The 71,786-nt window shown below is 46.7% G+C and overlaps 1 protein-coding gene across 1 annotated transcript; it reads right to left on the bottom strand.

Annotated features, from left to right (window-relative positions):
* Positions 1-20,624: 20,624 nt before the first annotated feature.
* Positions 20,625-65,919, bottom strand: Kif3c (kinesin family member 3C). Its single transcript, XM_057776982.1, has 9 exons — positions 65,609-65,919; positions 63,577-65,333; positions 40,482-40,583; positions 39,783-39,905; positions 38,440-38,558; positions 37,327-37,443; positions 25,128-25,236; positions 24,815-24,987; positions 20,625-24,367 (listed from the first exon to the last, which is right to left on the bottom strand). The coding sequence occupies exons 2-9, from the start codon at positions 65,122-65,124 to the stop codon at positions 24,268-24,270; spliced, it is 2,391 nt and encodes a 796-aa protein (XP_057632965.1). The 5' UTR covers positions 65,125-65,333; positions 65,609-65,919; the 3' UTR covers positions 20,625-24,267.
* Positions 65,920-71,786: the final 5,867 nt, after the last annotated feature.

Raw genomic sequence — 71,786 nt, 5'->3', positions numbered from 1 at the left:
AATTTACATTTCTCTGATGGCTAAAGGATGTTATGTTTAAACATTTTTTTAAACTGTCTCTCAGTTTGTCTGTTGAGAGTTTTCAGTTTAGGTCTGTATCAAATGTTTTTATTGGATTAAATTTTTTAATAACTAATTTTCTGAGTTCTTCATATATTTTTAAAATGGGTTTATGATAAGTAAGGACTTTTCCCACTCTATAGTCTTGTTATACAAAAGTTTCTCAGTTTAGGAGATATAATTTATGGTTTCTCCAAATGTTTGTGCCACTGAGGCTGTGTTTAAGATGTGGCAAAGTATACTTCAAAAAATTTTTTCTCTATGAGGTTCAACAAAATTTTTATATGCTGAGGCCTTTGGCTCATTTAAACTTAAGTTTGTACATGGAGATGGATATGGATCTATTTTTATTTTTCTACATGGTGGTGTCTAATGAGGCCAAAATCATCAGTTAAAATACTTCCTTTTTTCATTTTCCTATCTGCGGGACAGACTTGCAACTTAAGAGAATAGCTTATAAGCTTTTTATTAGATATTCAATGGTTAAAGCTCTAGTTATAATATAGGAGATCTTGAGTTTTTATAGGAGACCTTGAGCCGCTAGGTAAAATTCTTACAAAAAACAGTTTTCAATAGAGAGCTTAAAAAGCTGCCAAGCAGGTACTCAAGCAGGTAAAATATAAACCAACAGGTACAGTATATTAATTATAATACAGCTATGGCAAGTGTGTATATTAAATATAAAACTTGTTCTACAACAGTTTTATAAAAAATGCTGTTTGTGCCTAAACCTTCTCAGTTTTGTCAGTTAAGATATTAAATTCTTAATTTAGAACAGTAGCCTGTCTAGTACAAAAGGGCAGGATAAAATCTGGGAGATGGTTTAACAGAATATTGACTATGATCAATGATTCTTATACTAAACAATAGATTCATCGATAATTTTAAGATTGATTCCTGGACAATTGCCTTTGCTCAATTCAAAGGCCAAAACAATAATCTTTTCCCAGATGATCATTGCTACGATTCACACCTGTATTTTGCTAACGTTATAGCTAAAAATCCCTTAAAGGATTTTATGCTAAATTTTACAAATGGCTCCTCCAATGGAAGAACTGCATATATGGCTAATAATTAATAAAAAGAAATTATGGAGCGTACCAAGGCTCCTTGAAAGCAACTTATAACAGTTGCACACAGCAACTTATAACAGTTGCACACAGATCCTGATGAAAATGGATCTAGCATGATGACACCAAGCTAACCTTTACTAAGGCAAGGTAAAAAGGCCCTTGCAATGCATTATAAAAAAACCCGACCTATATATATTTGGGGTCGAGGAGATGTTTATGCTTTTTTCACAGAAAGAAAATATAAAAGCTAAACCTGATGTCGTGGCTGCAGACACCCCACAGAGGACTTCCCGGAGGAGATTGGAGAGGAATGCTTGGTCCGGTCAGTCTTCTCTGCCCCCAAGGAGGAGTGCCTGATAACAGAACCTGCTACGCCACTCTGCAGGACATCGTGCTGCCTTTAGAGGGTCCAGGGAGACCTGAGCTAATTGCCAGGATGTGCTTCAGATAGCTGACTACAGCTCACCTCACCCAGGAAGCCCACCTGCCCTGAAGCACAAACGTTGAACTACCTCTGCTGTCTGCATTCTGTTTGCTTTGCAGCTGAGGTGTAGACTAAACATCTGACTGTTTTAAACTTTGGGACACAAAAACTCATTTTAATTAAAATATTAACCCCTCTTTACTTAAGAAGGGGGAAGATTGGGGTTCTGACTATTGTTCAGAGACTGGAACTGGTGGTATTTGATAACAAAAATGTCTGTCAATGTATGTATTCTTACTGGAATTGACCTAATGATATTTGTAACTGCTTATAGATGTTGGGAAAAGTTTAACACATGCTGTAAAATGTTTGGGTTTAATGCATATGTTAAAAATTTTAGATTTTGATCCCTTTACACTGCCCTAATTTTTGGCAGGCAGCGCTCGTAATCTTATTGTGGAGTAGGCATTTAGGAAGGAGGATATACCTTAGGCCGGACTAAAGGTGAATACTGGGTTTGGAAAACGCCCTTTCTTCTGGTCTGGAGGATGGAGCTATTGGTGCCAAAAATTATATCATTATATCTTTTATTTGAGGAGCTCCTCACAGTCTTTTCATTAATGATAGATACAGGGGCCCAATGACGGGAATTAGTGTGGACCCTCGCCTGAACAGCACACCATACAGAGGTTGTAGAAACCGGCTCAACATGGCATGGTGCCAGGCACGAGGAGCGCCCTCCACATGGCCTAAGACAGGGTGCCCTGTGGTCAAAGATCTGCTTACTTTAGGTCTTGCTAGATACCCTTTATTTCAGGAGCTCCAGGGACGGGCAACTTATGGCAGGACATCCCCCAACCTAAGACAGGGTCCTGGGAACCCGAGGACGGGTAAGGGGGAAAAAAAGGACCTGGTCCCCACTCGGCGTAAGACTCATAAGGCACCCCTCTGTTCCCAGGAGAGGTAAATTGCTCGACCAATCCGGGAGAAGGGTCCCTCCTTGTCCCAGTCCCTTCTCACTTAGATCTGACACCGGGGTTAGACTCTGACCTGGTGCCCTCCACTTGATAGATGCCTGCTTTTATAAAAGGAAGGGGGATATGTCAGGAGCCGTGTCCCCCCAAAATTTACAGGAAGCACCGCCGTGAGGAGTTTTTGCAGAGGGCTTCACTTCTCAATTGTATTGAGAATAGTCTTATTGACCAAGCCTATCCCACACCCAAATTAACTGTTAATAGAGAGTTATCTCTTAGCAGAACCTGCCTTACATTCCAAACTATCTAGGCAACTAGGTGTGTCACCTTGTGACTTCCTGACCAAGGAATCCTGACCTAGCCTACGTGATGGGCGTGGACCACGTGGTGGGACCCCGTGCCCCAGCCCCCCAAGCTCCCCATCCAGGGGCTATATAAGCTGTAACCATGACCCTAATAAACTGAGGCTTTGACAACATAAGCAGAGCCTCCTTTCTCTCATCAGCCTGTGTCTTTTAGGTGGTGCCTCTCCGTGACCCTGGAATAACTGGCCAGCCAGGCGGGTTACAAACCCTAGACAGAGTAACCCGTCGAGGCGGCTACAGAGATGCCGGGAGCATCCTGCACATCTATCTACAGAAACCAAAGAGATTCACTCTCATACAGAAAGGTCCTGTGATCTTTCCATGCATTCGTGTAGACCATCTAAAGACTCTCACACTCCAAAACCACAGAGAAACCCTGTCTTGAAAAACAAAACAAAACAAAACAAAAAAAGGCTCTCACAAATTCTGGGCCCATTTACAGAAGGATATCCAAAACAGAAAGATACAGAACTGAGCCTCATTTTCCTTCCTGGAGTGAATGTTTCAATTTGGAGGGACTATTGCAATTAGAAAAAATACGTCCCTGTGTAGGGCAAAAGCTGATGGTCAGAATTCCCATCTGAGTCTATTCCACATGTGGGAACGTGGATGTAGGAGCCACATCGACGAATGTGAGTGACTGTATCCTATTATACCTTGTCATCAAAGAGGGCAAAAGCCTCACTCTTTTCCCCTTCTGTGGAATTTGCCACTTCACTACTAAGTACAAGAAGATTTAGCTTAGGCCAGGCGGTGGTTACGCACGCCTTTAATCCCAGCACTTGGGAGGCAGAGGCAGGCGGATCTCTGTATCTCTGTGAGTTCGAGACCAGCCTGGTCTACAAGAGTTAGTTCCAGAACAGGCTCCAAAACCACAGAGAAACCCTGTCTTGAAAAAGCAAAAAAAAAAAAAAGAAGATTTAGCTTATATAGGGCTGTGGCCAGCAGGACCATAGAGCAAAGGAGAAGGCAGATACTATGTTGCATTACAACCTTGACATAATCCAGAGTCAGCTACAATGGCAAACTGAGACAGCATTATGAGTTCTAGAAAGCCTGGGTTACATAAGTTCTAGAGTCATTTTCAACTATAAATTAAATACTGGAAACTGGAAGGGAACAGGGACACATCTCTGTGTTCATTATTATATTTGCATTGTTTTATTATGGGTTTTATTACATTTTATTTGTTCTATATGTGGGGGGGCACACACATGTGGAGGTCATAAGACAGCTGTTAGGAGTTAATTCTCTTCTTTCATAATGTGGGTCCCAGAGATCAAACTCGGGTTATCAGTTTTAGCAACAAGTGCCTTCACATGCTGGGTGTCTTCACCTCTCTCACTGGCCAACAGATGCGTTTTTCTTGGTTTTTTGGTTGTTGTTGCTGTTTTTGGTTTTTGGGATATGGTTTCACCGCCACAGATGCATTTTTTTAATCGACTGCCTATATGTGAGGATAAATTAGACACAGGAGCATGAAGAGGAAATTAGAGTTCGCACTGGACTGGACTGGATTGGACTGGATTGCAGGTGGCTCAATGCTTTGGGCCTGAAGGAAGCAGGAAGGAAGGCCAAGGAACTGGACGCCTGCCAGACAGGGAACAGCCAGCTGTGTGACTGGGAACAGCCCAACTGTGTGACTCCTTAGTTAGCATAGGCTTTGTCTGGCCGGATGTCCTTAGCATCTCCTTGTTCTTTTTTCCTCCACCCCCCTGAGGAATTTGAGAACTCATTCTGAACTTGTCTGTCCTAAACGCCCTTCCTAATCACACAAATGCCTAAGAGACCAAATACATTCTTCACATTTATTTTTGGTGTAAAGGAGGGGCCTTGCACATACAAGGCAAGTGCTCTAAATGGAACTATATCTCTGCCCCTCAAATAATTTTTATTTTTTATTTATTTATTTTTTTAATATTTATTTATTTGTTATGTATACAATATTCTATCAGTGTGTATGCCTGCAGGCCAGAAGAGGGCACCAGACCTCATTACAGATGGTTGTGAGCCACCATGTGGTTGCTGGGAATTGAACTCAGGACCTTTGGAAGAGCAGGCAGTGCTCTTAACCTCTGAGCCATCTCTCCAGCCCCCTTTATTTTTTATTTTTATCTTTTTAATTATTTTGGTTTTATGGGACAAGATTTCTTTTTTTGAAAATATTTATTTAGGGGGCTGGAGAGATGGCTCAGAGGTTAAGAGCATTGCCTGCTCTTCCAAAGGTCCTGAGTTCAATTCCCAGCAACCACATGGTGGCTCACAACCATCTGTAATGAGGTCTGGTGCCCTCTTCTGACCTGCAGTCATACACACAGACAGAATATTGTATAATAATAAATAAATAAATATTAAAAAAAAAAAGAAAATATTTATTTATAGCCGGGCGGTGGTGGCACACGCCTTTAATCCCAGCACTGGGGAGGTAGAGGTAGGCGGATCTCTGTGAGTTCGAGGCCAGCCTGGTCTAGAAGAGCTAGTTCCAGGACAGGAACCAAAAGCTACGGAGAAACCCTGTCTGGGAAAAAAAAAAAAATATATATATATATATATATATATGTATAATGCATAGAATATTCTGTCTGTGTATATGTCTGCAGGCCAGAAGAGGGCACCAGACCTTATTACAGATGGTTGTGAACTACCATGTGGTTGCCGGGGGAATTGAACTCAGGACCTTTGGAAGAGCAGGCAATGATGTCTTTACACAACAGCCCTGGCTGTCCTTGAACTCACTCCAGGGATTAGGTTGGCCTCGAACTCTCAGAGACCAACCTGCCTCTTCCTCCCAAGTGCTGGGATTAAAGGCGTGCGCCACCACCACCCGGCTAAAATAATTTTTAATCTTGGGAGGCAGAGGCAGGCGGATCTCTGAGTTCGAGACCAGCCTGGTCTACAAGAGCTAGTTCCAGGACAGGCTCCAAAACCACAGAGAAACCCTGTCTCGAAAAAAAAAAAAAAAAAAAAAAAAAGAAAAGAAAAGAAAAAGGAAGCCCTGGGCAGTAGTGTCTCACGCCTTTAATCCTAGCACTGTACAGGCAGAGGCAGGCAGATCTCTGTGAGTTTAAGGACATCCAGGTCTACCAAGTGAGTTCCAGGACAGCCAGGGCTACACAGTGAAATCCTGTTTCAAAAACCAAAAAGAAGCCAGGTGGTGGTGGCGCACGCCTTTAATCCCAGCACTCGGGAGGCAGAGGCAGGCAGATCTCTGTGAGTTCGAGACCAGCCTGGTCTACAAGAGCTACTTCCAGGATAGGCACCAAAGCTACAGAGAAACTCTGTCTCGAAAAACCAAAAAAAAAAAAAACAAAAAACAACAACAACAACAACAACAACAAAAAAAAAAAAACCAAAAAGAAAAAAAAAAGAGCACTTACTGGTTATTTTGTGAAAAGACAATGATCATGATTTAAATGTTAAGAATCCAGAAATATGCCAGATGAACAAAGCTTTATTCAAATGAACATGGAGAAGACATTAATAGAAGAGGCAACATCAGAACTGGTGTTGAAAAACCACATGCTTGGTGCTGGATGCAGTCGGGTTGGAAGATGAAAGCCAGTCTCAGCCACAGCATACCAAGTCTGCATGAGGTCAGCCTGGGCCACATGAAGCCCTTCCTCAAAAAATAATAACAAGGGTTGGAGATATGGCTGCTCTTCCTGAAGACCCAGGTTCAATTTCCAGCATCCACATGGCAACCAGCAACTATCTGCAATTCCACTTCCAGGGGTTCTGATGCCCTCTACCAGTCTCTCTGGGCATCCACATGCATTTAGAACACACACACACACACACACACACGCACACACATGGAGGTTTTTAATAATCTCTAAGAAACAAACTCAAAACCCCACCAGTAAATATGCTGGAGTGTGACTAGGTGTGAGCTAGTATATATCAGCTATTAATCACAACGAAAACCACTCAGAACTTGACATTAGGTTTAGGAAGAAGACAGAGAAGGCAAGGAACTAGCATTGTAAAGAGAAAGGCATGGAACATTCCATTTGGACTCTATGTTTGAGAACATTTCAGTGGTTCTCAAGCTGTGGGTTGAGATCCCTTTGGAAACCTCTAGCTCCAAAAATATTTACAACATGACTCATAACAGTAACAAGATTGCAGTTATGAAGTAACAATGATGACAATTTTGTGGTTGGGGTCACCACAACATGAGGAACGGTATGAAAGGGCCACAGCATTAGGAAGGTTGAGAACCACCGGAGGAGAGGGAAGGGAACTTGCAAAGGCCCTGCAGCAGAGCAGAGAGTTCCTATGTCCATGGGACAGAAAGAAACTTTTTTTTTTTTTTTTTTTTTTTTTTTTTTGGTTTTTCGAGACAGGGTTTCTCTGTGGTTTTGGAGCCTGTCCTGGAGACCAGGCTGGTCTCGAACTCACAGAGATCCGCCTGCCTCTGCCTCCCGAGTGCTGGGATTAAAGGCGTGCGCCACCACCGCCCGGCTCAGAAAGAAACTTTTAAGAAGAGTCAAGGGGCAGGGTGGGGGACCTGGGAAGAGCTGAGAAAAAGATGCAAACCCAAAGAAGGAGAAGATGGGTTTTGCAGAGAACAGAGAGTGTATAACATAGCTGTCTTAGAGAATAGGAGAAAGCATACCAGGAGAGGGTAGCAAGGTTGCTTGGCAGCGTGGAGAGCCACCCTGAGCTGTGTGGTCAAGAATTTAAACTAGAACTGGACGTCATTCCAAGGGTAGATAAAATGAATGGAAGTCTCTGCCGTGGATACCAAAACAATAACCACCTATCATAAGAGGCAAAACGTATTGGAATAAGGAAAATTAAGTCAATTTGTTAATTTTGTTATAGTTGATAACCTAGAGAAGAGATAAATATACAAAAGTACAGTGTGGGGCTGGAGGAATGGCTCAGCTGGTACAGGTGCTTGCCACCAAGACTGTTGACCTGAGTTCGATCCCGGAACCCATATGATAGGAGGAGAGGGCTGACTCCTGTAGGTTGTCCTCTGATCACATGCATGCTGTGGTGTGCGTGCATGCACACCCACACATACACACTTAATAAAACATTAAATATCATATACAAAAATTTCCTTAGTAATATACCATGCCTTCTAAACTTTGATTTAAGATTAATGGTTTTTGGGGGCTGGAGAGATGGCTCAGTGATTAAGAGCATTGCCTCGTCTTCCAAAGGTCTTGAGTTCAATTCCCAGCAACTACATGGTGGCTCACAACCATCTGTAATGAGGTCTGGTGCCCTCTTCTGGCCTGTAGGCATACATGCAGTAGCAAAGGTAGGCTTTATGCCTGCTAGGCAAGCAGTCTGCCAGCTGAGCCGTCCTAGCTCCTTAAGGTTTTCTTTTGAAGTGCGTATAGTATGTTCAGATATCTTTAACCTGAGTGTCTTTGCACACCTGAGACAAAATGCTGAGTTTTGCTCTTGTGGTCTAGTAAACTGGAAGTAAATCTATTCGGTCTGCTCTGGTAGCCCCACTTCCTTGTATTCCAAATACAGGAACTTGACTCATCTTTGTGTATCCGCAAAACTTCCTTTTTTCCCTTTAGAGACAGTTTCGTCATGTAGGTCAGGACGGCATAGAATGGGCTACGTAGTCCAGGACTACTTCTAATTTCTCACTTTCCTGCCTTCATCTCCGGAATGTTGGGACTACAGGAATTAGCCACCATACCAGGTCCTTTGTCGTTGTGTATGCAGATAGGTATATGTGCATATGTGTTTCTGTGGAGATCAGAGGTCGTTCCTCAAGTACCATCCACCTTGTTTTTGGAAACAGTCTCTCATTGCCCTGATGCTTGCTGATTAGACAAGGCTGATTGGCCAGCGAGCCCCAAGGGTGCACTGTCTCAGCCTCCCCAGACCTAGGATGATAGACACCGTCTACCTCACCTGGTTTGTTCACATGAGCACTGAGAATCGAACTCTAGTTTTTATGCTTACGCAGCAAGCACTTGATCGGCCATGCTATCTGCCTAGCCCTCCATGCCTCTTTTATATTTTGTTTGTTTTTTGAGACAGGATCTCACTATGTATCCCTGGCTCTGTCCTGGAACTCACTCTGTAGACCAGGCTGGCCTCGAACTCACAGAGATCCACTAGCCTCTGCCTCCTGAGTGCTGGGATTAAAGGCGTGGGCTGCCATCCTACCTGGCCTCTCTTTTATCTTTTTGAGTGCTCAGAAAATGTTTTCTGCCGGGCGGTGGTGGCGCACGCCTTTAATCCCAGCACTTGGGAGGCAGAGGCAGGCAGATCTCTGTGAGTTCGAGACCAGCCTGGTCTACAAGAGCTAGTTCCAGGACAGGCTCCAAAATCACAGAGAAACCCTGTCTCGAAAAATCAAAAAAAAAAAAAAAAAAAAGAAAAAGAAAAAAGAAAATGTTTTCTGGTAACCTTCCAAGATATTCTGAAATGTCAGTTTACAATATTTGGTACCACAATATCTGGACCTTAGAACTGCATATCTATTGCACCTGCCCTTATACCATTAGGTAATGGAGGAATTCTCCTTAAGAATTCCTGTCATTTCATCTCATTGATCTCCTCAGAAAACTCTTTCTCTAAGCTTTAGAAGTTCTGGTAGGGCCGGGCAATGGTGGCGCACACCTTTAATCCCAGCACTCGGGAGGCAGAGGCAGGCGGATCTCTGTGAGTTCGAGACCAGCCTGGTCTACAAGAGCTAGTTCCAGGACAGGCTCCAAAACCACAGAGAAACCCTGTCTCGAAAAACCAAAAAAAAAAAAAAAAAAGAAGTTCTGGTAGCAGGAAAGCATTGATTTCGAGCAGAATGAAGCCAGTCTGAGAAGAACATGACAAACTTGAACATAAGACGTGTCCTTACCGATGGTGAGGAGGCAGAAATCTTTAATAAATAAATAAATTAAAAAAAAAAAAAAGATGTGGGGCTGGAGAGATGGCTCAGAGGTTAAGAGCATTGCCTACTCTACCAAAGGTCCTGAGTTCAATTCCCAGCAACCACATGGTGGCTCACAACCATCTGTAATGGGGTCTGGTGCCCTCTTCTGGCCTGCAGGCATACCCACAGACAGAATATTGTATACATAATAAATAAATAAATAAATAAATAAATAAATAAATAAATAAATTTTTTTTTTTTTTTTTTAAAAAGACGTGTCCTTACCATCATGAGGTTCCCTCTCAGCTGCCTTCCCCATTTGGGTCTCCAGGCAGACCTGATCCTGTGATAGTCTAAAACCTGGGAGGCAGCAGACTGTGTTCTGTGGCATGCTGACTCGACTTGTCTGCTTGGAGGCAGGACCTGCCACTGTTAGATCTCCAGGTTTATAACAAACTCGTCCTCACACATTGTCCCTTTCACTCCCCACAAGAGTCCATCAGGGCTGGAGAGATGGCTCAATGGTTAAGAGCCTTTGTTATTCTTGAAGAGACCTCAAGTGTGGTTCCCAACACACTGAGCAGCTACCTTCTGTAACTCCAGCTCCAGGGGATCTGACCCCTCTGGCCTCCTTGGGTACCTGCGCTCAAGTGCACACACCTACACATAATTAAAAATAATAAAATAGGCTGGAGAGATGGCTCAGAGGTTAAGAGCACTGGCTGCTCTTCCAGAGGTCCTGAGTTCAATTCCCAGCAACCACATGGTGGCTCACAACCATTTGTAATGAGATCTGGTGCCCTCTTTTTTTTTTTTAATATTTATTTATTTATTTATTTATTTATTTATTTATTTATTTATTATGTATACAATGTTCTGTCTCTGTTATGCCTGAAGGCCAGAAGAGGGCACCAGACCCCATTACAGATGGTTGTGAGCCACCATGTGGTTGTCGGGAATTGAACTCAGGACCTTTGGAAGAGCAGGCAATGCTCTTAACCACTGAGCCATCTCTCCAGCCCCTGGTGCCCTCTTTTGGTGTGCAGGCATACATGGAGGCAGAATGTTGTATACATAATAAATAAATCTTGAAAAAATAAAATAATAATCCGGCATTGTGGTGCACACCTTTGACCCCAGCACTCAGAAGGCAGAAGCAAGCAGATCTCTGAATTCAAGGCCAGCATGGTCTGTATAGCAAGATCCAGACTGGCCAGATAACTCAGAGGGTAAAAGTGAGTACTGCTCTTGCAGAGGACCCGGGTTTGATTCTCAGCACCCACATCGGGCAGCTCACAGCTATCTGTATCTTCAGTTCCAGGGGCTCCAATGCTTCTGGCCTCCTCTGATAACCTGCACACACACCAGGCACACACACATAGCCAGAATTAAAAAATACAACAAATTCTCAGAGAGAGAGAGAGAGAGAGAGAGAGAGAGAGAGAGAGAGAGTAGTGAGGACTCTGGGAAGGGATGAGAGGGATCACACCAGCCAAGGGACAGAGAGCAAGGGCGAGCTCAAGCAATATGGGGGAGGGAGGAGCTAGATTTGAACCTAAACATAGACCATCAACTGTGAGAACTTGCTCTCACACAGTTAGAGGTAGAAAGAAGATCAGATGCAAAGTCAGAGGCTCTGATAGTGTTCTACTCGCCCCCACCCTGAAGCTATATCCCAAAGTCTCTTTCCAGTCTTCACTCCACATATTGATTTTTGGTCTTATTTAAGTTTTTTTTTTCTTTTTTCTTTTTTGAGACAAGGTCTTAGTAGGTAGCCCAGGTTCACCTAGAACTCAAAGCAATCCTCTGCCTCTGACTTCTGAGTCCCCATGTTTCTAAGTGACAGAAAAAGAGGTTCTGAGGTTGAGCTAATGTGTCAGGTCCCAATCATATCAGCCCAGCACCCAAGTTCCTGTATTTGCTGACAGCCTCTCCCTGAAAGTGTCACTGTTCTGTCTGAAAGGGTTCCCTGTTTACCAGAGAATGCTTGGTTCATGCACAGGGCAGACCAGAAAAGCCAAGGTGTTAATGTCCCCAGCAGCAACCACTGAGCAGTGAGCACACAGAACTGTGTGGACATACATATTTCAGTTGCTTGCTACTGGCAACAAACCCAACCCAAGTCGAGTGTCTTTGGACAATTGTTTCCTGGCTGGGCAGTGATGCTCAGCTATAGCCCCTGCACTTGGGAGGCTGGCGGTAGGAAGCTCACAGTTCCTAGGGTGTTTGGGACCAGTCTGGGATTCAGGAAACCATCACAAATAAACAAACCTGAACAAAACACAACATGAGCCTTGGGAATGTTAAGCGAGGTACTTGCTCATATGACCTTATCTTACTCACAGCCCCCAGAGAGAATCAAGCTTGCCTCTGGCTGCCAACTTTTCCAATCCTCCTGCCTCTGTTTCACAAGTGCTGGGATTACAGGTACATACCATGATGTCCAGACTTTTCCCCCCTTCAAGGATTTGACAGCCCAAGATAATCTGAAATTCACTATGTAGCCCAGGCTGGCCTCATACTTACTGTGATTCTCCAGCCTCAGCCTCCCAATTGTGCGATCATTATATATGGCTTATGTTACATTTTATTTATTTGTTTGCTTGCTTATTTGTTTACTTTTTAATAGAGGATCTCATATAGCTCAGGCTGGTCCCAAATCTGATACATAGCCAAGGATGACCTTGAATTTCTGATCCTCCTGCCTCTGCTTCTGCAGTGTTGGGGATGGAATCCAGGGATTCATGTATTCTATCAACTGAACGACATTCTCAGCCTAGTCTACATTTTTTTTATTTATTTATTTATTTATTTATTTTTTGTTTTTCGAGACAGGGTTTCTCTGTGGTTTTGGAGCCTGTCCTGGAACTAGCTCTTGTAGACCAGGCTGGTCTCGAACTCACAGAGATCCGCCTGCCTCTGCCTCCCAAGTGCTTGGATTAAAGGCGTGCGCCACCACCGCCCGGCTTTTTTTACTTTTTGACTTTTTGAAACAGGTTCTCAGAAGGAGGAGGAGGAGAAACAGAATCTTACTATGTAGCCTTGGCTGTCCTGGAACTCATAGCCCAGACCAGGCTGGCCTTAAACTCATAGAGATTTACCTACATCTGCCTCCCAAGTGCTTGCCTATAATGTGTCACTCTATGGAGGACAGCATTGATGGGCTGAAGAACAAGAGGGACAGACAAGGAAGTAAAAGCAACAGTAGCAGCCCAGAGACCATTTAAGGAGGCTCTTGCAGTATTCTAGTCAACATCTGATGGGGAGTCAACTGTGTTGGTGCACACTGTAATCCCAGCACCTGGGGTGTAGAGGTATGTGTATAATCACAAGTTCAAGGCCAGCCTGTCTACGTTGGAGAATGCCATACCAACCAGGGGTATAAAGAGAGGACTCTACATAAAAATATCTACATACTATTTTGGGGGGCTAGGGAGATGGCTCAGCAGTTGAGAGTCCTTGTTGCTCTTGCAGAGGACTCAGGTTTGATTCCCAGCATCCACATGGCTGGCAGCCATCCTTAATCTCAGTTTCAGGTAATCCAGCAGGTACATGCATATACATGCATGCACTCAAAACATTCATACATATAATGTAAAATAGATACATCTACTTTTTTAAGAAAAATTAAAAAATGAAGAAAAGGTAGTTGGCTGTGAATCTGGTGAAAAATAGCCTTGCAGAGTGAATATAACTGAGACAAAATCACGTTTGCTGAACGCAGACTGCTCACTGGGCCTGCAAATGTCTACCGAGCAGTTAAAAATGAGGCTAAAGACATGAGCACGTGTGCATTTATTTTGTGTGCTTCCTTTGCTGTAGTCATTCACCCTGGCGGTCACCTTGGGTTCCAGGAATAGGTCTGATGGCTAAGTATCCTGTGACAAAACAAACCAAACCTCCACACAGCAATGACTCCTCTGTCTTCTTGTTTATTGTTGAGGCAAGATTGTAGGTATTGTTAGGAATATTTCCTAACTGAGCCTCTCAGAGAACTCTAATCAAACCAGATTAGACCGGATCAAAAATGCCCACATTTGCCGGGCGATGGTGGCGCACGCCTTTAATCCCAGCACTCGGGAGGCAGAGGCAGGTGGATCTCTGTGAGTTCGAGACCAGCCTGGTCTACAGAGCTAGTTCCAGGATAGGCTCCAAAGCCACAGAGAAACACTGTCTCGAAAAACCAAAAAAAAAAAAAAAATGCCCACATTTAATGAATGCCGCGCTCTTGGGTGGCTGGGAGCATGGCAGGGGAACCTCACTTTTGACCAAACAGGTATCCCAAGCTGTCCTTGAATTCACTATGTAATCAAGGATTTAAAAAAAAAATTTTTCTATAATTTATTTATCATTATTTTATGTGCATTGGTGTTTTGCCTGCAGGTACGTCCTTGCAAGTGAGCCAGGTCCCCTAGAGTAGAGTTACAGACAGTTGTGAGCTGCCATGTTGGTGCTGGGAATTGCATCCAGGTCCTCAGGAAAAGCAGCCAATGCTTTTAACCTCTAAGCCATCGCTCCAGACCCCCAAGGATGGTCTTGAACTCCTGATCTTCTTGCCTGCTTTGTGTAAGTATTCCATCACTCCCAGCTTTATGTGACGCTGAAGACCAAACCCAGGGGCTTGTGAATGCCAGCAAGCCCTCCAGTTCATTATACTAAACTACCTCTCAGCTACCCCCCCACCTCTTAGCTACCCCCCCCCCCAATTTTCATCACTATTCTTTTTATTCTGAGTTGGGTACTGGACCCAATTTGTTGGACTCCCAGAGTGAAATCTGCCCTTAGGACTCTGGTTACTTGAGGACTTGCTGCCTAAAGCACTGTTAACAAACATGAGGCTTTTCACACCGTGGGCATTCAACAATCAGTGAATGAATGAACGATGCTCCCTTCCTTCCTGAAATCCCATCATTATATCTTTTACTTTATTGATAAAATGAGGAACATTGTAAATCATTCCCCCAACTGGATTCCATTTTCTAGTTGGTAACAAGACTTTCTTTTGTATAGGTGCTTCTGGGTGTGATCAATTGAAGTCTGTTTTTGTTTTTTCTCGAGACAGGGTTTTTGGAGCCTGTCCTGGAACTAGCTCTTGTAGACCAGGCTGGCCTCAAACTCACAGAGATCTGCTTGCCTCTGCCTCCTGAGTGCTGGGATTAAAGGTGTGCACCACCACCGCCCGGCTATTTCACATTTTAAACATTGTACTCCGGCTCCCTCTTCACCGTTTTTCACCCCCACCCAGAGTAATGGAGGTTTTCAGAAGCTCCTCTGAATAATTTTCCTTTGTAAAGCAAACTGATTGGGGTGTGGACTCAACCCCCACCCCACCAGGAGATTGGAGATGTGGGGTTGGTTGGTATCCAGGGTTGCCAGTTGCTGGGAAAGGTGAACCATGATGAGTGCTTTGAATGGTGAGGGAATTGGCCCAGAGAGCCACAGTCAATTTATCCCACTCAGTCTTCTGCCCTGACTCTTTTTTTTCATCTTTTCATCCCCAACTGGAACAAAATGCAATCAACATGTGTACTTAATTTGACGAGGAGAAAGGGCCAGGAACAACTGTAAAGTGTCACAACAATGGCAGCTGACAGCCTTGACGTCAGTGGCGACAGAGAGGAGAGAGCAGCCTGCTTTGCACATCAAAGAGAACTGTCACGTCCCTCAAGAGAGGATGCTGGCGAGGTGTGGAAGAGGGTATCCGAAATAGGAACCATTGTTTCCAGGGTGAGCAAAACACTCAGAATTTCCGTGGAGAGAGGGGGTTTGCCGGTGAGCAGCAAGATAAATAATAAAAGCAGATCCATTTTTTTTCTTTCTTTCTAGAAATGACATTGAAATTCCTGCATCAGCCAAGAGAATTTAGCGGTCAATTTTAACTTGCTTTGTTGCCAGGTCTCTAAGGCCTGGAGTGGGGACACCAACTACCTCCAGCTGAGAGTCTTCTCAATCCAAGGCCACTTTATTTTCCTGTGTGTATTGTCCTTTCTCAATGATGCATCTTCCGTGTGACTCCCGAGATAGCCTTCTTGTGTGTGTGGGGGTGATGTGTACGCAGGCGTGGGTGTGCACCCATGGGGCCTAGAGGTTGACGGAGAGCACCTCATTCTGTTACTCTCCCTCTCTTGTTTGAGATTCAGTCTCACTGAACGTGGAGCTGACTGGCGGGCTAGACTGGCGGGCTAGTTAGTCCCCTAGGAGCCTCTTTTCCTCAATCCCAGCAAGAATTACAAATGCTTGTAGCCATGCTTGGTCTTTGATGTGGGTGCTGGGACTCACACTCAGGTTCTCACGCTTGCCCGAGTCCTAGAGAGCTTTCTTCCTTTTTTTTCTTTGGGGAAAGGAGATGTTTGGTTAGTTGATCTTCCTTTTTTTAAATATTTATTTTTATTATTTTTTCTTCATGCTTCTGGGTATGTGTCTCTCTGTGTGTAGGTGAGTGCAGGTGCCCTGGGAAGCCAGAAGAAAATGTCAAGTTTCCTGGAGTTAGCACTGTAAGTTGTATGTCATGTGATGTGAGCTGAGAACCAAACAGGGATCCTCTGCAAAAACAGTCTCTCCAGCCCCACGCTGATTGATTTTCTTGAAACAGGCTCTTGCTAGATAGCCCTGCCTCATCTGGAACTTGTTCTGTAGATAAATTGTATCCAGAACTGCAACGATCTTGCTTCTGCTTTCCTAATGCTGGGATTGCAGGTGTGGGCCACTGTGCTCTACTGAGGTTAACCATTTCAATGCAGGTAACCCTTGAGCTACACTTGGTGTGGGAAGTCCTTCTGTATATGTGTTGCTTTTATTGGTTAACGAATAAAAAAGTTGCTTTCGGCCAATGACTTAACAGAATATAGCCAGGCTGGAAAAGATAGATAGAGAAAGAAGGTGGAGTCAAGGAGAAGCCATGTAGCCCCACCAGAGACAGATGCCAGATGTCAGATGGAACTTTACCCAGTAAGCACAGCCACGTGGCAATATACAGATTAATAGAAATGGGTTAATTTAAGATATAAGAGCTAGCTAGTAAGAAGCTAGAGCTAATAGGCCAAGCAGTGATTTAATTAATACAGTTCCTGTGTAGTTATTTTGGGACTGAGCAGCCGGGAACACACAAGAGGCCTCCTACTACACAGACTAAAAAAATAACCCAGGGAAATAAAATAAACACACATTAGACTTCTCTCAAGCTAGCCTGCATTGTGGACTCGGTCAAGAGTACCTTTGGTGGGGCAAGAGCGATGGCTCGGTGGATCAGAACACTTGTTGCTCTTGTGGAGGTGTAGGAGCAAACAACCTGTTTCACTTCAGTGCCAGGAAATCTGATGCCCTCTGGTCTCCTGGGCATCTGCATGTACATGGTACACACATATGTGCAAACATACACACATATACATGTAAATAGAAATAACAAATCTCTAGAATATAATAATAATAATAAAATCAGTTGTAGACTTGTATGATGGCTCAGCAGGTAAGGGTCCTTGCTGCCAAGCCTGCTGACCTGAGTTCAAGCCCCAGGACCCACTTGTTGAGAGAGAAACAACTTCGTCATATTGTCTTCTGACCTTCATGCACGCGCGCACACGCGCGCACACACACGCACACACACACACACGCAAACATTGGCTGTCCAGAGCCTATTCCACCCCCTCCACTACCACCATCATCTTTTTCATTTGTTTGTTTCCAGTGCTGAGGCTCAAACCCAGAGTCTTGGACATGCTAAGCACATGCTACCAGTGAGCCTTGCTCAGCGCTAACTTCAGCCATCACGGTCTTGTGAGAATCTCTCCCAACCATTCACATGCTTACAGCAGGGTGACTCTTGGAGGCAGGTCTTTCTCCACATGTCATGTCCCCACCTATCTGAACCAAATGTCTCAGTCAGTCCTATCCCCACCAAGACTGAGATTCTGTCTCCTGGCACCTGTGGCAGGAACACCAGCAGGAAGCTGCTGGAAGATCCATTTTCTACCATATTCATGTAGGCAGCTATTGTGGTCCTTGGTAACTGTGGGCTGGAGAAATAGCAAGCCGAGGAATGAAAACTACAAGCTTTGGGGGAGGAGGTTCAGCTTCATCACTGGGTGGACAGATAAGACTGTCAATTTCCCCAGTTCTCTGAAGGGAAGTGATGTCACTCTACCCGGGAGGAGAACTCAAACTTGTGAGTTAAGTGTGTTGGGTCTCAAACCCAGGACAAATGCCTGATTTGTGCCCATTGACATATCCAAGAAGACTCTGGCTGCTAATATCTCCCAGCAACCCTCAATGTCTACCTGTTAGAGGGCCTTCCTGGCTGGCACGCCCTGCCCCAAACTCACCGGTTTCCTCTGCACACTTCTCTGGTTCCTACATAACTCAGCCATGTTGGCTCTGCCAGTCTTTTTGCCCAGGCATCTCTCTTGGTTGGCGGCTCCTCTCCCTCTCCCCCTCTCTCCTCACGCATCCTGGCTCAAAATCATAGTCACTCTGGACTCTCCCAATGTCTCTGTCTCTGCCTATGTTTTCCCTCATACGTACAATAAAGTTTTTCCACTACTGTACCTAGAAGCAGTCATGTCTCCTCCCACCCCTGCTTTCTTTCTTTCTTTCTTTCTTTCTTTCTTTCTTTCTTTCTTTCTTTCTTTCTTTCTTTCTTTCTTTTCTCTCTCTCTCTCTCTCTCTCTCTCTCTCTCTCTCTCTCTCTCTCTTCCTTCCTTCTTTCTTTTTCTTTTTTTTTTATATTATTTATTATGTATACAATATTCTTCCTGTGTGTATGCCTGAAGGCCAGAAGAGGGCACCAGACCTCATTACAGATGGTTGTGAGCCACCATGTGGTTGCTGGGAATTGAACTCAGGACCTTTGGAAGAGCAGGCAATGCTCTTAACCACTGAGCCATCTCTCCAGCCCCCTCTTTCTTTCTTTTTCATTCAAAGTGCCTAATGCAATCCCTGGCAGATGTCTCAACTTGAAGTCTGGGAGCTTGAGGGCTGGAAACTCAGAGGTAAGAAATCCCTTTGAGAAAACCTCAGCACTCAAAATGGTCACTAAAGCCGGGAGGTGGTGGCGCATGCCTTTAATCCCAGCGCTACGGAGGCAGAGGCAGGCGGATCTCTGTGAGTTCGAGACCAGCCTGGTCTACAAGAGCTAGTTCCAGGACAGGCTCCAAAACCATAGAGAAACCCTGTCTTGAAAAACCAAAATAAACAACAACAAAAAAAAAACCAACCAACCAAACAAACAAAAAAACCCAAAATGGTCACTAATGTTTCTGCCTTGTGAGCCAAGCCATGTTTTGGGTCACTACTTTTCATTCCCTCCAAGAGAGAGTCCAGAGGGACTTAGATCTTTTATGTCTATTTATGAGCTGTAAGTGGAAAATAGGGCCTCAGGCATGGTACTTGTGTGTTCTCTCAGTGAGCTCCACCCAGTTCAGAAACTAGTGTCGTCCTAAAATTCAGCTCTCCCCATATGCCAGACACATGCATGTGCTTTCTATATGTATATTTCTTTTTTTTTATACTTATTTATTCATTATGAGTACAATATTCTGTCTGTGTATATGCCTGCAGGCCAGAAGAGGGCACCAGAGATCATTACAGATGGTTGTGAGCCACCATGTGGTTGCTGGGAATTGAACTCAGGACCTTTGGAAGAGCAGGCAATGCTCTTAACCACTGAGCCATCTCTCCAGCCCTCCTATATGTATATTTCTGTCCAATCCCTAACAGCTAATCTGAGTATCCCCTCCCAGTTCTGAGGTGGGCCAGGAAATCAGAAGTACCTGGTGGGAGGTTGCTATCCTGGAACGTGAATAGCTGCTCCCACAGCCCCGGTACAGCCCTCTCATGAGAGCTTTCCACCTAATGTGCAGATAAATTCACACATTCCGATTCTCTTTCTCTCTCCTCTCTCCTTCATCTTGTGTGTATGGTGGAGTGATATGTGCACACATGCAGAGACCAAAAGCGTCTTCCTAAATCACCGTTTTTCTTCTTTCTTTCATTCTTTTCTTTTTCTTTTTGAGCATGACTCTCAGACTGGTGAAATGGCTCACTGAGGAAAGGCACTTGCCGACAAGACTGATGACCTGAGTTCAATCCCCAGACTCACATGATAGGAAGAGAGAACTAACTCATGCAAGCGGTCCTCTGCTCTCCAAATGCATGTCTTGTAAAGCTAGCAAAAAAAAAAAAAAAAAAAAAAAAAAACAAATAAAAAAGTAGATGACACATAAAATGTGTAATTTAAAAGAGAGACAGAGTGGAGCTCACATATTCGATTAGATTAACTAGTAAGCCTTAGGGAGCCCCTTGTCTCCGCTTCCCCGGTGTTGGAACCATAGGCAAGCTCTGACGCACCTAGTCTTCTAAGTGGGTGCTGGGGATCCAAACTCAAGTTCTCAGGACTTTGCTGACTGGGCCATCTCCCAATATCCTCTCTCAAGTCAAACAGTCTCTATTTGGTTCTCATTTTATAGTGCACATGTGTGGGTGTGCGTGTCCTTGCCACAGCGTACATGTGGACGTCAGAGGACAACTTGCAGCCATCCACACTGCGTGTGCAGCCTCGAGGATGCAAGCAGGCTGTCAGCTGTGGGAACAGGCACCTTTACCCAACGAGCTATCTTACCAGCTAATCTACTAGTTATCTTTTTCTTTCCGTCCATGCCAGGGACGGAACCGAGTGCCTTGAACATGCCACACAAATCCACTAACCACAATAGATGTCCCTTCACTGAGGAATTATTTCTTCTCCAGTCTTCTGATCGACGCAGGTGGCCTCCAGATTTTTTTAAGCCCTTACTGAAAAAGCTAGAGAGAAAGGCAAAAATGAAAAAGCAAACCCAAGAAGGAAGAGACATAGGGAAGAGAAGCAAGCAATCAACTCCGCAATGATACTCATCCCTTTATTGTCGACTGTGTTAATCTCAACAGGGCTGGGGCCTGCAGGCTGCTGGCAGCACCAAGCTAGGGTGCATTTCAACTTAACAAGAAAGGCCTCCATCCTAAACCAAGGGGATAAAGGTTAATGTTTATATATATATATATTTATATATTTATATATTACATGTGTCCCAGATAGTCATATGTATAGCATGACAAGAATGGGCCACTGTTTAACTTTAATTAAAGACCATAACAACAGACATGGAAATTTGGTCCTGATTAAGGCCCTTACTTTGTCAATCAAATGTCTGATACATCAAAAGAAAAGGAAGAGAGAGACAAACTGAGATCCAGCCACGCCTGGTGGCTCTGTCCCTAAAGTATCTTACATTGAGTGTAGTGCCCCCTGCACAGTTAACACACACAGACACACACATAAACACACATATACAACATCATAGGCAGGGGCCCTCAGGCTGGGGTGCTGAAGTGGAGTATATTGTGCTATAAGACTGTGAGGGACCAGTGACCCAGACTACGTGGCGTCCGTGTGTACGACTGATGGGTGTGATGGCACATGCAGCTTCATCTACACATGACAATGCAGTTAGCGGGAGGTCCCTCGATGCCCAGGTCACACGGGGCGAATCCTACACACAGCTCCCGTCCCAGATACAGCCAAACCTCTGATCGGAATCCTGAGTGAAGGACAGGCAATCAAGGGGCTCACCCATCTAGTCCGGCAGAACAGTAGAAAACGCTGTGGAGATAAGCAAGAGACCCACAGAGGAGACCGCCAGAGTCGAGCATGGTCTGCTGCCCTTGCGTCACACAGAACTCCTGGCAGATCTACCAGCTTCACGCCTTGCAGAAATTACAGACCTGCTCATCAGCCAGGGAAAGGGACTCCCAGAGTCAGGGCACCTGAAATCCTAACTTCCTGCTTGCTTTTACAAATTACCCTTTACCGGGCGGTGGTGGCGCACGCCTTTAATCCCAGCACTTGGGAGTCAGAGGCAGGCGGATCTCTGTGAGTTCGAGACCAGCCTGGTCTACAAGAGCTAGTTCCAGGACAGGCTCCAAAACCACAGAGAAACCCTGTCTCGAAAAACCAAAAAAAAAAAAAAACAAAACAAATTACCCTTTACTACCTAACAAAATATACATCTTGAAAATAAGTCAACATATTTGGCAGTATTAAGAGAATTTCTTAACTTTTCAAGCAATAAATAATAATTAAGGAGTAAACTGTTAAATGTTGACAGCAGAAATTACAATTCCTACGTCAAGAAATTGTGTTCTCATCAACATCGGAGTAGCTCCAAGGCTTGAAAAAGATTAATATAGGGCTAGGCATGGTGACCCACGCCTGTAATCTCCGCACTCTGGAGGCAGAGGCAGGATAATGGCTGCAGGTTCCAGGCCGGCCTGGTCTACACACTGAGTTCCGGGCCAGCCAGGGCTACACAGAGAGACCCCGTCTCAAAACGAACCAAGCGAAACAAAAAACAACAGAAATAGAAGGTCATGGATATTCCCTAGTGACATATCAGGAAAGCAAGTAGGGAACAAGTCCACGTTTGTTGTAGGATAAATAGAACTGGATGATTTTAAATTAAGTTAAACATTTTTTTAATTTAGTATTTCTTTTCTTTTGCCATGGATCCAAGGAAGACTTTGAACTTCTGATCCGCCCATCTCCATCTCCTAGGTGCTGGAATTACAGGAGAGCATGTACCACCATGCTCAGTTCAAACCCGAATGTGAGAAATTCATTTCATCTTTAGTTATAGTTATGTGTAAGTCTGTGTCTGTAGGTGGGTATGTGCATGTATGTGCAGGTCACCGCAGAGCCCAGAAGAGGCTGTCAGATCCCCTGGAGCTGCCTAACGTGGATGTTGGCAACTCAACTTGGGTCTCTCTGGAAGAACAGCAAGTACTGTCAATCATGGAACCATCTCTCCAGCTTTGATTTTTTTTTGAAATAGGGTTTCTTACATAGCATGGGCTATTCTCATTGGCAATTATACCTCAACCTGAGTGACTCTAAGCAACTCTGTGGGGTTGCATATATATAAAAAAACGTTTTAAAAATAAAAACTGGGTATCAGGGCTCACATCTATAATCCCAGCACCTGGGAAGTCGAGGCAAGGGTGGCCACATAACAAGTGGATACTAGAAGCGGGCTCTACAGAAAGATCCTGCCTTAAAAAGAGAGAGAAAGAGAGAGGAGCTAGAGATGGCTCAGCCGTTAAGAGCACATATTGCTCTTCCAAAAGACCTGAGTTCAATTCCCAGCACTCATGTTAGGTGGCTCACAACCACCTGTAATTCCAGCTCCAAGGGGGTCTATACCTCTGGCCTCTGCATTCATGTACACAGACACACGTAGTTGAAAAATAATGAAAAATAAATCTTAAAAAAATAAGTTTTATCTTGCATGTAAAAAATAAAGGTCAATGAAAATTAACTTTTTAAAATAGAAATTTACTTATTACTTGCAATACCTGGAGACATTTGGGGCTGTCACAAAGGAAGGTGAGGAAGGCCAGTTCACACAAGTAGTAAAGAATGGATCGGTTTTCAACAAAACAGTGTTCCCCAAGATGTGACTAGGAAAGAGGGGTGATAGGTAAATCTGGCAAAGATTGTGCCTGGGCGAGTTTCTTGTACTAGTCGAAGGAGAAAAGCGAGGGGTGTTGCTATCTGCGTTTAGTAAGGGGCTGAGATCGGACAGCTTTGGGGAACAGTGATCAAAGCAGGGAGAAGCCACACCTCACATGAGGACAGGTGGCTTGTCCACCAAAGAAACTTCTTGGAGTAGACAGAAACAAAGGGACCGAGAGGGGACTTCCCTTGATGACAATCCGCGTTCTTTCCACACTGTTCCGTTTCCTGCAGGTCTCATCGTGGCAACAACTGCTTGGCTCACAATTCCCAGTACAAGGGTGGAGAGGGCTGGCAATGAAGTAGAGTTGGGGAAGCCATGAGTTCTTGCAAAGGCTGGAGAGCCTGGGATGAGTCTCAGGGAGGCTACTGAAAGTCCTTGGGAAAGAGCCCTGGAGGCGGGAAGAGTCTGGGGCCCAGAAAGAGGAGGGCAAGGCTCAGTCCGCCAGGAGTACAGGCCCAGTGCTATTAGGGTACCTCTTGTCCTCAATGGACATCAGCAGTTTCCCAGCCCCAGAGAGCGTCAGGGCTGCTCACCATCGGACAAGAAGATGGGGACTATGGGATGAACGGGAAAAGGAAGCATTGTCTTCTCAGGCACTAGCCGTCTTCCCTTCTGGAGGCAGGTGACATGAGGAGCTTTGGGGCCTGACTGAGGTATCTACCCAGCCAGAAGAAAAGGAGGCAATGCAGTGACCACGGCAGGCCCAGGCAGCTCAGGCGAGGGGATCTCTCCTCACTAACCAAGCTCCATGAATAAATAACACGACATAAATAAAGGAGACACAGAAAACAGGCAGAGGCACCACCTGCCAGTTTCTCACCCCTCCACACGCACTAGTACACACACACATACACACATACATGCGTGCATACATACCACACACACACATACACGCGCACCAAGCATCAGATGCGATGAACCAAGGTTGGCTGCCCAGTCCTAGGAGTCTGTATGATGGGCAGCCTGACTGAAGGCCGTCAATCATGGTCTACCGCCGTTGCGGGGTGCAGAGGAGCAGAGGCCATGGAGGCATGAGCGTGAGCGGTGGAGGGTGGAGGCCGCTGAGGACTCTGGCACCTGTGCAGAAGCAATGAGACAGACCAAAGGAGGGATCAGAAAAACAGAGGACAGAAATTCAAGGGTTTTCCTTTCCTCCCCACCCCATCCCCGGCCTTTATTCCCTCCAGGTTTTTGAGACAGTGTTTCTCTTTTATGTAGCAGCTCTGGCTGTCCTGAAACTCACTCTGTAGACCAGGCTGGTCTCAAACTCACAGAGATCCACCAGCCTCTGCCTCCCAATGTTGGGACGAAAGGTGTGCCCCACCATTGGCAGGCTGCAGTGCCACACGGTTGCGCCAGCATATCCTGCCCACAGGTACCACTGTCGATCGAAGGGTGAGGGTTTGTCCCTTTCCTTCCCCACACTCTCTGGCTGCCACTCAAACCGTCTACAGCCTTGACCAACCCGTACAGTCCCGCTGCTTCCTGAAGTCCAGGGCTCACGCTGACCATGGTGGTACTAACCATGATCTTGACTTTCGCACTTTAGACGTGGAAGGTCTTTCCAGAAAGCTGTCCAACCTCATGAGCCTCTCCATGTGTAGTACCCGTGGATCTTGTTCTTGGTCATGAGAAAATTCCATCTCAAAGATAGCCGGTGGGGAAACATCCAATTCCAAAAACATAATATTTTCAGCCTGTGGTAAAATGGTACATCAGACGTGAACAGTGGCATATTCCAGGCACTGGACCTTAGGTGTCATGAGGGTGATGGATATTTAGAGGGAGCATTTGCTGTGAGTATCCCTTCCCTGGCTTCCACTTCCCAGCTTCTTACCCTGTATCTGGGATGGGACCCCATTGCCATGGCAACCCGAGCATACTGGCTGATTGGTCTCTTGTAGCCCACTGCAGAAGTTGGCCGCTTCTTCATTTGACTGTTATTCCTTTAGGGAAAATGGAATATTAGAATGAATTTACTGTTGGTTTAGTGGGCTTTTAGATTTTCCAGGACTCTGTCTCAAGCAAAAGATGGATGGTGCGTAATAATGACACCTGAGGTTGTCCTTGTACATCCACAGACATGTGCACACATGTGATGTGTACCCCAGCACACACAAACACACCCATAAAATGGTTAAATGAGGCCAGATATGGAGGTGCATGCTTGTGCTTCCAGCAGGAAGATCAAGAGTTCAAGATTATTTCAGCTACAGAGTGAGTTCAAGATCAGTTGGGGCTGCATGAGATCTTGTCTAAAACAATAATAAAAAAAAAGTAGGACAGGAGCCATGGATGTAGCCCAATGGTAGAATACTTGCTTGCCATGTCCAAGGCCTTATGTTTAATTCCCTGTACAATGAAAACAGAACACACAGACACACAGGAGTGGAGAAATGGAAACTAGCAGCATTTATCTTCTGTCTTGAGATAGCACCCACGTAAAAAGCTACACAGGGGTTGGGCGGCAGTGGCCTTTAATCCCAGGACTCGGGAGGCAGAGGAGGTGGATCTCTGTGAGTGCAAGGCCAGCCTGGTCTATAGAGTAAATTCCAGGACAGTCCGGATTGTTACACAGAGAAACCCTGTCTCCAAAAACAAAAAGCTACACAGGGAGCTGGGCAGTGGTGGCGCACGCCTTTAATCCCAGCACTCGGGAGGCAGAGGCAGGCGGATTTCTGTGAGTTCGAGGCCAGCCTGGTCTACAAGAGCTAGTTCCAGGACAGGCTCCAAAAAGCTACGGAGAAACCCTGTCTCGAAAATCCAAAAAAAAAAAAAAAAAAAAAAAAGCTACACAGAGTAATAAAAGTCTGCGGTTCCAGAGTTGAGGAGGCAGGAGTTGGAAAGGTTTCTGGAGAATGCTCACCAGTTAGTCTAGTTTAGCTGGGGAGCCCCAGGTTTGGAAATAGAACCTGTGTCAAAAAGGTAAGGTAAGGGCTGGCTCTGGTTAAGAGAACTGACTACTCTGTCAGAGGACTCAGGCTCAGTTCCCAGCGCCCACATGGCGGCTCACAATCACCCGTAACTCCAGTTCTAAGGGAGCTGACACTTTCTTCTGGTCACTGCACGCATTCAGGGCACAGGCATACATGTAGGGAAAAAACTGATATACACAGAAACAAAGATTGAAAAATAAGCTAGCTGGGTGTGATGGTGCGTGCTGTTAATCCCAGAGCAGGAAGAGGCAGAAGCAGGCAGAGCTCTGTGAGTTTGAGGTCGGCCTGGCTTAACTTTCCCAGGCTAACCAGGGCTACACAGTAAGACTCTGTTTCAAAAAAATAATAAACAAATAAATAAATAAATCAGCCAAAAAAGTAGGGCTGGTGAGATGGCTCCACTGGGGCACTTAACACTCTTGCAGAGGACCCAGACTGGGTTTTTAGCACACTCATATGGCAGGTCACAGCTGTCTAATTCCAGCTGCAGAGGATCAGATTACCCTCTTCTGGCTTGCAAGGACACCAGGCATGAACACAGTGCACATAAATACATGCAAGAAAAACATTCATACATGTTAAGTAAATAAATAAAAGTCGGGCAGTGGTGGCACACGCCTTTAATACCAGCACTAGGGAGGCAGAAGCAGGTGGATATCTGAGTTCGAGGCCAGCCTGGTCTTCAGAGCAAGTTCCAGGACAACCAGGGCTACATAGAGAAACCCTGACTGGAAAAAAAATTAAAAAAAAAAAAAAACAGAACATTTTTTGTAATGTGCCTCTTGACCCATCTCTGTTTTGTTTTGCTTTATTGAGACTGAACCTCACCTAGGGCAGGGTGACCAGAAACTCATTACGTAACAGAGAATGACCTTGAACTTTGGATCTTTGTGCTTCTACCTTCCCAGTGCAGAGGTTATAGGTGTGTGGTAATTCATGTCACTATGTGGTGCTAGGGATCAAACCCAGGGCTTCATGCCTGATAGGCAGTGGTCTACCACTGAGCTGTATCCTTAACTTTTCATTTTATTATTATCATATTTTTTGAGACAGTCCTATATCACGATGGCTGGCCTTCAGCTCTTCATCTTCCTGCCTCTACCTCCCAAATTCTAGGATCACAGGCACGGGCAACCACACTCAGCCTGTTTTGTTTTTGTGACACAGGGTCTTGCTATGCAGCTTGAGCTGGCTGCAAACTCTTCATCTTCCTGTGATCTTGCTCACCCTGCCTCAGTTTCACAGTGCCTGGATTACAGCCATGACTACCGTGTGCACAGCAGCAGAGCTCTTCCCTCAGCAGCTTGACGAATATAACCTAATACTGTAAACACTCAAAACAAACGAGAGCAGACAGAGAAGACAAGAAAGCAGTGTTCAATTTAAAGAACGGAGGGCACAGGTTTGGGAGTGACGTAAGACCTGGGTTTGAACACTGTCTCCTCCCCTTACATCTGGGTCGCCCTGGGAGGAGCTCACTGTCCCTGGCCTCTAACAACGTCACCTCCTCAGAACTGCTGGGATTCGACCAGACAAGCACTCAGCACAAAGCACTGCAAGGGCTAACACAGGGCTGTGAATTCACTCCATCTGCTAATTCAAGTAAAGACACAAATCAAATGAGCAATGAAAAATTCAATAGGTGACACTGGAAGGAAGAAGACAGGAAGGAGCCATGGTAACTCCCAGACAGCACATTCTGTCCCTGCGTAAAACTAGCTGTACAGAAACCCCCAAGCTCATTTGCATTCTACAGGCAAGGAAAGAGAAGTTACAATCTTAGTGGAGCGTGTGTGTGTGTGTGTGTGTGTGTGTGTGTGCGTGTGTGTGTGCACGCGCGAGCATGTGTGTGGAGTGCAAGTGCATATTTGTACACTGCAGGGGTGTGGAGACCAGAGGTGGACACTGGGTGTCTTTTTCGGTTACTCTGTGTCCTGGCTAGTTTTGTCAACTTGACACAAACTGGAGTCACTAAAGAGGAGAGAACCTCAATTGAGACAAATGCTTCAATAAGATGGGGCTGTGGGCAAGTCTTTAGGGCATTTTCTTAATCAGTGATTGACAGGGGTGGGCCCAAACCATTGTGAGTGTGGCCACTCCTGGATTCTATAAAAAAGCAGTTTGACCAGGCCATGGGGAGAAGCCAGTAAGCTGCACTCCTCCATGGCCTCTGCATCAGGTCCTATCTCCAGGTTCCTTCTATTTGTGTTACTGTTCTAACTTCCACCAGTGATGGATTGTTACCTGGAAGTAAGGGCTGAAATAAACCTTTTCCTCCCTACTTGCCATGGGTCAGAGTGTTTCACTGCAGCAATGAAACGACGAAACGACACCCTCCATCTTTTTTTTTTTGAGGCAGGCTCTGAACCTAGAGTTTGTCAAGCTCTGGACTAGGCCAGACTTGCTGCGCAGCAAGCCCTCAGGAGCCTCCTATTTCTGCCTCTCCAGTTCTGGGATTGCAAGCATGTGCCACCATGCCTGGCTTTTTACATGGGTGCTGGGGATCTGAACTCGGGTCCTCACAGTTGCTACCGAGACAACCATCTCTCCAACCCTGAGAAGTTACAGTCCTGAAATTTAGTTTATTATGCATACTAAAAAGTGCTGGACCCCACTTAGTGGTCCTGATTGGGCCTCTTTACAAATGGAAACGAGGAACAAGAAGGCTTTAAAAGCCCCATTTCATTTTGTTCCCAGAGGCTAAGGAAGCCGGAGAGGCAGCTTTAATGCCAGCCTTGCACAGCAGGCTGCTGGCAATGCATCGTCACACCAGAGAGAAGAAAGAGAGAGAGCTAGGAAACCAACTGTCAGTGACAAGGTACTGCACATCTCTTGAATTTTCTTTTTTCTTTTTTTAAAATTTATTTGTTATGTATATAGTGTTCTGGGCACCAGATCTCATTATAAATGGGTGTGAGCCTTCATGTGATTGCTGGGAACTGAACTCAGGACCTCCAGAACAGCAGTCAGTTCTTTTAACCTCTGAGCCATCTCTCCAGCCCGTCTCTTGAATTTTCTAAAATGCTCCTATGCTGTGGATGAAACAGGGAGACAGGCTTAGAAAGGTCAAGAACCCTTGGTACCTAAGGTCATACAATTAGCAACCCCAGAAATCTGAATCTTCCCAAGTACTCTTTTTATCCTGTCTATTGTCTCTTGTCTTGGGATGCATGTTGGGGACATGCCGGGGCCACAGAGAGTATTTGGAAACTCAGGCTCTGGGACTAGGACAGAGGAGCAGGGCTAAGCAGGTAGAGCGGCCAGTCTGCAGGAACTGGCAGTCTGACCCAATGAAGCTGCCCGGTTATTCTGGGCGGCCTGCTGGCGGAAGGGGCCTATAACTAGGACACCAGTCTCCATCCACTCTCTCTTCTGCCCCAGGCCTACTTCCAAGATCAATCCCTATGCTGTAAACAGGTTGTGTCTGATAGCCCAGGGCTGGGACCTAACTCTAGTAATCCATACCTCCAAGAGACCCAGAATGACAGTTAATATGTCAGCAGATCCCAAGCATCTGGTTAGGATCTCTTATCAATGACTAACATCGTAACTTTTCTCTTCAACATTAAAGACATTTAATATTAAAATATTAAATATTAAAAACCTGGGGCTGAATATATAGCTCAGTGGGTAGAATTTTTGCTTAGAATGGACAAAATCCTAGGCTCCATTTTCTGGACCACATATAGCAGGCATAGTGGCATACTCCTGGAATGCAAACACTCAGGAGGCAGCGGCAGGAAGGGAAGAAGGTTAAGGTCATCTTTAGCGACATAACAAGTTCGTGAGCCACTAGCCAGTCTGGGCTCCATGAAACTCTAACTGAAAAATTAATAGTAGAGGGGCTGGAAAGATGGGTCTCATTGAAAGCATTCACTGCTCTTGCAGAGGACCCAGGTTTGATTCCCAGGACCCACATGGTGGCTCACAACTGTCTAGAACTCCAATTCCAGAGAATCCATTGCCCTCTTTCTAGTCCCTGTGGGCAGCAGGCACAAAAGTGGTACAGATATTCATGCAGGCAAAACACCCATACGCATCAAACAAAATAAAAGTAAATAAATTGCAGGGCGCTGGAGGCACACGCCTTTAATCCCAGCACTTGGGAGTCAGAGGCAGGCGGATCTCTGTGAGTTCGAGGCCAGCCTGATCTACAGAGTGAGTTCCACGACAGTCTCCAAAGCAACAGAGAGGAACCCTGTCTCGAAAAACAAACAAACAAACAAAGTAATTAAGTAATGTTAATAAAATGAAACTTAACTGTGGGCTCCATTTCAAAGGTTGACACTGTTCTCATTATTAGTTGTTTCTAATCATTCTCTTCTCTCTCAAGGATTTTTAATTATGTGTGTGTTTATGTATGTCTCTGTGTCTGAGTGTGTATGAGTGTGTGAATATGTGTACGTATGCATGCGTGTGACCGAAGACGCCAGAGCATCTCCCTGACACTGGAGTTCAGGCAGTAGTAAGCTGCCTGGTGTGGGTTCTGGACTTGAACTCAGTCTCTGCTTTCGGTCACTGAGCCATTTCTCCAGCTCTCCTCTCCCCGACCCCTTCTTCTCTTACTTTGAAAGCAGGCCTCCAGCATCACTGGGTGTGCTCCCCTATCCCAGTCCTCCATACACACCCAGGGCAATCCAGCATCACTGGGTGTGCTCCCTGTGGTCCTCCTCACACACCCAGGGCAACAGATGGGCCTTTTCTGTGATCTGGTCACATTTTCTCCACAGCTCACGTGCCCACCTCGCTCCATTGCCCTGCACGTCTGCACTCTCCCTTGTCTTCTCTTCCTCTCAATTCTCACAAGCCTGTGAAGTCTCAATTTGTTTGTTTGTTTATTGGTTCTTTGAGACAAGATTTCTCATTGTATCCCTGGCTGTCCTATAACTTACTCTGTAGACCAGGTTGGCCTCAAACTCACAGAGATCCGCTTGCCTCTGCACAACCACTGCCGACACTTTAAAAACTTTTTAATTATTTATTTAATTGGGGGTATGAGCGCAAGTGTCAGAGCGCCAGTATGGAGGTGAGAGGACAGTTTACGGGAGGAGATCTGTCCCCCTGGAGTGTGGTCCCAAGGACCAAGCGCCAGTTATCTGGCTTGGCAGCCAGTGCCTCTATATGCTGAGCCATCTCATGGTCCCCTATCACACACATACTTTTGTGAGAGAAGGCCTTAATGTAGCCCAGGCTGGCCTGGAATTTACAGTGTAGCCTAGGTTAACCTCAAACATGAGGTGATCCTCCTAAGGACTAATATTACAGCTGTGAGCTGCCATGTGCTTGGCATGTGAGCATGCCAAGACTTGAGGAACGGTCTTACCAAGATTTAAAAAACCCAGTTTACTTTTATTTCCCCCTGTGGGACGGGAAGAACGCTCCTGTGAAACTGGAATCTGGAGACAGGTGCGGCAGGTAGCTCATGCCTGTGTCCTGGTGCTCAGAGGGTAGAAGCAGGAGGCTGAGAAGGTCAAAGTTATCCTTGGCTACAGAGTAAGTCTAAGGCCAGCCTGGTCTACAGGAGACCCTGTCTCAAAAAATTAAAGCAAAGTGGAGGGAGGTGGGAGCTGGCTGGGACTACCAGTTCAGTTGGTAGAGTTTACCGAGCACGCACGAAACCCTGGGTTCGATCCTAAATACTGCACAAACCAGATACTTTATGACTGGGTCAGGCCTGGAACCTTCCACACTTGTCTCAGGGCAACCTCACAGCTCTTCATGGCAGACAGTATTATTTCCATTTTACTGACTGAAAGTCAGGTTCAGCCGGGCAGTGGTGGCACATGCCTTTAATCCTAGCACTCAGGAGGCAGGGGGATCTCTGTGAGTTTGAGGCCAGCCAGGTCTACAGAGTGAGCTCCAGGTGGCCAGGGCTACACAGAGAAGCTTGGTCTTGAAAAACCAAAAGTCAAAACAAAACAAAGGAGAGTTTTCTCTGGTTAGGGGTGACACTTGGGAGCCAGAGGCAGAGGATCAGTTTAAGGTCAACCTTGAACTACAGGCCATATTCAGGGCCAACTAGGGCTACAGAGCAAAAAGGCTAACAGAAATACATGAACAAATAAATACATACATAAATAATAAGCATGTCTCAAACTTGAACATGGTACCATGTGCCTGTGGTATCAGATGCTTGAGGAACTAAGGGAAAACAATCCTTTGATGCCAGGAGACGGGGAACTCCTGATAAACATAGAAAGAATGGTTTTTAAAACTAAATCAAGGGCTGGAGAGATGGCTCAGAGGTTAAGAGCACTACCTGCTCTTCCAGAGGTCCTGAGTTCAATTCCCAGCACCCACATGCTGACTCATAACCATCTGTAATGAGATCTGGTACCCTCCTCATGCCTGCAGGGATACATGTAGGCAGAACACTGTAAACATGATAAATAAGTAAATCTTTAAAATATAAATAAATAAATAAATAAATAAATAAATAAATAAATAAATAAATAATAAGACCAAACCAAACCATTTTCTCCTGTGGCAAAGTGAGAACCAAAATTCAGAATTTTTTGGCCGGGCGATGGTGGCGCACGCCTTTAATCCCAGCACTCAGGAGGCAGAGGCAGGCGGATCTCTGTGAGTTCGAGGCCAGCCTGGTCTACAGAGCTAGTTCCAGGACAGGCTCCAAAGCCACAGAGAAACCCTGTCTCGAAAAAACAAAAAAAAAAAAAAAAAAAAAAAAATTCAGAATTTTTTTTAAAAAATACATATCACATTTTATTTATATGAGTGTGCAAGCATATGAGCCACGCATTGACGTTGAGGTTAGAGAATTTGGGGGAGTTGGTTTTATCTTTCTACCACGTGAGTTCCAGGAACTGAATTCATGTCCTCGGATTTAGCAGCGAGTGCCTTTGCTGGCTGAGCCACCTCACTAGGCCCCAAACTCAGACTGTTTTCAATCCAAATTCAGTGTCCTCAGCTGTATTGTGATGACTTTGCAAAGAATTTATCATGAGTGGACTTGCAGAGGCCAGAGTTCTCATCACAATACAACGCTGTGGAGTGTAAGCTAGGCGTGAAGGACCACTGCCAACAGAGAACCCTTAGGAGATACTTTTTCTTTAAGTACCATCAACACTTGAAGTTTTTTGGGCATTTTTTTTTGTAGTAGAATTGAACCCAGGCCTTCAGATACACTAGGTAAATGTCCTACCACTGAGCTATCCCTCCAGCCCTAGAAATAAAGTTTATTTGAAATTTAAAATAAAACAGCCAGAATATGCAAAAATTTTGCTTTCAAGGCAACTTCAACCAAAATTATGATAGTGAAAGAGGCAGAAAGGAGAAAAGGAATAAGGGGACAGACTTCCCCTTATAAGCTGACATAGGCATGTCTAAACATTGTTCCACGGTAACAATGGCTCCTTGCTTTGGAGAGAGGGGCTGGGTGGGGGTGATGTCGTCCTTCACATGAGGGAGGCCCCTTCTAACAAAAGCTTTCCAAAGGGACAGCATGACCTTAGGTGATTCGTTTCAAACAATGTCTTTCCTCTCTGTGCAGTCTTCAGTGTTCTCAGCCCAGAATCCCACAGGCCCCAGCAAAGCCAACACTTGAGCGGAGCATAGAACAATGCCCTATGATCCGCAGGCGCTCCAGGGAGACCGGGGAGACCGGGCTTTTGTGTTCTCAGCCTGGCTCCAGGCACGTTTGGGAGTTGTGGGAGCAGACTGGGAAAGAAAGAGGGGGTTCCTTCCACAGCCTCGGATTCCAGAGCATCCCAGTGACAGGAAAACCACGTTCAAGGCCTTCCCTACCCCCCACGACCCCCACCCCCACCCCGGCCCGCCCCGCCTAGCCTCCAGTTGTGAAAGCAGAGCTAATGGGGCAGATCCGAAGCTTGGGGTAGGGGAGGTAGCGACCACTCCCTGCCCTCAGTCCACCCTTTGGAGTGCTCTGTGGGCTCACAGTCATAACTGGGACTTCAATGATGAATTGTTTTCTTTTCTTTTTATTCTAACCACCAACTGCTTTCAAAATTAAAAAGAAAGAACAAAGGAAAGGGTCTGGAAAGACCGCTCAGTAGTTAAAAACACTGGCTACGGCTCTACCCAGATTTGAGTCCTAGCACCAAAACAGTGGTCACAGGGGAGCCTATACGTATGCTCTTAGGGTCTCTGTGGGCACCAAGGAAGCACATGATGTACAGATAGATAGGCAGGAAAAACACTCATACACAGAAAGATGTAAAATAAGTTAAAGAAAGAATTGAAAAAAATCGTCACAGTTGGATGTGGTTGCACACTCTTGCAAACCCAGCCCTGGGAGGTTGAGACTAGGATCAAGGCTAGCCTGGGCTACCTAGGATCAAGGCTAGCCTAGGCTACCTAGTGAGAGCCTGTCTCAAAACCAGAATCATCGAAGAATGGTGGTTTGAGCCTCTAATCCCAGATTCGGGAGACAGAGGCAGGAGGATCCAGTGTTCTAGGTCAGCCTAAACTACATAAAAAGAAAAAGGGATCATGGGATTGCTTAGAGATGTACAGCCTGGCTACATGAAATCCCATCTCAAAAAGGAAAGAAAACACAGCCACAACAAAGAACAGTACATAAAGGCGAACTAACAGCCTGGAGTGCTGGAGGAAAGACTAGCTTCAGGGTGTCCAATACCAAAGAGAAGAACCCTGTCCTTCTGAGACTTTCTTTGCTTAAGAAGGGCAACGGAGAGCTGGGGAAATAGCTCAATTGCTAAAGAGCTTTGCCTAGTACACAAGAGGACAATCTGTGGGAGTTGGTTCTCACCCTCCACCATCTGGGTCCTGGGAATTGAATTCAGGTTGTCAGGCTTAGCTGCAGGCACCCTTATTCCCTGAGCCATTTTGCTACCCCCCAAATATTATTTCAAGTGGCTCTTTTGGGGGCCAGTGGGATGGCTCAGGGGTAAAGGCACTCGCCATGACAGTCTTGTGACAATGTTAGATCTCCAGAACCCATGCAAAAACCAATCCCACGGGCTGAGCAGTGGTGGGTAATGCCTTTGTTTTGTTTTGTTTTTTTGGGACAGGATTCCTCTGTGTAACAGCCCAGGCTCTCTTGGAACTTGCTTTGTAGACCAGGCTAGCCTCAAATTCAGTGGTGTAAGCCTTTACTCCACTTGGGAGACAAGAGGCAGGTGGATCTCTGAGTTTGAGGCCAGCCTAACCTATACATCTAGTTCCAGGACAGTCAGGGCTACACAAAGAAAGAGCCTGTCTCAGGAAAAAAAAAAAAAAAAAGCAAAACAGAAAAGAACCAATTTCACAAAATTACACTCTCACTTCCAGATGTATGCTATGACACATGTGTGGCCACACACAAATCATGCACACACTCATCCACACACAAGAGTAATACATTTTCTTAAAGTAATACATAAAAAGGGGGTTGGTGACATGGCTCAGCAGGTAGAGGCACTTGTGCCTTGGCCTGCAACCTGAGTTCAGTCCCTGGACTCACATGGTAGAAAGGATCGCCCTCTATGAGCTGTCCGCTGGCATATAAAGGAAAGCTCTGGCATGCGTGCCTACCCCTCCCCCCAAAATTAAATGTAATAAAAAATTTTAATTAAATTTTAAAAAGAAACAAAGTGCTTATCCGGGATTAAAAAATAAAATAAAGTTTGTTTTTAAATAAAAATTAAGTTAGAATACAAAGGAATGGGTTTTGTTACGGCATTGTCATCATATGTGCCGCCCACTGTTCTCAGGTGTTCCCTCCCTGAGCGGGGCACAGTGTCACAAACACAAGGAATCCCAGCACTCAGGAGTTCAAAGCCGTCCTGAGCTACACAGTGAGTTTTAGGTCAATCTTGGCTAAGTTGCATGACTCTCGCCTCAAAAAACAAAAACAAAAACAAAACAAACAAAAAAAAAACCCTAAACAAACAAAATGAGTATTCCTCTCAATTTCAGATCGAAGAACACCAAACAGGCAATTAAACGTAATAAAACGTAATAGTGATCTCAGGTAGGGAGGGAGGGAAACTTCCATAAATTATATAACTGAGGAGCTGGAGGAAAAACGTGAATATAACCTATAAAGGAATTCTCTCAGTAGGAAACCGCCCAAGAGTGATCGTTGTGCTGTGGTGATGAAAGACAATGTTTTGATTTGGTTTTTCCTTCTGCGATAGGATCTCTTTGCATAGTTCTGGCCTGGCCTGGACTCAAACTCACAAAATCAGAGTTCTTGCCTCTGCTTCCCCAGTGCTGGGATTAAAGGTATGTGCCACCACCCATGGTCCAAAAGGTGGTTTAAAAGTGCAAAATGCCACCACTGAAAAGCCATTACTCGTAAATTTGCTATATCCAACTGGCAGCACATCTGGGGACGTGGGGTCCACACTTTCAGAAAGCCAACAGTTTAAACGGGCATGTAATGCGTTGAGGCGCTACAGACCTCGTATTAGCTTCCACTCCAGCCTTGGGGAGGCTGCTGCCTTGCGTGGTAGTAGCACCCCTAGGATACAGAGAGTAAAGAATCCAGAGAAGTACTATCCTTCCATTGCTATATACAGATTTGGTCCAGCTGGGTAAAGCACTCTGGTGGGTTTGAATAGTCAACCTCATTCTATACAGATACCAGCAGAGGGCGCTGCACACCCAGCTAACTGCCGCGGCTGCACCCAAGGGCTCCCCGGTAGAAACAGGTGGAATTGCTGAATCACCCAGCCGAGAAGCTAGAATCAGGACTCTTTGGTGCCCGGGTCTTGTACTTCTCAGTCTTTCCCTCCAGACCATAAGCTCAGACAATGTGCGACTTACCTTCTGTCTGTGTTCTTATGTAGACCAGAGAGAGCAGAGCTGGGCAAACATTAAAATTGTTGCTATTTCTGCAACTGTGTATCCACCAGAAGTAGCCAACTATGACACCAAAGTGCATCCCCCAACACGCACCTCCTCTTACAGGCTCCTTTAGCATCCTAGACCGGTGAAATACTTCCTTCATGGAGACCCCTTACAGGATTAGAGCCTGGGAAATCCATCTTCCATGTGCACGCCTCAAGCCCCAAACATCTGTCTTTCTGGAGACAGGGTCTCAAGATCCTTGCCACCCACGATCCCAGGAGAAGCACATAAATCTCTAGGTCCAGACAAATGGCCAAAGGGACTCACACTCCAGCTGGCACCAGGGGCTGGAACTTCCACTGCTCCTCCTCACAGTCCAGGAAGAGCCGGTTCATGATCTTGTTCTTCTCCTCGGGGGGGATGAAGTTCTCAATGATGAGGTACCTGGGAGCAGGAATCAGACAGAAATGGGAAGGGGAGGGAGAGACCCCGTCACAAAGGCATCAGAGAAGGTGGGGGGAAGGCGGGGAAGGGATGCCATCACTACAGAAATAATGGAACTTGTCGGTAGGGCAGTGGTGGAGGCAGAGGCAGGCGGATCTCTGTGAGTTCGAGACCAGCTTGGTATACAGAGCAAGTGCCAGGACAGCCTCCAAAGCTACACAGAGAATCCCTGTCTCAAAACACACACCCCCGCCCCAAAAAGAATTAAAAAAAAAAAAGAAGAAGAAAAAGAATGGACCATGAAGGCCATTATTTCTAATGCAAAGACTGTGGGCCTGGGGCCTTCTGAGTTATTTTTGACCAGTTCTCAGCCTACACTTTGGCAGAGGAAGGCAGAGCCATCAAACCAGACTGAGGAAGTGGAGCAAACTTAAGAGCTAGCCTGTCTCATGAGCTCCAGGTTCAGTGAGAGACCCAGTCTCACAAAAAGGGGAGGGAGGAGGGTGACAGAGAAAAACTCCTCAATGCCATACCCTGGCCACCACATGAGACATACAAGCTAGGCAAGGTGGCCTACACCTGGCAACCCAGCAACTGGGGCGCTGAAGCAGGAGGATAGCTGAAAGTTCCCAGACAGCCTGAGCTACAGAGTAGGACCCTGTCCTAAAAACAAAAACAGAAACTCAAGCCAGGCAGTGGTGGCACACACCTTTAATCTCAGCGCTCAGGAGGCAGAGTGGCAGGTCTATCTCTGTGAGTTCAAGGCCAGCCTGTTCTACAGAGAGTTCCAGGATAGTCAGAACTATTACACAGAGAAACCCTGTCTTGAAAGACCAACAAACCAATCAAACAAACAAAAAACCACAAGCACTCAAAAAAAAAAAGGACACAAGTGAGTGATGATCAAAATATAGCTTTCAGAAGAATCTCTCAGAAAGGCCCTGAGGAATTTGGGGAGACACGGGTACCCAGAACCAGAAGTGGAGCCAGCCCTACTTGAGCTTGAGTTCCCGGGTCTGCTCATTCTGCGCCTCCTCCAGGTCCTGCCGCACACGGATATACTCCTCGTGTTGGTCCTGGATCTCAGCCTTCACCGCCTGCAGCTTGGCATAGAGCTGGAGACACACAGGTGGGGCTCAGAGGCTGCTCAGTCAGGCACCAACCCCCGAGCCTGGGCTTCACAGGCCTAGGCTCAGAATGAGTTCAGAATGGCTGCCCATCACTATCAATCAGGATGGGCTATTTCTTTTTTTTTTTTTTTTAATTTTTTGAGACAGGGTTTCTCTGTGGTTTTGGAGCCTGTCCTGGAACTAGCTCTTATAGACCAGGCTGGTCTCGAACTCACAGAGATCCGCCTGCCTCTGCCTCCCAAGTGCTGGGATTAAAGGCGTGCGCCACCACCGCCCGGCTAGGATGGGCTATTTCAAGGACTACCTCTGTCCCACCTCTCTGTGGTGGCTTGGTCCCTCCCACCCACTGAAACCTTAAACTGTTACCTGCACTCTCTCTCTCTCTCTCTCTCTCTCTCTCTCTCTCTCTCTCTCTGTGTGTGTGTGTGTGTGTGTGTGTGCATGTTTAAACTGAAAGAGAGCTGAGGGAAATTTTGGCCTAACATCCTCTCTTCACAGGAGAGACTGAATAAACGGTCATAACTGGCCAAGAGAAGAGTGGAGACAAGCCAGGCAGTGCTGGTCCACATCTTTAATCCCAGCACTAGAGAGGCAGAGGCATGCGGATCTCCTAATTCAAGGACAGCCTGGTCTACAGAGAAACCATGTTTGGGGGTGGGGGTAGCCAGGACCCATGTCTCTTTTGGAGATCTGGGGCTGGGGTTAGGGGCTGAGTGGGTTGAGAAGGTAACCCACCCCACTCCCACCTATTTGAGAAATTCCCAAGAGGGCATGGGAGCCAGCAACGGCTTTCCTATTTCCCTCCTAGCTGAGTGATGTTCTAGTGCCTGCTATAGGGACTGGGCCTGGGCTGGTGAGCTCTGAGGCGGTCACAACAATAATCCTGGGGGCGCTCCTGGCTCTTCCCTGAGTCCACACTGGAATTTCCTTCCCTAAACCCCCATCCCAGGTCATATCTTTCCATGAATTTTCAGGATCCTGGTGACCAGGTCCTTGAATGCTATAATTCAACGGTGACATTCAAAGTAGAGAAGTTAACCATGACCATGACAACGACCACCCTGACACCAGACTCCTGTTCCCTGGTTGTCCCCTGCCCCTTCAGCCCAGGAAGTATAGCTCAGGGACTGGGCAGTGGGAAGGGGCCTTTGAGGCACCCTCTCTGAGCAGGCAACTCTTAAGCACTGTCTTGTTTACCCTGCTGCTTACCTTCTTGAGTTTCTTGGTTTTGACCTCCACCTCCTGCTGCAGGGACGAGTAGGTACCACGCAGCTCCATGGTCTCCTCATCTCGGAGCAACATCTCCTGCTGCATTTCCCGCTCGCGGCGTTTCTAGGGCAAGGCACGGCGGTGAGGGGGTCACAACAGGAAAACAAGGCCCCCTGGAGGAGGCTAAAGAGCACAGGGGCTGGCTCACTCTGCCTGACACAGGACCTGTCTTTACCATAATCCCGGGTGTTGGGGTACGCCACGGCTCGTGTTTACTGTCCCTCACAATTCTAAGTGGAACACTGGACACAGACCCCTCTTTTCAACTTCAGTGAACACAACTATGCCAGGTGGGAGCCTGTGTGCACGGAGACCTCAGGACTAAGAGGGGGCATACCCTGGGGACATTATCTGTAGCATCGCAGCTGATTGGAAACTAACTTGATGACTTAGGAAATAGTCACACAGTTGGCAGTGAAAGCCCGGGAGTTAATACCAGAGGTCTCGTGGAGGCTAACAGTGCGGAGAGCCACCCCTTCTTCTCACCCGAAGAGAAAACGCTGAGCTGGCAGACCCATGGAATCCAAGTGACTTAGCTTGTGTTCTCGGCGTTCTAATTCCAGGATTCCCGGCCCAGCCTACTCCACACACGACCTCAAGGGCACACGCTTCCTGGAACCTGAAGCCTAGCAGCCTCACCTGCTCAGCAATCTCCTGCCGCTTCAGTTCTAGCATCTTCTGCTGCTCATTGGTGTGATCCATGATGTTCCTTCCGCCGATGAGCAGCTTGCTCTCCATGGCCTGAGGATACAATGGGGTTCAGAGATGGACTGGCAATGGTCCATAGCATAACAATTTGGGATTTTTGTTGGTTGGTTGGTCACAGGGTCACATGTGGTTCAGACTAATCTCAACCCTTCTATGCAGTAGAGGATGGCCAGGATTACAAGTGTGTACCTCCACAAGTAGCTTTATTGGTTTGGTTGCTTTTGTTGTTATTTTTTGTTTTGATTTATTGAAAAAGGATCTCACTGTGTAGTGTTGGCTAGCCAGAACTTATTATGTAGATCAGGTTAACCTATATGTAGATCAGGCTAGCCTGGAACTTGTGGCAATCCTCCTGCTTCTGCCACCTGAGTGCCGGGATTGCATGTATGTGACATCATGCCTGTTGACCCTCAAGAGATCTCTCTCTCTCTCCCTCTCTCTGTCTTTTGCTCTCTCCTCCTTCATGATAACCTTAAACTCCTGGTCCTCTTGCTTCCACTCCAAGAAGGACCACAAAGCAGAGACTCTGCTCCTCTTTCCTGCGATCCTTCTAGGAGTGGACGTAAGACCTGTCCAGAAGGAGCCTTGTAGCCGTCAGTGGGGATTGAGTTTCCTCCTCCAGCCTCTACAGCAGTAGCACAGAGCTTCCATTGTGAACAGGATCCTTAAGGAATAAATATAAGGCACCCGATCTCTTTGCTATGGATACGAAGGAATGGCTGGGTCACCATGCCTGTGAGGAGGGTGGGTGGCAATCTATTCCTGGCAACCAGGCCCCAGATGGCATGCAGCAGGAGGAGAAAAGGCAGCCACTGGACAGCCCAGCCCTTGGACTGCGTGGTTCCTGACTCAGGAAGACAGCTCATTGCTGGGGCAGCAGGAAATCTTGGTCTAATCTTGGACTGCTGAGGAAATCAGAACAACCCAAGGGAGAGACTCCCCAGCAACAGGGGACAAAATGAGGCCCCAGAGGCTACCTGAGCTTTAGACACCACCTACAAAACTCCTGCTCTGCCCACTAAGCTGGAGGCCCAGCAAGCCATGCCTTCCCCCTCAGCCACAGTATCAGAACCTCACCTCGTTTCTGCATGGCTCACAAACACAGGGGCTGATAGAACCCTCAACAGCCAGGAGCTCCCTCCTTCCTCCCCATGTACCAAATGACGAGACAGAATACAACAGAGAGGAGAGATCCACACACCGCATCCCCAGCCGCACTGAGATCCATGCTGTGTGAAAGCCCCCACCCCACCTGGATTGACAGAAGTCTGACCCCACAAGATGCACTGTCATTACTGCCAATAAGAGGGCACTTTCCCAGGGCAGATGACTGCCCTCTGATTTCATTGCTGGCCTCCTGGAAGGCTGACATCACCTTGAGCCGCTGGAAGAAATTGGCTGCCGCCCCACTGGAATTTTTCCCGGTGGAACCAGCTGACATGTCTGAGGGCTCTCAGAGCTGGGGATGCTGCCAGGCTGGGGGAGTGGGCAGCCACCTGTGAGCGTCGCATCATTGGTTTCAGGGAAGGCCAGCAGCTAAAGGATGCTGCGGGGAGGTCAGAAGCTGAGTTGTGCAATATGATAGTGGACACTGAGCAAAGTCAGGCCAGATGGAGAGGCGGGAACCTTGTGTCAGACCTATGCAGTCACAAAGACAAAGGAGAGAGCAAGGGGCTATGGAGGGGCTGGGTATCCTTGATGCTACACCATAGCCCTCTGCATCCCTGGATGATTCCCTCACAATCTAGTCCATCACTGTGTCATAGACTTAACTCATCTTGACTCTTCTCAGTTCAAGGTTATAACTAGCACCACTCTGAAATTCAGTGCCCTTGGCAGCTTGCTTTAGCACAGCCTTACACCTTACTCACCTCCATAAATGGCCAGTCATTATATGTCATCATTAAATGCTTCTGATTGCAATTTACATCATTGTCTCCTTTTTGTCCTCCCTGATGCCTGTTGACCTCACTGAAATCTTTAAGACGTGTCTGGACCACCCATGGGCTCCAACAGCCTCAATTTCCTCTTCCGTTATCCATCCTTCAAAACCACAAGCCTAAACAGTTTCTCCTCTGCTCAGATTATCCCACGGGCCTCTGCTCCCCACAGGAAGAAACCCAGCGTTCTCTTCTCCCCACTCCATAGCTACCTGGAAAACTGTTACTCATCTTGCCAAGACCCAGCTGGAAAGCTTAGGAAAATTTCATTGATCTCTCTGAGGCTGCTTGTTCAGAACTCTGCCATAACCAGGGCACATCCCTACAGTTTCTCCGATACTAGAAACATTCTGCTTCATCCCCGTTAGCTCCATCAAGGTAGGACTCATGCCTGGCTCATATGCCAGGGTCCCTGGAGCTTGGCAGAGTATTTGGCATAAAGCTGTTCCCTTTAAGTGTTAGGGGAATGGAACAGAATCCTTAGGCTTTATCCTAAGGGGGATTCCAAGCCTTTATTTTTGGGGGGCTTTATCCCCGCCTCTTCTTCCATCCCTCAACTCATGTTCCCTGTCATGGGGTCACAACATTTGGGAAACACCAGTGGGAAAGGTGTGACATAAAGCCCCCTACTGTTGGGGGTCATAGGGATCTGTGCGCTCTAACATCTGGGTGGCATCTGGTTCAGTCTCCATAGCTGACACATTGTCCGTTCCAGCCCGAGTCTTCAGAGTTCGCTCAGTATTTTATGTAATTCTGGCATCCCTTACTCTCCGTCACTTAACAAAAAGGCAATACTTCTCAAATTTTGCTGCCCATTGGAATCACTTGGGAAACGAACAAATCACCCAGACTCAGTGAATCAGAATCTGCACTTTCTGGGTCTGGGGCTTGGTGGATAAAAGGTTTGCTGGGTCAGCACAAGTAATCTGAGTTTAGATCAACAGTGTTGAGAGAGGTGATGGAGACAGGAAGTGCTGAGAGAGGAGATAGAGACAGGAAGTGCTGAGGGGGGTGATGGAGACAGGAAGTGCTGAGAGGGGCGATGGAGACAGGAAATGCTGAGGGGGGCGATGGAGACAGGAAATGCTGAGGGGGGCGATGGAGACAGGAAATGCTGAGGGGGGTGATGGAGACAGGAAGTGCTGAGGGGGGCGATGGAGACAGGAAATGCAAAGGGGGGTGATGGAGACAGGAAGGGCCCTGGGACTTGCTGGGCAGCCAGTCTAGATTCACAGAACTCCAGGCTCACTAAGGAAAATAAAGGTGGGAAGTGATAGAAGAAGATACCAATGTCAACCTCTGGCTTCCACAAGGCTCTCTCTCTCTGTCTCTGTCTCTCTGTCTCTCTCTCTCTCTCTCTCTCACACACACACACACACACACACACACACACACACACACACACACGAGTATGCATTTTCCTAGGTCCCTGAGTGATTTATGTGCCCCTGTGTTGAGGGTTTTAGGAAACAAGACTAGCGACAGGAAGGGCAGCATGTACTCACTAACAGAAGATTGTGCCTGACTAGCCACTCAGAGTTCTTCCAAACTGGGACAAAATTACAGCAACGTTAGGGAAGCCAAAGGCCAGGATTTGAGATGTTAAAATGCTCTCACCCCCTCAAAGGCTGTGTACATCAGAGGTATTCAACATTGCTTGGGGTGGTGCACGTCTTTCAGCCCAGTACTCGGTAGGCAGAGACAGGTGGATCTCTGAGTTTGAGGCCAGCCTGGTCTACAGAGTGAGTTCCAGGAAAGCCAGGGCTGTTACCCAGAGAAACTCTGCCTCAAAAAATAAACAACAACAAAAGTTGTATAAGGAAGCACATACTGATTAACTGTTCAATTTCACAGATACCCCCAAATCCATTCTCGGTCATAAGGAACGGTGTGAGCTGATCGAAATAAATAACTAAAAGGCAGGTAGGTGAGCGTCTATTACAGCTTCCCATCTGCGGGGCAAGCGACCCTAACGCTGTCCACTAAGTGACGGCTGTGGACAAGGCGTTATGAGCCAGACTAAGACAGGACAGTGAAGGGAGAAATCCTCTATTGCTCCCAGAAGACATCGGCTTAAAAAAAATCCAATAGCAGTGGGCCAAGGACCTTCGTGAAGGCTTTTTGGAAACAAAACAAAAGAGATTATCCCCTTGCAGAGAACCACGATGCAGCCAAATCTGGAGTACTGTGTACCGTGCCATTCTGAATCTCCAGAGACTCAAAGGAGACAGGAGAGCCAGAGAAGGCCGTCTCAGGGTTACTGTAAGAGATGGGAAAATAGGATTCTTCAGGCCGCAAACAAAGAAATAAGGGGCTGGAGAGATGGCTCCGTGCTGAAGAGCGGTTGCTGCTCTTGCAGCAGACTCCAGTCTGGGTCCCAGCACCCATGGCAGATGGCTCATAAAGGCCTTAAACTTCAGCACCCGGGGGATCTGATGCCCTCTTTGCACTTCCAGAGGTGTTTGTATGCATGTGGCATACACATACATTTAATAAAAATAATAAACTAAAAATAAAATGACTTTGGGGGAAAAGTAAGAAACGTCATAAATTTCCTAGCAGAGCTAATTTCTTTCATCTCTCTTCCCTGCCCACTGGGCTAGTTCACAGGTACACAATGTTCTTCACTTCTATAGTCACACTTATAATGACAAGCAGAAGCCGGGCGGTAATGGCGCACGCCTTTAATCCCAGCACTCCAGAGGCAGAGGCAGGCGGATCTCTGTGAGTTCGAGACCAGCCTGGTCTACAAGAGCTAGTTCCAGGACAGGCTCCAAAGCTACAGAGAAACCCTGTCTCAAAAAAAAAAAATTTCTATTTATATATATTTTAAAGACAGATTCTCACTGCCTGGTCCAAAACTCACTGTGTAGACCAGAGTGGCCTCGAACTCACAGAAATCTGCCTGCCTCTGCCTCCCGAGTGCTGGGATTAAAGGCATGCACCACCACCATCTGGCTGAAAATGATTTTATTACAGTAACATAAGCATGAAATATTATCATTTAAAAATTGCTATAATAATAGATATAAAAATGAGCCTCAGTCAGATGGTGGTGACCATTCCTTTAATCCCAGCACTCGGGAGGCAGCAGCAGGTGGATCTCTGTGAGTTCCAGGATACCCAAAGCTGTTACACAGAGAAACCCTGTCTCTAAAAAAAAAAAAAAAAAAAAAAAAAGAGGTGAGTCTCCTCATTTAACTAATTTAATAATCATTTTTTCCCTCAAAATGGGATTAGGATTGAATGTAGCCCAGGCTGGCACCCAAGTTGATATATAGCTGAGGATGGCTCTAAATGCCCATTTTTCTGCCTATTTTCCAAGTGCTAGGATTACAGGCATGCACTCCCATGTTTGGCTTCCCTTTTATATTTTCCATGCCATCTTGGTGATCTTATCAAGGCCAGGTCTCTCCTTTCCCAACTACTCTTTTGTGCTACTTGGAGATGCTTTTTTTTGTTTTGTTTTGTTTTGTTTGTTTTATTTTGTTTTTGAGGCAAGGTTTTGCTATATAGCTTAGACTTGGAACTACTATATAGACTATATAGGCTAGGCTTTATCTCATACGATCCTTCAGGCATCATTCAGGCATGTTCTATGATACCCAGCTGGGGATGACTCTTAGGTGAACACATGGACCTTTGATACATAACAGAACCATTTATCCAGCTTCCATCCTCCCCAGCTACCTATATCTAGGCCCGTATTCTCCTTACCCAAAGGTTATACATTACCTAGGTCTTTATCCCATCTGGACATTGTCGGACAGAATCTGAGCTAGCAATCAGGCCGGGCATCTGAAGCACTGACCAAGACTATGAGTCCCCCAAGTCCCAGTCATGCTCCCGAAGTCACCATGGCATGAGTCCCAGCTTACTTCCTGTTAGGGCTACGTCTTGGACCTAGAATTCCTTCCCAACCCCTCCTGCTGGCTGGTCCTCCCGAGAAGATACCCTGAATGATGACTAACTGCCCATTTCCATTTATTCAGTGTCCCTCTCCTCGGCCGGTCCTGCCCAGGCCGGATAACGATTGAATCTGTATTACCACTTCTTCGCTAAGTCTGTCTTGCACACTTACCCAAATCCTCAGTGGCTGCCAAGCCGGGCAGACAAGACCAGCCTTGTGTTAGGAGAGGGGGCTGGTTCTGGTATGAAATCAAGATGGGGTCTAGGTGCAAGAGCCTCAGCCCTCCTCCTCCCGAGTCGTGGCCTGTGCTATTCCACCCCCACACTCTAAAATGTGTCACATACCAGCTTCTTTGTTCTTTTCCTTTTTTCTTTTTCTGTTCCTTCTGAAGATGGACTCATGTCTTCCTTTGTCTTGGAAATCTGTCCTTAGCCATTGTCTGTAGAAAGCAGAGGGGCAAGGAGCCCTCCAACCCTTGTCCAGTTTAAGCTGGGTATGCAGGGCAGAAGGCCCGCTATACGGGGTCCTGGTCCTAAGGAATTCCCTGGATCTCTCAGTCAATGCTTCCTTTGTGATCTTTCAGAGCAAAGGAGTATACGTGGGTGGGGCCTGGGGACAGGGCTGTTGGCCTCTGCAGATGTTAAACACATCCAGTGTGAGTAAAAGGTCAGCAGATCTGGTTGGGAGCTCCAGTGTGCCATGGTAGCGAAGGGAATTGATCACATGGTGACCAAGTATCTTGGGAGTCATCGGCACAGACCTCCATGCTTTAGAGATAGGACATGGAGGCCCAGGCATGAAGCCATGCAAGCTTGGCGTCTCCTAACTAAGGAAGGCACGTGCATAACTCCTGTTATATCAACTCTGAACTTTTCAAGGAATTTCCTTGATTTTCAAGTTGATTAGGGCTCCAGCTTGGGGTATGAGAGGCAGGTCAGCAGCTGTACAATCAATAACAGTCAGGATCCCCACAGGAACTGTGTCAGCTTGTAGACACAAGGAATTCTCAGAAGTCACTTCTTCCAGTTCCGGGAGCAACCAGAGTACAAAACCAGAGGTTGAACTGGACGCAGAGGCACACGCATGTGGCTCAGGCAGGAGGACCACAAGTTCAAAGCCAGCCTGTGCTACGTAGTAGTGAGATTTCACTAGAAGGAGGGGAGGGAAAAAGTGAGGGAGGGAGGCTGAGGGCTTTCGATGTCTTGGTAGAACGCTTGCCTAGCATGTAAGGGACCCTGAGTTTGAACCCCAGTATCACATCAACAGGAATGGTGGCACATTAGTACTACAGACCTAGAGAGAGAGACAGAGAGAGACAGAGACCGAGAGAGACAGAGACAGAGAGAGATCAACCGACCAGAGGAGATAGGAGCCCTCTTACGTGCTGGTCAGGAAATCTAGGCGGGCAACAGATCTGACCAACCACTCCTTGGGGAGGATTACCATCAAGTGTGATCCTCCAAGAACAGGAAAGGCAAACCAGCTTTGGTGCCACTGCCAGCTACTTTATGGAAGTCTGTAGAGGAAAAGAGTCTCAGCTGTGTCTTGCCCCATGTCTGTGGCTAGACATGTGTTTATTAAAGGACAGGGAGCGACGACTCACATGCAAAGGCCAGAAGACAGCTTGGTAGGAGTCAGTTTTCTTCTTCTGCCACGTGGGCCCTGGGGGGCAGGGCTGGTATTTCACTCACTAATCTATCACCATCTCCCCCAGACCAGGTCTTTTTCACTTTAATCACCCTACACTATTACCACAAGAACGCTATGACATGATACCACGTTTGTGGTCTCCGCTTGACACAAAGAAGGCAAAGGCTCAGACGTACCCACACTTATAGAGCCAGCCAGCAGGAGAATACCGGGACACTAACCTGACTCCAAGGGCAGTGCTCTTATCTCTGCTCCTTGGCTATCCACTGGCTTCAGGTCAGCAGTGTGTAGAAAGAAGCCGAATTTGATATTTGTATCTCTGCTGACTCAGGAGCCATCGGGAAAGCTCAGAGCGCTACTGCGTCCTCTCCCAGCTGAAGCAGCTATGTGGGGCTCTTCTGGGGCCTCTGCAATGGGGGCAGGTCAGAGAGCTCTTACCCACATGCTCCCTAAGATTGTGACCCTTTAATACAGTTCCTCATGGTGTGGTGACCCCAACCATGAAATGGTTGCCGTTGTCACTTCCTAACTCTAATTTTGCTCCTGTTAGAATTGTTAATGCAAATATCTGTGCTTGCCAATGGTCTTAGGTGACCCTGTGAAAGGGTTGCTCAACCCCCGGATGCGTCTCAACTCATAAGTTGAGAACAGCTGGCTCTAAAGAGTCTGAAACCTGGAATGCTTGTGGGAACAGTCTAACGTGAAGAGAGCAGGGCACGCGAGTGAGCGTTTCTTCATGCACCTGTTACCCCCTGTGACAATGTCTGAGATGTTGGCCCTTGGACTCCAGAGCTCCTTTCTGGAAAGTGGGAGCCAGGGCACTCACTCTCTTGCAGGCTCTGGTTAAAGAACAGCAGTTGGGCAACGGACATAGAAGTGCTTCACAAATGACCACGTATGTGGAGGGGGTTGGGAAGGTAGCTCATTAAGAGTGCAATTGCCTAACAAAGCCTTGGTAGCAATGGAAAAAAAAATCAAGCACAATGACATGCTATGGTAACTCACTGATTGACTGTGCCATTGGGAAGTGATCACCACTCATGGCAAAAAACCAAACCAACCAACCAAGCCAATGAAATCCCAGCTCAACAGCCCCCGCTTCATCTCTTAAAAGAGACAGCCCTTCCTACCATCGCAGACCTCTCTCTTCTTTTCAGGCTCCCTGATTGTAGGTCTTGAGGAGTCAGCAATAAGGGAAGAAAGGAGAGATGAAGGGGAGGGAATGAATAGATCTATTTTCAGATGAACAGTGCTATTTTCGGTGGCTTTCTGCCCTGGGGACATAAACCAGGACGCTCCATCTGAGTGTCCTCCTTGGATGGCTCAAAATGCAATGTAAATGCCTGATGTTGCAAGTTCCAGGAACACTCTCATTAGCAAAAGGAAAAATTGGAGACTGGGAAAAGCATCGGCCAGGGAGTGAAGTGAGGCTGGCTCCGGCCGGTGTCCGTGCTGGGTAAGGCGGGGAGGCACACAGTGCTCCTTCCACACCAGAGAAGAGCATGAGGAAAAGGTGGGGCTGGGTGGCGGAGGTGCACATCCTTAATCCCAGCATTCAGGAGGCAAAGCCAGTCTGATCTACAGGGAGTTCCTAGGCAGCCAGGGATAACATAGAAAGAACCTGTCTCAAAAAAAAAAAAAATGACTATACTTACTTATTGTGTATGCACATGTGTGTGCTTGTGCCACGGTGGACTGTGACTCAAAGGACAACTTGTGCAAGTCGGTTCTTTCCTTCTACCCTATGCGACCTGGAGCTAGAACTCAAGTCACAGATGGTGGCAAGGGCAAGTGTCTTTATCCATTGACCAATCTCACTGGCCCCACTATTTCCCTCCAGTAGTTATAGCTTCCTAGAAGGTTTTCTCCAACACCTGGGATGCAAATCCAGGTGACAGAATGCCAGTTCGTCAGAACTGACAAAATCTAAGGATGCATTTCAGAGAGGAAGTACAGGGCCCTGAGGGTGGGTTGTTCCAGGTGACAGAGACTCGGGGCTCCCAGCCCCAGCTCAGTCACACCCCTCCCTACCTCTTCTCACCAGGTCTTCTGACCCTGAGTTCCTGACCATCTGTCACCATGGGTCATCAGCAAGAAGCACCCAACACCTATTGATTAGATTGTTTTTACATTCCTTGGGAGACCAAGAGATGTGTACAAGTCACACGATTGTTGGTAACTAAATCCAGTGAATGTTACACAAACCTTGATTTCTCTAAATTATCACTGCTTTTAAGTGAATCACCCTACCATGACACAGCACACACATGCACACAGACACACACACACAGAGACATACACACACAGATACACACACACAAAGACATACACACACAGACACACACAGACATACACACACAGACACACACAGACATACACACAGATACACACAGACACACACAGACAGACACACACATACACAGACACATATACACACAGACACACACATACAGACAGACAAACACAGGCACAGACACAGACACACCCACACAGATACACACAGACACACACATTTTTGTGTGTTTGGGGGTATTGGGTTTGAACCTAGGGCTTTGTTCCTCCTTGGCATGGCAATCACATTATTGTGACTCATTTATCACTCTCGCCTTTTTCATTTTTTATTTTGAGACAGTTTCACAAGTTGTCCAGGTTGGCTTTGAACTCAGAACTCATTCTTTTTTTTTTTTTTTTTTTTTTTTTTGGTTTTTCGAGACAGGGTTTCTCTGTGGCTTTGGAGCCTGTCCTGGAACTAGCTCTGGTAGACCAAGCTGGTCTCGAACTCACAGAGATCCGCCTGCCTCTGCCTCCAGTGTGCTGGGATTAAAGGCGTGCGCCACCACCGCCCGGCTTGAACTCATTCTGTATCCAGGTCAGCTTTGAATTGATAGTTCTTTGTTTCAGCGTTTTGTTTTTTAATTATGTATGTGCATGTGTGTAAGCCTGTGAGATCCATGCAAGAGCCTGCAGAGGCCAGAAGAGGACACTGGGTTCCTTAGACCTGGAGTTTCAGATGGTTGTAAGCCAACACTCAGGTGGGGGGAACTGAACAAAAGCAGTAAGCACCATCATCCTGGAGTCGTGGCTGGAGTAGTGGGGCCACAGGCCTTTGTCATCAGGATGGGGTAACTGGGACCACAGGCCTTTGTCATCAGGATGGGTAACTGGGACCACAGGCCTTTGTCATCAGGATGGGGTAACTGGGACCACAGGCCTTTGTCATCAGGATGGGGTAACTGGGACCACAGGCCTTTGTCATCAGGATGGGTAACTGGGACCACAGGCCTTTGTCATCAGGATGGGTTAACACTTTATTTTTTTTTTAAGATAGGGTCTCACGCAGCTGAGGTTAGCCTCAAACTCCCTGCGTGGCCAAGGTTGTCCTTGAACTCCTGATCCTGATCCTACAGCATTTACATTTCAGGTAAAGGCACCACTTCTGGCTCCCTTTCTTTCTGTGTGGAGTCTAGATTCTCCTCTATTTTTTGAAAACCATAGAACCCTGACAACAGTTTATTTTCTTTATTTAAAAGTTTAGATTTGTTTTTGTTGAATTAAAAAAAAAAGACAAAAACAAGCAAGTGCTGGCAAGAAGACTCAGCAGACAGAGACAGAGGCACAGGTCACCATTCCCGACAACCTGAGTTCGATCCCGTAAACACGAAGAACCAACTCCCCAAAAGTTATCCTCTGATTTTCATGACTGCTGTGCCATTAACTGCCCCCACTGAAATAAATAAATGTAAAAAAATAAAATTTTAACTGGAAAATAAAAAAAAAAAAAAAAAAAGGAGCCAGCCGTGTGCCAGTAGTCCTAGCCCCTGGGGAGACTGAGGCAGGAGAGTCATGAGCTCAAAGGTAGCCTAGACTATACAATAAGACTCTACCTTATAAAAATAAAAGGCAGTAGGCTTAGAGATATAGATTATCTGCAGAGTGTTGTAGTGTACAGGGGCCTGCATTCAATGCCCAGCAGCGCAAAACAAATCAAACAAAAGCAATACTGTGCTTACTGTAAAAATAAGTGAACAGGCTGAGTGTAGTGGCACACCCCTGTAGTCTCATTGGGGAAGACTGAGGCAAGAGGACCACAAGGTCCAGCCTAGGCTATATAGTGAGTTGCAGGCTAATCTAGATTATATAGCAAAATTCTGACTCAAATAAAAGGTAAGGGCCGCAGTTGCAGCTTAGTGGTACACTTGCCTCGTATGAATGAGACCTTAGGTTCACTATTGCCCAAAAGAAAAAAACTAAATAACATACTAAACAAAATATTGTTGTTGCTGTTTTTAGAAAAGGTAAAAATTAGCAAGGTATTGGAGGTTGAGGTAGGGGGACTTCAAATTCAAGGCCAGCCTGGGCTACAGGTTAAGTTTTAGGATAGCTTGGGCAATGAGATTGGACTAAAAATTGTTTTTTTAGGACATGATTTGATTGTATGAATTGGTGGTGACGGGTTGAGTACAAGCATAGGTTTGCATCATATGGTCCAAGATGATTAGTTAAGCATCCCAGGAGATGGGAGCTCCCTCTGGGACCTGTTAGTGAGGGACATGGCATAAATCTGATCAGGTGCATGGCATGTGGAGGGGAAGGTCATGTACTATGGTGTCAGTTAGTCACAGCCTCATGATTCTGGAACTACATGCCCAAGGCATATGGCACTGCTCATGTCCCTATTTGTCCCATGGAAATCGGAACGGCGCTGCTTCACAGCGCCACTGTGAGCAGAAACAACACCATGCACATAAGACCGTATCAGAGGGTTTTGCGTTAAGCGCACAAGAAAAAAAGGAAGCTGCATTATTGGTACTATTTCCATTGGCATCTTCCCACGAGCCTAATAAAGCAAAGAAAGAACAAGAGCCAGGGGGTGGTGGCGCACGCCTTTAATCCCAGCACTCAGGAGGCAGAGGCAGGTGGATCTCTGTGAGTCAGCATGGTCTACAGAGCGAGTTCCAGGATAACCAGGCTACATAGAAAAATCCTGTCTCAAAAAAACAACAACAATAAAATAATAATAATAATAAAACAATAAATAAAATAAAAAGGGGGCTAGAGAGATGGCTTAGCAATTAAGAGCCCTGGGTGCTCTTCCAGAGGACCAGGGGTTCAATTCCCAGTACTCATATGATAGTTCACAACCATCTGTAACTTCAATTCCTGGGGATCTGACACACTCACGCAGACATGCATTCAGGCAAACACCAATTCACATAAAATAAATACATAAATCTTAAAAAAAAAAAAAAAAAAAAGTAAGCCGGGCGGTGGTGGCGCACGCTTTTAATCCCAGCACTCGGGAGGCAGAGGCAGGCGGATCTCTGTGAGTTCGAGACCAGCCTGGTCTACAAGAGCTAGTTCCAGGACAGGCTCCAAAACCACAGAGAAACCCTGTCTCAAAAAACCAAAAAAAAAATAAAAATAAATAAGGAAGGAAGGAAGGGAGAAAGAAAAAAAGAAAGAGAGAGAGAAAGAAAGAAAGAAAGAAAGAAAGAAAGAAAGAAAGAAAGAAAGAAAGAAAGAAAGAAAGAGAAAGAAAGAGAGAGAGAAAGAGAAAGAAGGAGGGAAGGGAAAATCCTGCATGACAATTATCCAGTACAATAGAAACAGCTCAAACCAGGATAGTTTTTTCTTTGGAATATGTAGGAGCCAGTATTCTGAAGATGGAGGCAGGAGGATCAGGAGTTCAAGGCTAGCCTCAACTGCACAGTGAGTTCCAGGGTATCTGGTTAGGAAAGGTGAGACCCTATCTCAAACAACAAACAAGCCAGAAGCAAGCAAGGCATAGTAGTGCACTTATATAATCCTAGCACTTTAGATGTGAGGGCAGGAGGCCCAGAAGTTCAAGGTATCCTCAGTTACAGACAGAAATCAAGACCAGCCTGGGATACAGGAAACCACGTCTCAAAAGATCGAAACAAACAGGCAAATAAATGAAATCTGGGAGGAAAAAGATAACTGGACAGTGACTTTTTTTCTATCTGGCAGTTAATGACTTTCTGAGGATATCAGGATATTAAAAACTCCAGGAGCTGGGGCTGGAGAGATGGCTCAGTGATTAAGAGCACTGACTGCTCTTCCAGAGGACCCACATGGCAGCTCACAACTGTATGTAATTCCAGTTCCAAGAATCTGATACTCTTACACATATGCAGGCAAAACACCAATGCACATGAAATAAAAATAAATATTGAAAATAATAAAATAAGCCGGGCGGTGGTGGCGCACGCCTTTAATCCCAGCACTTGGGAGGCAGAGGCAGGCGGATCTCTGTGAGTTCGAGACCAGCCTGGTCTACAAGAGCTAGTTCCAGGACAGGCTCCAAAACCACAGAGAAACCCTGTCTCGAAAAACCAAAAAAAAAATAAAAATAAAAAAAAAAATAAAATAAAATAAAACCAAAATCCCAGATGCTTAGAGAAAGAGCACAGCTCAGCATGATTGAAGACTTGGCTTCATTTTCCAGCACCAGAAAGTGGATAATAATAGTGGGATGTGGTGGCACACACCTCTAATCCCAGACGGGAGTGGGCAGAACCTCTGAGGTCTAGGTTGAGGCCAGCCTGGTATACAGAGAGAGTTTTAGGACAGCCAGGGCTCCACAGAGAAACCCTGTCTCAAAAAAAACAAAAAACAAAAAACAAACAAACAAACAAACAAAAAAACACAAATAAGCAAAACTTCTAGATCCTAAGTGCAGTGCAGGTGGTGTGCAAGCTCTAAGCATGGAGATGGACCTTTTATACCTGCACAGCAGTTCCTAGGGAGACAGAGGTGGGTCATTCTCCTAGCCACTCAGACATACTACTGGGTTCTGCAGCTACAGAAGTGCCAGGCCACCAGGCCAGGCACAATGACTGGCAGGGCAGAGTGAAGGGCAAAGTCTCTTCTTGATCTGAATTCTAGGCCTTTGCTCTGGGTCCTCAGGACACAATGAGGACATTATCACAGCCACTCCATCTAGTTCCATGTCTCTGGGGGCCAGGAGGACCAAAGGCAGCGATGCTAACACACACTCCTCCAGCCAGTACAGAGATGAGAAACCCGCACTAACCAAATGGCCTCCTGAGTAGCATGAGAACCTGAAGCCCAAATGGCAAATGGAAATGAATTAGTAGGCTGGGCGGTGGTGGTGCATGTCTTTAATCCCAGCACTTGGGAGGCAGAGGCAGGCGGATTTCTGTGAGTTCGAGACCAGTCTGGTCTACAAGAGCTAGTTCCAGGACAGGCTCCAAAGCCACAGAGAAACCCTGTCTGAGAAAAACCAAAAAAAAAAAAAAAAAAAAAAAAAAAAAAAAAAAGGAAATGAATTAGTATTTTATATATATACATATATATATGTATATATATAAAATCATGTTTAAAATGTATTGTCAGCCATGGTGGTACATACCTATAAACCCACCACTGGGATGTGAAGTCAAGAAAACCAAATGCCGAAGGCCAGCCTAGGCTATAGGAGACCCTGTCTCAAAAAAACCAAACAAACTAAATGGGGACTATGGACGTAGTTGAATGTTTAGTTGAATGTGCTTACACAGCATACATAAAGCCCTGGGCTCAATGCCCGGCACCAGGTAAACAGGTTTGATGTGCAAGCCTGAGAGCCCAGCACTGAGGAAGTAGAAGCAGGAGGATTAGAAATTCACGGTCAAGTCGGGCGGTGGCGGCGCACGCCTTTAATCCCAGCACTTGGGAGGCAGAGACAGGTGGATCTCTGTGAGTTCGAGGCCAGCCTGGTCTACAAGAGCTAGTTCCAGGACAGGAACAAAAAGCTACGGAGAAACCCTGTCTCGAAAAATCAAAAAAAAAAAAAAAAAGAAAAGAAAAGAAATTCATGGTCATCCTTGGCTACGTAGCAAGCTCCTTGAGAGTCTGAGCTATATATGACCCTGTATCAAAAAACAAAGTATTCTCTTTTCCAGATCTTTAGATCAGACTCGGGGCCTCGAATTAGCCAGGCAAAGCTCTGCCACTGAACCACACACCTCGGATTCTGAGAAAGGGTCATGATCAGTGTCCTGCCTCTACCTCCCAAGTGCTGGTGCCACACCTTCTCACTGGCTCCACACTGGTCAGACTTTTACATTACAAAATATTCTGGGCAAGCCGGGCGGTGGTGGCACATGCCTTTAACCTCAACACTCGGGAGGCAGAGGCAGGTGGACCTCTGTGAGTTCAAGGCCAGTCTGTTCAACAGAGACAACCTGTCTTTTGAGTTTGCAACAACAAAACTCCTCTGGGCACAGAACACTTCTGTGAACTGACCACACTCACCAGTGATTAGAAGAAACCCAGGAATACTGGTACCCTCCCACCAACAAGGAGAGGCCATAGACATCGACCTACATGTTAGCTCCAGCCTGGAAAATGGTCCGTGTGTTAAAAACCGTCAAGCTTTTCCCAAGGTCTGAGAGTGGAAGGCTCAATCGGGATGGGGTCAGGGTGCATGCAGGGCTCTGATGACTAAGCCTGTACATTCCCCAGTGTCTGCATGGGCCTGATGTCCTTGAGAACACGTGTTTGAAATCTGATCAGCTTTGGGACACTCTAGGCTATTATGGAAGTTTCTGGGGTGGTGTCCAGCCCTATTTGGTTGCTGATAAATTCAGTAAGTATTCTACTATTGAGCTCCATTTCCAGATAGAGCCTATTAACACATAATAATGCATTCAAATCAATGAGTCTGGGGATAAGTTGAAAATGAAACTTATGCTCTGGCAATGCTGAAGCATGCATGGTCAGCCCGTATATGGTGGTTCTGTTGAACTTGTCCAATCTGGGTTTCATGATCTAAGTTGATGAGGATGACTGAGCAGGTATCTTCCTCTGGGGATAAATACCCATAAAACCACCACTACTAAGGCCACCCAATAAGGTGGGCTCATATAGCAAAGGCTGGCTTCCAATTTGCTGTGCAGCCAAGGGTGACCTTGAACTCTTGATCCTCCTGTTTCCACCTGTTGAGTGCTAAGATTACAGGCTTGTGTAAACAAGCCTGGTAAGTCCAGCGGACTGAATTCATGGTTTCAGACACACTAAGTAACTACTCTATCAATTAAGCTATATTTAAAACCCATACTCATTCTTTTGTTTTGTTTGAGATAGGGTTTCTCCATAGGTTTTTGGTTCCTGTCCTGGAACTAGCTCTTCTAGACCAGGCTGGCCTCGAACTCACAGAGATCCGCCTGCCTCTGCCTCCCGAGTGCTGGGACACACACTCATTCTTAAAGCAAGTAGATTCTGTCAAGCAGTTCTTGAAGCCAGACATAGTGTGATTCGTGCTTACAGTTCCAGAATTCAGGATACTGAAACAAGACATTTGGGAGTTGGAGGCTAGCCTGAGCGACATAATGAGACCTTGCATTAATAATAATGGTTTGGGGGGCTGGAGAGTTGGTTTAGCCGTTAAAAGCACTTGTCCTTGCAGAGTACCCAGATTTGAGTCCCAGAACCCATATGGTGGCTCACAACTATCCACAGCTCCAGTTCTGAAGGATTCAACACCTTCTCCTGGCTTCCAGGGCACTGAAGGTATGTGGTGAACAGTCATATACACACAAGATAATAAAATTAAATTAAAAAAACAATAATGGTTTTGTTGGGCGTGGAGGTGCACAGTACTTGAGAGGCAGAGGCAGGTTGATCTCTTTGAGTTCAAGGCCAACCTGCTCCACTTATCAAGTTCCAGATCAGCCATCACCACTTAGCAAAACCTCTCAAAAACAAACAAGATAATATGAATCATTTAAAAAAGTTATTTGTATTATGTGGGTGATATTGCTCAGTGGCAGATTGCTTGCCTTACATAAATGAGGAAGGTGTTCAATTTACAGCACAGGAAAAAAAATCTAACTAAAAATAAGATAGGGTTAGGATGTAGCTCAACAGTTTAACGCTTATTTAGTATGGACAAAGCCCTGGACTCAATCCATAAAGAAATAAAATAAAATGGGAGCAATAACAAATACATTTCCTGGAAGGTGCTTGGGTAGAACAAATGACCTAATTTGCATATTTGCATATAGTTAGCATAAAGCAGATCTTAATAAACCTCATTATTATGGCTGAGATTGTTAATGCTTGGGTTGAAGCTTCCTGTCTGCTAACCCGATCTGAGGATAACTTATTCTCCAACACAGGAGGCAGAAGAGGAACCCACAAAGGGGACAATGAATATTCAGTTCGATTTGTCCTCCCTGCGGTGATCTCATCCCTCTGGCTTGGGTGGCTGTTTCTGAGGGTTTCTTTTCTAAACCCATCACCACAGAGAGAGAGGGGGGGAGAGAGGGAGTTGGGCTCCAGCCAGAGTCCCTGCCCCTCACTCTGTTGATCTGCTTGCTTCTTGCAGAATCACCCCAATGTTACAGATGCTTCTCTTCCATTCCAGCCTGGGGATTGTGTCCCACCTATCTAGAACAGCTTCCTTTCAAAGTTTGTGAAATCGATATCAGTCTCTCGGGAGAAGTTAGCTTTAAAATAAAACAATCACTTGCAAATTTTCTTGCACAGTTAAATTTGACTAGAGATGGTCTCCTCTACACCCAGTCACCAGCACGTGTGGGCAGTTTCCGAGAGCACTGTGAGTCTACAATGTTAATGTTACCTTCTTCCTCCTACTTCGTAGGATGAGACTGCTGTCAAGTCCCTCAGACCTCGGGAGAGATGACCTAAGTGTGTGGCTTGCTAATGATTAATAGTACACAGGGTCACAATCACAAACGCACACATATGTACCCTTCACGTTCTGAGGCCCAAAGCAAATATGGTAAGAGCCAATGGAGAATTTTTTTTTTTAAAAAAGAGAGATTTAGAGGAGACAGGCATGGCACTTGGTGCACATCCAGAGAACAAAGAGAATCAGGAGCCTTGAGGGTGGCAGGCAGGGAAAGCAGGCAAGACAGACTGGAAGATGAGTCAGACCCTGAATGAGGGCACTGGGTCGACTCAGCTGCACTCAGCCAGTCCCGGGTGGGGGTGGTAGGAACGGGAGGAAGGAATGGCAGGGGGCAGAGAGAGAAGTGCAGTTGATGGCTAACCAGAAAGTGGGGAAGAGTTCACTGCAGATGGAGAAGGGAAAGCTCCCAGGCTCCTAAGGTCTCCCTCTGTGACCTTTCCTGCCTGGTCCGCAGAGCTGGTATAACCCACCGAGAAAAGCCGGGTAAAGAAAGAGTTAAACTAACAACAAAGATGCCAGTCTTGGACCCCTGCTTGGCAGACACAAGGCACCCGTGGTCGCTGATGCCCTCCATTCATTTCAATGTTTTCAACCTATTTCAAATGCCCCGTGCTAATAATGATCTCATTTCATCTCCAGCGCAACCCTGGGAAAGAGGTGGGACAGGATCTTACAGCCACCCAGTGGCTCCCAAAGGAGCTGTCAAAACGTTTCAGAACCCAACCCAGCTGTGCCCTGAGGACAGGCAGGACAGGAGGGCTGGGCCCTCTGCCTGGGTTCCACCCTGGCCTTGGTCCCGGTGATCAACCTGGGCTAGGAATTTCAGAAATCACAGGACACAGAGTCATTCCTCTCCTGGAATTCCCCAGGCTGCTCAGTTTATATCTGATAACCAGTAGCCAACAGCCACCCCACCCACTCCCCTGGGATCTATCTATGTCAAGCTTCTGTTTCTCATTAGCAGACTGGGACCCAAAGCTCAGAGAGGCAAAAGCCTTTGCCCTGAGTGACATGAAAAGAACACAGGGCAGGGAGATATCAGAAGACCTGAAGTCTGGCACTGCTTCTGCCATTTAACCAGATCCATAGACCAGCCTCGGTTTTCACAGCTGCCGAATGGAAACAGTGTACCCTACAAGGGAGTTTTGAAGGAGTAAGATTAAGATGTTACAGTGTTTCATAAAAACAAATCACTTGAGCTGGAGTGATGGTTTAGCAGTTAAAAGTGCTTACCAGTCATCCTCAGTACCCACCAGCTGCCTCACGACTTCCTAGAACACAAGTTCAAGGTCATCCAATGTCCCCTACAGACTGATCTCTGCAGGCTCTTGTACACACGGGGCAAGTCCCCCAGGCATACATGTACCCGTAAAATAAATACACCTTTTAAAAAATTACTTTTGGCTGGGCAGTGGTGGCACAAACCTTTAATCCCAGCACTTGGGAGGTAGAGGCAGGCGGATCTCTGAGTTCAAGGGCAGCCTAATCTACAGAGTGAGTTCTAGGACAGGCTCCAAAGCTACAACAGAGAAACCCTGTCTCACAAAAAAAAAAAATTACTTTCATGTAGTTAATGGTTGCTGGAGAAGGAAGACACCCTCACACACACACACACACACACACACACACACACACACACACACACACACAGGATACCAGTAAGGTGCCCATGCTCTTATAAGCAATTTAAATGAAGCTCATTGGGACAGACACATGCAGACAGACAGACAGACACACACACACACAGGGAAAGAAGAGGTGTTGGTAGGAAAGAGTAAGGGGACCAGTGGAAGTAGGAGGGGGACAAGAGAGAGTATATATAATCAAAATGCATTATATACATGTATAACACTATCATAATGGAAAATTATATATGATGAACATATACTAATAAGAAAATAAAAAAGCCCGGCGGTGGTGGCACACGCTTTTAATCCCAGCATTCGGGAAGCAGAGGCAGGTGGATCTCTGTGAGTTCGAGGCCAACCTGGTCTACAGAACAAGTTCCAGAACAGCCAAAGCTACACAGAGAAACCCTGTCTCAAAAACAAACAAACAAAAAAAACAACAAAACAAACAAAAAAAAGAGTGAGCGAGAGCAAGAAAGAAAGAAAGAGAGAGAAAGAGAGAGAGAGAGAAAGAAAGAAAGAGAGAGAGAGAAAAGAAAAACCAAACTACTTTGCCAGGAATGTACACAGCAACGCGAAGAAGCTAGGCTGCCTGCCCATGAACAGGCTGGGCTCTGCTCAGGCCACTGTGTGACCCTGCACCAATCCTATACCAGTATTCCAGGGCCCCTGCCAACAATAAGATTATAATGCTGCATGGACTATACACCCAGTGTAGTAATTCCAGTTCTGGTCACCCCAGTCGTCGTCGTCGTCTTCTTCTTCTTCTTCTTCTTCTTCTTCTTCTTCTTCTTCTTCTTCTTCTTCTTCTTCTTCTTCTTCTTCTTCTTCTTCTTCCTCCTCCTCCTCCTCCTCCTCCTCCTCCTCCTCCTCCTCCTCCTCCTCCTTCTTCTTCTTCTTTTTTTGTCTTTTGAGACAGGATTTCTCTATAGTTTTGGAACCTGAACTGGTACTAGCTCTTATAGACCAGGCTGTCATTGAACTCACAGAGATACGCTTACCACTGCCTCCTGAGTGCTGGGATTAGAGACTAGGATTAAAGATGTGTGCCACCACTGACCTCAGTCTTTTTATTGACCAATCGATTGGCAGATCTGCTTGTGTATTTATTTCGAAACAGGGTCTCCACATGTTGCCCAGGTTGGAAAATGGGCTATGCATTACTACCAAGCCTCGACTCCTGAGCTTGAACTATTCTGCCTCCGTCTTCCAAGCAACTGGGACTCCAGATGCATGCCACTATGCACAACTCCACCCTGATTTCCTGACTGTCCTATTACCTGTGTTCTTACATTACCTTAGGGGTAAAAAAATCATACAGATACCAGTCAGTTCCCAATAAGAACATTTGAAACACCCATCTGTACTTTATTCCTTTATTAGCCTCTGTTACCCACACTGCCTCCCGGCTTAACAGCATAAGTGATATCTTGGAAGAGAAATCAATGACTGATGGGTCAAATAGGATTTCCCAGTCAATAACACCACCCTATCTCTTAGGCTGCTACATAGGACTGGACTGGCAGCCTTGCCTTTAACACCCTGCATCTCCCAGGTACCAGACCCTGATCCTTCCCTTGAGGAAGCAGCTCAGTAACCTTGGTTGAGCTTCTCCATGAGGGAATTAAATATTAAACATGCCAGGCCACAGCCACGGCTGCAGCAGCATATCCCAGTACAGAGACAATGCACATGGCTCAGTTGTCACACTTCCAGTGGCTGTGGGCTGGGCCTCCCCATTCCTAGCCCATATTCCTAAGAAGAAATAAGAAATGGCAGTGTTTGATCTTCTAAGCAAACTCATGACTCTCCATATTTTTCCTTCAACCCCAGTGTCAAAGGCTCCAGGGATCCGGAAATGCCTGGAACACTGGGTTGTGACATCCGCAGCACTGAGATTTAACAGGCAGCTGGGGGTATAGCTTAGTTGGTGGTATTTATCTAGCATGCACAAAACTCTGGGGTTGATCGCCAGCTGTGCATAAAGTCAGGCATGGTGATGGTTCTTGCTTGTAATTCTAGCAATCAGGAGATGGAGGCAGGAAGATAATTAGTTCAAGGTCATCCTCAGCTACATACAGAGTTCTAGGCCAAACTAGACTACAAGACATTCTATTTACAAAGAAGAAAAAAAAGAACAGGAAGAAATTTAACGGGTCTATGATTGCCTCAGTAACTTAGCTCCATGTAGGGTCCGAGGTTGTCTGGGAAGTGGACAACTCAGGAAGAATGCTGAAGTCCTGACATCTCTCAGGACAATGGGAAACTGGGCATGACTGACATAAGGCCTCATTGTGTAGGTCAATTGTTTTGTTCTTTTTTTCTCAGATTAATGCGGGCCATAGAGTTATCAGATTGGTAGACGCTCAGTGATCCCCCAAGCTAACATCCTACTTTATAAAAACGGAAATGGAGGCAAGGAGGAAAAGGCAAAAACAGCCATTTACTCAATGAACTCTAGGTCTCTGGGATAGAGTCCAGTTCTCTCTCCATCCTCCTTCCTACATGACACTCTGAGTCTCCTTCCTAGGGACACCAAGGAGCGGGCCTGGCACTGTGTCATCCAGTGGGTCATTTCCATAGGAATCAGAATTCTCTGTCTCATGGTCTGACCTTGCTACTAAAGACGAAAGGCCTGGTGTTTACAGGTACCAGTTCAGCTCTGGAACCTTGGTCCTGCCACTTTCTGAGCCTTAATCCCTCATCAGTAAGGTAGGGATTTAAAAGCCACTGTGCTGAATGGCTCCTGTGAAGATGAGACAAGGTAAGACAAATGTGGGGTATTTTGTAAACCATGAAGTGCTGTCCAAACATCAGATACTATTAACATAATATGAGATCTGAAGACACCTCAGAGGGGGAAAAGGTATCGGGAGAGAAGGCCATGTAGGAATGAGAAGCCACACTCACAAGAGGAGAATCCCACATGGGTTTCGTATAGACCTGACCAATCCTGGGGCCATTGCAGAAATGGACAGCAGCAAGAGAGCCCATCTCAAGTTCACCGGTTCAAGAACCTGACCATTCTGCTTTGTGTGTGTGCATGCATGTAAGCGTACCTGGTTACCTGGTATCACAGTACTCTGCTTAGCCGTTCTAGGACAGTGGTCAGTATACGGTCCTAAGGTGGCATACTCCGCCGCAGGCCAACTCACAGACCCTCAAAGGGAAATCTACTGATCCCCTGTTGAGGACCTCTCTCATCCTCTGGGGCCCTTACCTTGTACTTGGCCGCGAGCAGCTCTGTGGCCTGCTGCTCCCTCCGCAGATCCTCCAGCATCTTCTCCTTCTCTTCTAGAAGCTTCTGTTTCTCCTCGCTCACTAGGCTACGGTCATCCTGGATGGCGGCCTTCTCCTCCTCCAGCCGCTCCTTCTGTTCCTGCAGGTAATTCTCCATGTTCTTCTCCAAAGCTGACTCCAGAATGGGCTGGGGTGGGCGGTGATTGTTATTGTTGTCATCTTCTTCTTCGGCCACCCAGGCCTCGATCACCTGCCCCTCTGGGAAACCAGCTGGGGCCGAGACAGCCTTCTTTCTACGGCTGCTCTTTCTCCGAGGCCGCTTGCCCAGCATGCCCTTCTTCTCCAGCTGGGCTTTCAAGCGGGCGATCTCTTCCTGGAATTCCCTCAGCAGTGTGTCCTTGGGGTCCTCATTCACCCGGGGTTTGTTCTTGATGTTCTTGGCTCGGTTTGCAAAGCGTAGGGTGGAGAGGCTCTCGTCGTAGCTGTGAGAAGCTGGACCCAGTGTGGCCACCATGATGGTCTTGGCATTGCCCCCCAGTGAGTCCTGGAGCAGTCGGGTCAGTTTGGAGTCCCGGTAGGGGATGTGGGTACTCCTGTTGCCAGCTAGAGCAGCAATCACATTGCCCAGTGCAGACAGGGAGAGATTGATTTTAGAGGCTTCCTTAGGCCTCTCTCCGCTGCTGCCACCACCACCACCGCCACCTCCACTGCCACCACCAGATGTGGGCTGTGCGGCTGGTCCTCCAGTTGTGTTGGGACCTGCCTTGTTCTGCCTCTCACTGCCAGCGAGGTCTACCAGGTTGAGCTTGCCTACTCGGATATGGTCCTGGCCATCCGAGCCACGCTCACTGCACTCCACTGTGATGACAAAGATTGCATGGGACCGGGAGCTGACCTCATTCATGTGGGTGCTGCCCACTGCCCGGGTCTGGTTCCCCAGGTTCATCACATGCTCAATCTCCTTGACATTCTTGGTGACAAATGAGGAGAGATCCTTGATATAGACCCCTGTTTCAGGATTCTCCTTCAACTCTAGCCTCTTGCCTGGCTCCTTGGATAGCAGGTCTCGAATCTCCTCTTGGTAGATCTCCAAGTAGGAGGCACGAACCAGGTACTGCTGGTTCTGGGAGCGGGAGATGTGGGTGAAGATGTGCTCAAAGGCGTTGGGGATAACCCCGCGGAGCTCTGGCTCCACCCAGGTCCCCTGCATAGTGTAGGTCTTGCCAGTGCCGGTCTGGCCATAGGCAAACACGGTGCCATTGAAACCCTGAAGCACTGAGTCTATTAGGGGCCTCACCGTTTCATCATACAGATCCGCCTGCTTGGAGCTAGCATCATACACGGCATCAAAAGTGAAGGTCTTGGGCAGTTCCCCGGGTGCCGCGCGGGGGTTTCGCAGAGTCACCTGGCCCAATTTCACGTCCATGGTCAGAATCTGCTCATGACCAGCAGCCTCCTCCTTTCTGCTGAGGGGACGGCACCGGGCCACCACCTTCAGGGCCTCGCTGGCCTTGGACTTACTGGCCATCTTGTGACTCTGTCCTTCCAGATGGGCCACTCTGCAGCCTGGGAGGTCCTCCTGTCCTATTCCTAGGTCGGGATCAGCCGGGCTGGCCCAGCCCCCAGACACTGCTCTTCAATCCGCATGCAGCCTCCCAGGGTGGGGATGCAGGGAGTTGGCCCCGAGGCTGCTGCAGTTCAGGCCTCCACAGCTCTCCACGGTTTTCTGTGCACAGACTGGAGAGGTAGAATTAGGCAGAATCCCCAGGCAACCGCGCAAGCAGCTCCTGCCGAAGGGCAGTGCCTGGAACCCGCCCCATGCTGGGGCAAGAGGGAGCGCTACGGTAAACAGCTTCGGCAACAATGAGATAAAGGAAGAGGAAAATGAGATGGGGGTGGGCGGCAGAGCTATCTTTTCCTCCTCCTTTTTCCGTTCCCCTAGGGATCCATGGCGGGGGATGCGGGGCTTGGGCGGCCGGGCAATCCCGGTCCTCCCGAGGGCAGAGGCTCACCTGGAGTCCTCCCCTTCAGCTGGGGGATCATTCATTGCAGACACAGCTGGCTGCTTCTGCCTCTCCTCCGCCTTCCCCGCCGCCGCCACCGGAGAATGAGAGAAAAACAGAAGGGGATGGGGCGGAGCAGCGGCGGCGAGAGGGATTTTGCTGCGGCCGCTGCGCTGCGGCCGGGGTTAGGTCTCCCAGCTGGGGTGGGGCAAGGGGCGGGGCCGCGGGGCGGGGAACAAGAGCCCGGCGCGGCCCTTGAGCGACGGACAGCGGTGCATCGCCGCCCGCACCCCGCCGACCCCGCAGGGATGACAGGCTCGGGTGCCCACCCAGGTCCCGCGCCCACCAGTCGGATGCGGCGCAGCCACCGCCCGCCGTCACCCCACCGAACCCGAGCATGCTGGGAGATGTAGTCCTTCCTTTGTTAACAGGGTTCTGTCAGGTTGCTAATGCTTTCTCCAGTCCTCAGGTCTGGGAGCCCCTCCTCCCGCATGCAACCCCCTCCCCCGAGAGAGTCTGCTGAGGCTGTACAACCCACCCACGCGTGTTCTCTCTGCTACTGCGTTCTTAGTTTCTCACTGTTCCTGCCATTTTGCTTGCAGATGGGGACATGTCACCGTGTCCCACTCCTCAGGGTGTCACCAGGCCTTTTGGAGCTTACTCCCTGGCCTGGTTTACTCCTGCCTGGCCTTTTTAACACTGCACCGGAAGCGGTTAACGTGATTCCACCCATCGTGCCTGCACTGGGCTCTGACTCCAACTTCTCCATGACCTTCCGTATCCCATGAAGGCCTGTCCGTGTTCTGGCCTTCCAGTCTGTCCCCCACCACTCTGATCCAGTCTGTACTTCTGATAGCAATGCCATCACACTTTTCTAGCTCCCTCCGAGCCCCAGCCCTATTCTAGAATCTGGACCACTTTCCTAAAGGGGGCCATAGCCTGTAACAGAACTGACGCCGCCATGTTGTGTGCTGGTTAATTTTTGTCAATCCAAACTAGAGAAACCAGGGAAGAGGGAGGCTCAGCTGAGGAACTGCCTCAGGTTGGTCTGTGGGGGCATATTCTTAATTGCTAACTGATGGAGGAGAGCCCAGCCCCACCGTGGGAGGTTCACCCCTGGGCAGGTAGTCCGGGGGTGTGTGTGAGAAAGACAGCTGAATGTGAGCCTAGAAACCAGCCAGTAAAGAGTGTTCCGCCGTGATTACTCCTTCAAGCTCCTGCCTTGAGGTCTTATTGTGGTCTGTTTCCATAGCAGAAAGAAGGATGAAACTTAGAAAAAAATAAAAAAGCTTGGGCCTAGCATTCCAGTTCCTATGTGGGGTATATTGTATGTATGTTTGTGTGGGTGTGTGAACATGTACATACAGGTGCATGTCCATGTGGGTGCCTCTTCAGGCCAGAGATTGACATCATTTAAAAAAAAATTAGCTAGTTATGTGATGTACGCCTTTAATCCCAGCATTCAGGAGGCAGAAACAAGTAGATGTCTGAGTTCAAGGCCAGCCTGGTCCACAAAGCAAATTCCAGGAAAGCCTGGGCTACACAGAGAAACCCCGTTGTTCATTTGTTTCTTAAATTTTATTCTATGTGTTTTGCCTGTATATATGTATGTTTCCATCTCCTGTGTGTTCCTGGTGCCCACAAAGGTCAGAAGTGGATGCTGGATCCCCTGGAACTAGAGTTGTAGGTAGTTGTGAGCTGATGTGTGTGTCCTGGGAGTGGAACCGGTGTCCTCTGTAAAAGCAACAAATGTTCTTGGCCACTGGGCCATCTCTTTGGAAGTTCCTGAACTTCATTATTTGGGGAGGGAGATGGGGAAGGCAGTGTTCCTCCACTCATGTGGAACGCTAACTGGGTAGACTATCTCTTTACTTCTTCAGGGCAGGGATTATCGGAGATCACAATTGCGTTCCTTGTGCCTGAGCAACGCGCACTGCTAGTTGTCTTCCCAGACCACACAGTCCCAGTTCCGACCCCCACTCAACAGTCACCCTGCTTCAGCTTGAGCTTCCCCGTGTGCTTAAAAGGGGACTCAGGGCCTAGAGAGATAGCTTGGCAGTCAAGGGTACTGGCTGCTCTTGTAGAAGGCCTGGGTTTGTTTTCCAGACGATTCTGCATGGTGGCTCACAACCATCCCTGACTCCGGTGTTCTCTCCTCACTTCCACTGGTGCCAGGAATGCATGTGGTCCACATACATGTGTGCAGGCTAACACCCACACACATGAAACAGTGCAGGGGAGCGCCCAAGTACATAAAATAAGAATAAATAATTATTTTTTTTTATTTTTTTTATTTTTTGGTTTTTCGAGACAGGGTTTCTCTGTGGCTTTGGAGCCTGTCCTGGAACTAGCTCTTGTAGACCAGGCTGGCCTCAAACTCACAGAGATCCGCCTGCCTCTGCCTCCCGAGTGCTGGGATTAAAAGCGTGCGCCACCACCGCCCGGCTTTTTATTTTAATTTTAATTTTTTTGGTAAATAATTGTTTAGAAAATGGATTTGACATGCGATGTTGATATTATTCACAAGCTTTTAAAATAAAGTTTATGAAAATGGAGATAAAGCTAGGCATAGTGTCATCTACACTCAGGAGATGGAAGCGGGAAGATCAAGAGTTTAAAGTTGTCTTCAGAGACACAGCGAGTTCAAGGTCGACCTAGGCATCAAGAGACTCCCCCATCCCAAAACAAACAGCAGAACCTGGCTCCTTGTGTCACTGCTATTCCCAAATTCCTAGAATTTGGTTGTCAGCCAGGCCAGCAGCTGGTAGCTTGCCTGCTTCTGGAGTTCTCTGGCCTTCCTCCTCACTCTGCTCGTCCGGCTCCCCTGATGAACTGGCCTTTGGGCCAATTACTGGTGAAGCTTTGGCTGTGCAAACTTTACCTTCCTTGGCTCCGACAACCTAGCTTCTGGATACTGTTTGATTCTTTTTTCAAGACAGGGTTTCTCTGTAGCTTTGAGCCTATCCTGGAACTAGCTCTTGTAGACCAGGTTGGCCTCAAATTCACAGAGATCCACCTACCTCTGCCTCCCGAGTGCTGGAATTAGAGGTGTGCACCACCACCGCCCGGCTACTGTTTGATTCTTGAACTATTTCCTTGTGCTTGGCTTGGCTTTTGCATATCCATCTCGGTTTTGGCTTGGCTTGGCTTTTGCATATCCATCTCAGTTTTGGCTAACTCATCTGCCACTACAGTGCTGGGTAAAATACAAGTGTACTCTGCTCCCTCCATGTCGTCACCACTAGCCCAGGTCCTTCTGTATGGGAGCAGAGGGTGAAAAAAACATTGCTTCCGAGATGCAAGTCCCTCTAAATTACTTAATTTCTCTGAACAGCTATTCTCACAGCAGACAGGAGTGTTTACTTTCCGTCCCAGGATTTATACAAAGATTAAGTCAAACGATGCATGTGATGCATGTGTGCATGCTTGGGACGTAAAAGGCACTCAAGAAAAGGGATCCAGGCCTGGGGTTCTGGTTCAGTTCGTAGACCACTTGCCTAGCAGACATGAAAACCTGGGTTTAATCCTCAGCCTCTGAAAATCTGGGCACAGTACCACACGCCTGTAACCCCGACACTGGGAAAATTGAGGCCTGAGGCTCGGAAGCTCAAGGTCATCTTGGCTGCACAGTTTGTTTGAAGTCAGTCTTGGCTACTAGAGACCCTGTCTCTAAATAAATACGCCCCCCCCCACTCGCATTCTGTGTCTTCCTTTCAGCTTTGGGTCCACCGTTCTTCCCTGCCAGATTCTCCAGCTATTCTGACTTGCTTAAGGCCCCTCCAGACACCCCACTGTTTCTGTATTGTCATGGTGCTCCTTTGCTCAAGACGTCCTCCTTCCTTCAGTACTGTCTACACAGCCCGGGTTTCCACCATTCAGCCTCACGTGGCTCCTGCTTCTCTCACCGAGGCTACTTTCTTCGGCAGTAAGCTGCTCTGAAATGCCCTGAAAAACACACCCAGAGCCAGGCAGTGGGGGGGCGCACGCCTTTAATCCCAACACTTGGGAGGCAGAGACAGGAGGATCTCTGAGAATTCCAGGACAGCCTGATTTACAAAGCAAGTTCCAGGACAGCCAGGGCTACACGGAAAAACCCTGTCTCAAAAAACAAAACAAAAACCAAAAACAAAAAAAAAAACCCCACATACCCAAAATTTATAACTTTATTTTAGTTACTGTGAGAGAGAGAGGAGCACACGCAGATAACCCAGGTCATCACACTTGTGTGGCAAGCACTCTTACCCACGGGCATCCCATCTAGCCAGTGCCCCTGTTCTATTTTGAGACACAATTTTTCTAAATTGCCCAGGCAGGTGTTGAATTTGTAATCCTTTTGCCTTGGCCCCATGAAGGGCTAGGATTATACACATGTGCCACCAAGCTTGACATCAAACTCGCTTCCCCACACAGAAACCGGAACGCTAGTCCCATGCTTTATTTTATGTAAATTTCGTCCTTCTATCTCCTACCAGTCAGAGAAGGTTTCTGATTCAATTTGTTTTAATTAATTAACAAATTAATTAATTTTGAGACAGGGATTCTCTATGTAGCCTAGACTATTCTGGAACTCTCTACATAGACCAGGCTAGCCTGGAAGTTACAGAGATACCTCTGCCTCCTGAGTGGAGGCGTGGGCTACTATGTCCAGCAATATCTTTGTCTTGTAAAGAGGGCCCATCCTAGAAGCTTCAGACTGAACAGATGTCTAGGGGGAAGAAAGCAAAATAATAGAAAATAAATTAAAATAATAAAATCAAATAAAAATAAAGCCACTGAGACCGCAACCATGAAGCCCCGTGGTGTTTCCCTTCTGCAGTGGGTTGAGTTACCATTAAGGTAAGGGGTACGTCAACTGCTCGTGGAGCCATCCTCGGGAATGAAAGTGCTTGCTCATTATGTAGTCCAAGCTAGCCACAAAGTCTTGATCTTCCTGGTTTAGCTTCCCGAGTGCTGAGATAACAAGTGTGAACCACCACACTCAGCCCAATACAGAAAGTTTTTTTTTCCACAGGGGATTCCCACATCAGCTTCTTCTTCCAGTGAAGACCCAGTGACAATCGGGTTACGCTATAAAACTATACAAGAAGAATACACTCATCAGTCAGCAGGTACCTTAGGAACATTCAAAATGACTCACTTGGATTTACTGTGCAAAATCAGGTTTGACCAGCAGAGGGTGACATGGCTATGTGACAAAATTACTGTGTCGGCCTGAAGAGTGTTGGCTGTCAATCACTCCAGGGTTATCTAATTTTAGTCCTTCAATTTAATCGAGCTTAGATTTAAATTTTTAATTTTTTTCCAGGTTCTTTAGATCAATAACTCACACATAATAGACAAATACTCCACCATTGAGCTGAATCCTCAACCCTTAAGTCTGGATTTCTTTTTTTAAGCTTTATGATGATTATGATTATTTTATGTGTGTGGGTGTTTGTGCACCACATGTGTGCAGTGCCCACGGACACCAGAAGAGAGTATCAGATTCTCTGGAACTGGAATTGAAGATGGTTATGAGCTGCCATGTCAGTGCCAGAAACTGAACCTAGATCCTCTGGAAGCGCAGCCATTGCTCTTAACTGCAGATCGAGACATCTTTCCAGTCCCAGTTTCTTGTTGTTGTTGTTGTTGCTGTTGTTTTGTTTGTCTGCTTGTTTGAGCCAGGATCTCTTAGTTGTAGTCCAGAATGTCCTGGAACTCACTGTGTAATGCAGGATTTTATCAAACACGCCGTCCTCTTGCCTTAGACTCTTGAGTTCTGGGATTGTAAGTGTGTATTACCGTTCTTGGCTTTTTCTGTTTTTTTTTTTTTCATTTGATGTTGTTTTATTTTTGAGCCAGAATATGAGTAGCCCAGGCTGGCCTTCAACTTATATTGCTGAGGATAGCCTTGAACTCCTTAATCTCAAGGAGGTCAAGCGTACTGGGATTACAACCATTTCCCATCAAACCTAGCTACTCAAGCCTGGGTTTCTACGTGTTTCTCTTTCCCCTACTGCTTTGTCTCTACGGTCTCTTCGGTAATTTCTGGAGACTGGGATTTGTCAATTACAAATTTTATTTTTATTATCTTTTTTCTTTTTTAAAAAATTTAATTCATGGGCTGAAGAGATGATTCAGTGGTTAAGAGCACTGACTTCCAGAGGACCTGGGTTCAATGCCCAGCACCCACATGGCAGCTCACACC

This window comes from Chionomys nivalis, chromosome 1, assembly GCF_950005125.1.
Source record: "Chionomys nivalis chromosome 1, mChiNiv1.1, whole genome shotgun sequence".
Taxonomy (NCBI): Eukaryota; Metazoa; Chordata; class Mammalia; order Rodentia; family Cricetidae; genus Chionomys; species Chionomys nivalis.
Note: the sequence above shows the minus strand (reverse complement) of the source record. Positions and strands in the feature narration are given on the sequence as shown.

Excerpts from the sequence above, each read along its gene's own strand:
- Kif3c (XM_057776982.1), bottom strand. The coding sequence starts at position 65,124 with ATGGCCAGTAAGTCCAAGGCCAGCGAGGCCCTGAAGGTGGTGGCCCGG. Across the intron at positions 40,584-63,576 it reads TGCTCGCGGCCAAGTACAAG|GCCATGGAGAGCAAGCTGCT; the intron begins GTAAGGGCCCCA and ends TTGTATCCTCAG. Across the intron at positions 37,444-38,439 it reads ACCCGGGAACTCAAGCTCAA|GTACCTCATCATTGAGAACT; the intron begins GTAGGGCTGGCT and ends TCCTGCTCCCAG.